The sequence below is a fragment of the Musa acuminata genome, chromosome BXJ2-11 (genome assembly GCF_036884655.1).
Source record: "Musa acuminata AAA Group cultivar baxijiao chromosome BXJ2-11, Cavendish_Baxijiao_AAA, whole genome shotgun sequence".
NCBI lineage: Eukaryota > Viridiplantae > Streptophyta > Magnoliopsida > Zingiberales > Musaceae > Musa > Musa acuminata.
Window position 1 is genome coordinate 20,136,985 of NC_088348.1, and position 72,089 is coordinate 20,209,073.

General features: G+C 40.1%; 2 protein-coding genes and 1 pseudogene across 2 annotated transcripts; 2 read left to right on the forward strand and 1 right to left on the reverse strand.

Moving 5' to 3' along the window:
* Positions 1–12,156: 12,156 nt before the first annotated feature.
* LOC135627536 (uncharacterized) lies at positions 12,157–39,556 on the reverse strand (annotated as a pseudogene).
* Positions 39,557–54,044: 14,488 nt separating this feature from the next.
* Positions 54,045–57,328, forward strand: LOC135627432 (probable F-actin-capping protein subunit beta). The gene is made up of 8 exons (XM_065133534.1): positions 54,045–54,323; positions 55,128–55,198; positions 55,354–55,467; positions 55,649–55,731; positions 55,838–55,911; positions 56,024–56,143; positions 56,825–56,920; positions 57,076–57,328. Exons 1-8 carry the CDS (start codon positions 54,195–54,197, stop codon positions 57,157–57,159), a joined length of 771 nt encoding a protein of 256 aa, XP_064989606.1. The 5' UTR covers positions 54,045–54,194; the 3' UTR covers positions 57,160–57,328.
* A 2,208-nt stretch (positions 57,329–59,536) lies between these two features.
* Positions 59,537–61,637, forward strand: LOC135627647 (cytochrome P450 78A11-like). The gene is made up of 2 exons (XM_065133780.1): positions 59,537–60,630; positions 60,761–61,637. Exons 1-2 carry the CDS (start codon positions 59,626–59,628, stop codon positions 61,394–61,396), a joined length of 1,641 nt encoding a protein of 546 aa, XP_064989852.1. The 5' UTR covers positions 59,537–59,625; the 3' UTR covers positions 61,397–61,637.
* Positions 61,638–72,089: the final 10,452 nt, after the last annotated feature.

The window sequence follows — 72,089 nt, forward strand, 5'->3', positions numbered from 1 at the left end:
AGGTCGATTACCAAAAGAGTGAATTAAATCGAAGGTGGAAGAGACCCTGTGATGTATTGGCAGAGGCCACACATGGAGGGATCACAATTCAAGTTCATCCCATAAGGATCAAAATGTAATAGAGATGTCACTAGGAGGCGGCATGGTGCAGCGGATCGTGGTGGAATAATTTGTGGCAATGTGATACATACGACATAGTCCCTTGAGGGACTAGATCATACAGAGGTATGATCGGGAGCTATTGGAAGCTTCACTTCGGTGAACAACATGACGGCAAGAAGGGCTATGGATTCAAGGAGTGAAGACCATGGTACCGCAGAGGTGGGTCTTCTGTGTGTGTATCGAATTTTGCATCGAATGAAAGCCTTGGTCATCAACATATGGGGGCTGTGTTCCACCAAGGAAAAAGTTTGAATGCATGTACCAGTAAGTCCCATGGGAGGGACTTGATCATGCAAAGGTATGATCGAAGCAACTGGAGAGTTGGACTACTCCATAGCTCATATTTGCTTAAGGGAGCTCGGCAAGTCAGAGGACAAGATTGAGTAAGCGAAGGTTGCTACCAAGGAAGCTAAGGAGAACAGAATCGGTGCAAATCCTACAACGTGATGGCAGAGGCCATGAATGGGAGTTGCAGTCTATCTTTCTATCGACCAAAGGGAGTTGCTTGGAGAATATAGAGGTGTTGAAGCAGGGGGTCGAAAGGGGCGAGGAAGCGACAACGAGTCCAGAGGGATTTAGCTACCCAAAATCAAGCATCAGTTAGAATGGAGGTGGACTCGAAGGAGTGCCATAGAGACATATCTACTGATCATGAAGAAAAGGGATGCAGATGCGAGGCGACGGATAGTAGGGCTATGGGCATGGCAGCGCCATAGACTTAGGTGCACCTTTAGCAATGGTCTTTAGGTTAGGCAACCTAGAAGGACTGATCCAGTTCCCCCACCAGTCGAATACCCCGAAACACTAATTTTTAGGGAAAATGAATCTCCTCCTCCTAGTCCCTTTGGTGCAACACCTTTAGAATCTACTCCTGCTTCATCCTCTGAAGATCTCATTATGACAGAATTGCATCAGATCAAATCACAACAAGAGCAAATTCAATCTCAGCAAGTTGAAATTTTGAGGGAACTACGACAAATGAATCAAAAGATAGATGTCATGTATAAGAACTATGGATTTCCTCCTAAGGATTAATCGATATGCCTTCTTATTCTGTTGCCTTGACATGCGATCCTTGTATACTTACTCTTAATGCCAAGTTAAAGCTTTGCCATCTTTGTTCTTTTTGTATGAAAGCCATATTGATTCTTTTTGAGATGAATTTTGGATGAATGCTGATTTTCTTTCGAATAATATGAATTTTGGATGAATGCTGAACTTGTTATTATAAGATGAATTTTGTATAATCTTATGAATGCTGAATGATCGATCTTTATGCTAAACTCCTTTTCTAATGATTTTATGATCATAAATTGTACGCTTAAAGTCTCATCTCCTTTTTGTTGATAACAAAGGGGGAGAAGAATGAGCAAAAGATTGATGACTTGTGCCAATGCGATAGCATGACTTATATGAATTGTAAAAGCTTGTGTAATGCAAATGTCTTATATGCATCGCAAATGTGATAGCATGACTTGTATGAATTGCAAAAGCTAATATATTGTGTAATGCAAATATCTTATATGCATCGCAAAAATATCTTATATGCATCGTAAAACTTTTTAAGAACATCGCAATATGAAAGTTTTTTAGATTAGCTGTCGTTTCATCTCATGATCATATGAAATCATGCCTTATATTTATATCATGAGATTTATATTGACAGTTCATATCTCTTGTCGAAATCATAATTGTCATTTATCATTCGACTTGAAAATAATTTTCATAGCTTGAAATTATGAGAAATACGAAGTTTCGTATTTGCTCATGCTTATTGAGAATAACAATAAGTTCAACGTGTTGAATCTCAGATTTTGATGATGAAACTAATTGATTGTGTTTAGATGTTTAACTGCATTTTGAGTGATGTAGGTCTACTCGATCAGGATTAGACAGTTGACGCAGGAGGAATTGACGTTGCGCCGGAGGAGATCACGTCAGGGTATTGACGACAGAAGGCTTCGGACGTCGGGCATCGGGCCAAAGAGAGCGGAATTGCGCCAAGGATATCGGGGTTGCAGAGGTAAACTGCCGATTGGGCAACAAGCCGCAAGAGAGGACAATGCGCTGAAGAATCGGACGAAGCGCCAACCAATGACGTGCCGGGCAACAGAATGTTAATTTGCGTTGTAATAATTGTCTAGATTGGAGTAGATTTTTTGCTTGTGTGTGCTGGATTAACTACGATAATGATGCATACATAAAGCAAACCAAAGTGTCGGAGTCAAGCACGAAGGATTCGTTGCGATTTCGAGAGTTTGACGGAAGTCCGAAGGTTCGTCGAGAATGCTGCCGGAACTAGCCAAGAATAAGTAGGGAGCTTGCCGAAGGGTTTTTCGGAAGCTCACCGGAAGGTTCGTTGGAAGTTCGCGGAGCTCGCTGAGAAAGATCGGAGCTGGCCGAAGAAGCTCGTTGGAACTCACCAAGATCAAATCGTGAAGTCTAGGAGCTTGCCGGGAGTCCGCAGAATGGTTTCCGAGAGTTTATCGGAAGACCATCGGAAGTTCGCCGGAAGCTCGCCGGAAGAAGTCTTGACTTACAGACTTTGTAATAGCTTAGAAAATGTCTTTAAATTCGTAGTTAGCATATTAATTAGGGTTAGGATTAAGTGTTAATCCTATAACCCAAGTATGGGCCAATTGGGCCCGAGTTCGGACTGGTTTGGGCCAAGTTTGGAGCCCAACCAGTGAGCTGATTTGGCCTAGGCGGTGGCACCGCCCAGCACCCGAGACCTGGGCGGTGGCACCGCTTGACTAGGCGGTGACACCGCAAGTCCACTGTCAGTGTCAGACACTGACAAGCGGTGGCACCGCCGGCCTCGGAAACCCAAGAGAATTCAAAATTTGGAGCCCAAATTTGAATTCTCTTGGGGCCTATAAATACCCCTCATTTTTCAGCAGAGAATACAACCTTTTGAGAAGATAGAAGTTGAGAAAAGCTTTAGGAAAAGTCTTGTTTTCAATAGCTTGAGTGTTCACCTCATTTCTTTTCATTGAAATCTTTGTAAAAGGGTGAACCACTTGTAAGAGGTTGTAAGAGGGGTGTAAGAAGGAGGTTGATCTTCGCCTAGTAAAGGAAGATCATTAGTGGATGCCGGTGGCCTCGACGGAAGAGGAATCGGAGGAGTGGATGTAGGTCACGATTGACCGAACCACTATAAACTACCGTCTTCTCTGGTTTGCATTTTATTCTTGCCATTTACATACTGCAAACTACTTTACTTAGTCACTACACTTCCATACGCTTCTAAGTTATTACGCTTCCAGAATCGGTTTTCATCGAAAGTGTTTAAATCATCGAAAGTTTATCATACTTTACCGTTGCACTAATTCACCCTCCCCTCTTAGTGCCACTCCAGTCCTAACAATTGGTATTAGAGCCCGATATTTCTCATTTCGGATTTACACCCGAGAGAAATGGCTCTTCATGGCTTTCAAGAGGGCTTTTCAGTTTTTCGTCCACCATTGTTTAACGGATTGGACTACACTTATTGGAAAACTCGAATGAGAGTTTTCTTGATTTCTATGAATTTGGATTTATGGAATATCGTTGAAAACGGTTTTCAACTTCCCTCTAAACCGATGAACGAATGGTCGGATTTGGAGAAGAAGTATTTTTCTTTAAACGCAAAGGCTATGAATGCCTTATTTTGCGCTTTGGACAAAAATGAGTTCAATCGGATTTCAACGTGCGAAACGGCTTGATATTTGGCGAACACTTGAAATCATGCACGAGGGAACTAGTAGAGTCAAAGACTCGAAAGTTAACATTTTATTGCATGATTTTGAGCTTTTTCAAATGCAACCAAGCGAGACTATAGGCGACATGTATACCCGTTTCACAGATGTCGTCAATAATCTAAGAGTTCTTGGTAAATCTTTTTCGAATTTTGATCTCATAAGCAAGATCTTAAGATCCCTTCCAAAAAGGTGGGATCCTAAAATAACCGCAATACAAGAAACAAAAGATTTAAATATTTTTTCACTTGAAGAACTAATTGGTTGGTTGATGACATATGAAATGGTGTACAAAACACATGATGAACATGATGAACAAAATCACCTTCCAAAAAATTGGAAGGATTTGGAACACTGGACAAATGAATACCACTTGAGCGATGACTCAAGTGATGAGGACAATGATGAACTTGAATTTCGAACACTAAATCTTAATAAGTTTATTAAACAAAAATCTAAAATAAACAATGAACTTGAACGGAGGAAGAGGCCAAAGAAGAGGAAGGCAACCAAGGATGAATCAAGAACTTCCAAAGGTGAAACGACGAATTGGGCTTTGATAGGCTTCGACTACAAGGTAAGTAACTCAACTCTCTTGAATTATTTTGAAATTACTTGAAGTTTTTCATGAAGTGCTTAATTTAGATAATAGGAATAGGAAATAAAAAATTATTTTTCAAAAATCATATTATGTTTTTCTTTGTAGCATCTTTGAAAAATTTAAAATTTGATCATAAAAAGTATATTGCAAAAGTTTCATGCATGTTATGTTTTGAAATGTTGAATGATACAATATAGGGATGATAATATGATAATGCTTAGGATTAATCCATACATATGTATGTTGATGATTTTATGTCATGCATGAGTTTTTGAAGTAAATGTTGATTTGAAACTCTCATTTTGGATTAACATGTTTTTGGTTGAATCATTTTTATGACGAATTAAGATGACATTCTTATGACATATTAAGATGACATAGTACATGTACATCTATGTATGAATTTCTTGATAGTCTTTTGATGATAGATGTGATATCATGATGTTTTATTTTTGATGTGTCTGGTCTTGACGGCTTTATGACGAAACTTATGTTTTGATTTTAAATGATGATACATGTTTTCACAAAAAAACTTGAACACCCTCACATGAAATCAATCGTATGAAATTGAAATAAATTTTATATCCTATTGAGATTAATGAATTTATTTTATCATTCTTGTGAATCTCATGAAAATAAACATGATGAATATTTTGAAAATAAATGAGTGTCATGCATATTGATCATGCTTAATAAATTTCGAAATTATGCATGATGAATCTTGTGATTTATGGATTATTGATTTTTACTATAATGAAAGTGCCTTATTAATCTTTGTTGTAATAAATCTTACACTTTCGGTTTTAAACATGATACATGTTTTTATTTGGTATAAGTGAAATAAAATCATATGAATTGAAACAACTAAAAAGAGGAAAATATTTTTTCCTTGAAAAATTATTTTTCTCTATCCTATTGATCTTGATGTTTATTATGATAAATCTATGTATACCATTTTGAATCTCTTGAAAGTAATGTTGAGATTTTGATGAATTTGATGATTTGAATTTAAATGAGATTGTATTCAAATTATGATCTTGATTTCTTGGATTTACTACTTGAGATTTTTTTAATCACAATCTCTTCTTTGTACACCTACAATTTTTGTTATTTATAAAAAGAAGTGATTTGATAAAATGAATCATGTCTTTTGTAATTCAAGAGGTCTTATCTTTCATGACACGATGCCATTGGATTTATGGCTTGTATGCCTTGAAATAATTGAAATATTATGCACTATTTTGTTCTTCCCTTATTCTTTCTTGTTTTCAATGATAAAATGGGAAAAAGTTATGATCATGCATGATAGGATGCAATTTGACAGATTAATACCATGATGATTTGAAATGTTTATGATTTGCAATGATGCATACAATACTTGTGCTTTCTAATTATGATGTGATGTATTACATATGATGTAAATCATGATTTAAAATACTATGAGTTATTGCTAAAATGATGTATTATAAATATTGATTTAATGTTTTATATCATGAATACTCTAAATGATGAATGTTTGGTATCATGATCAAAATGTTGATAAATAGTTAAAAATTTTAGTATCATGTATGATATCCTCATAATGTTGATCGATTTATTCAATATTGTGCATGATGAGTTATAGTGATGATTGAAACAATGATTGAAATGATATGAATGATGATTTGGAATCATGTATATAATGATGAGTTTATATGTTTTGAAAATATATATGATGATTTGGTATTATGCATGCAATAATGATGCACACAATGATGAAATATTCATGATAAAATTATTATTTTGATATTCATGACTTGAATCTTCCTTTCTTTTTGCCAATGACAAAGAGAGAGAAAGAGTTGCTAATGTGCTATCTTGAATTAATGTAAAGTGTAATCTCAAAGATAAATTAGCTACCTTGCACAAGTCAAGAAAATGCAAAAATTTATTTACTTTCTTGCACATCTAAAGAAAAGATACAAATGTAACACTTGCCAAATTGTTTGCTTGCCTCATGTAAAACATGGTCCCTTGCTAGTTTGGTATTTTGCTAAGGAAGCAAAAATGACACTTCTCAAAAAAGAAGAAAGAGCATACTTTCTTGAACATCTTTAATATGCTAGCTAGCATGATGTACAATTTGCTATCTTGAACATTACAAAGAAATACTATCATGCACATTGCAAAGAAAAGAAAATATGCCAACTTGCACATCTTTAAATTTGCTAGCTTGTATGTAGTAAAACTTGCATATCGTAAAAGTTGCTAGCTTATAGAGAAGCAAAGAATTGCTATCTCGAAAGAAGCAAAAAATGTAAAACTTAGAAAACTTGCAATATAATTGCTCTTGCCATGATTTGTATCAAAAATAGGTTGATATCCTTAAAAGCATTGCATTAAATTTTTTAGTATTGCAATGTATCACATGTATTCAAATTGAAAATTTTGAGACTATTATCATATCAAGTTTAACAATTGATGTCTTGCATGACATGATTTCTTTGCATTTTTGTCTTGTATGTATCATGTGATGACTGAAATATTGATTGATGCAAATTCATAATTTATGTAAAAGTCTAAATCATTGGTTCCTCTCCTTCTTTTCGGCAATGACATAGGGGGAGAAAGATTGCTAGCTCAAGGCAAATGTTGGCTAGCTTGTACTCTTCCCTTCTTTTCGACAAAAACAAAGGGGAGAAAGCTTTTGCTAGTGAGAACATGCAAAGAAAAGCAAAGTGCAATCTTGCACAAGAAGCAAGTGTTGAATTGCCATGATTGAACTTAAGAATCTTGCTATGCTTTTGTGCTTATATGTTGTGATGAAAATCTAGCTTTATGTTGCAAAAACTTGCATATCTTTTAAAATAGCTAGAGCTACTTCTCTTTGTTGTTGATGACATAGGGGGAGAAGTATATTGATGATTTCATGCATCGAATTGAATATTTTATATATTTGCATGATGGTTTAAATGTTTTTCATAACATGTGATGAATGTTACTTGGATTTGGGATAATCCAAGTATTCTATCAATGACATATTGATAGGGGGAGTTTGGTTAAACTCCGGGGAGTTAAGGTTAACTCCGTTAGTCATCAATTAGTTGTCATCATCAAAAAGGGGGAGATTGTTGAATCTCAGATTTTGATGATGAAACTAATTGATTGTGTTTAGATGTTTAACTGCATTTTGAGTGATGCAGGTCTACTCGATCAGGATTAGACAGTTGACGCAGGAGGAATTGACGTTGCGCCGGAGGAGATCATGTTAGGGTATTGGATGGCAGAAGGCTTCGGACGTCGGGCATCGGGTCAAAGAGAGCGGAATTGTGCCAAGGATATCGGGGTTGCGGAGGTCAACCGCCGATTGGGCAACAAGCTGCAAGAGAGGACAATGCGCTGAAGAATCAGACGAAGCGCCAACCAATGACGTGTCGGGCAACAGAATGTCAATTTGCGTTGTAATAATTGTCTAGATCGGAGTAGATTTTTTGCTTGTGTGTGTAGGATTAACTACGATAATGACGAAGACATAAAGCAAAACAAAGCGTCGGAGTCAAGCACAAAGGATTCGTTGTGAGTTTGAGAGTTCGACAGAAGTCCGAAGGTTCATCGGGAATGCTGCCGGAACAAGCCAAGAATAAGTAGGGAGCTTGCCGAAGGGTTTTTCGGAAGCTCACCGGAAGGTTCGTTGGAAGTTTGCGGAGCTCGTCGAGAAAGATCGGAGCTAGCCGAAGAAGCTCGTTGGAACTCGCTAAGATCAAATCGTGAAGTCTAGGAGCTTGCCGGGAGTCCGCAGAATGGTTTCCGAGAATTTATCGGAAGATCGTCGGAAGTTCACCGGAAGCTCGCCGGAAGAAGTCTTGACTTACGGACTTTGTAATAGCTTAGAAAATGTCTTTAAATCCGTAGTTAGCATATTAATTAGGGTTAGGATTAAGTGTTAATCCTATAACCCAAGTATGGGCCAATTGGGCCCGAGTTCGGACTGGTTTGGGCCAAGTTTGGAGCCCAACCAGTGAACTGATTTGGCCTAGGCGGTGGCACCGCCCAGCACCCGAGACCTGGGCGGTGGCACCGCTTGACTAGGCGGTGGCACCGCCAGTCCACTGTTAGTGTCAGACACTGACAGGCGGTGGCACCGCCAACCTCGGAAACCCAAGAGAATTCAAAATTTGGAGCCCAAATTTGAATCCTCTTGGGGCTTATAAATACCCCTAATTTCTCAGCAGAGAATACAACCTTTTAAGAAGCTAAAAGTTGAGAAAAGCTTTAGGAAAAGTCTTGTTTTCAATAGCTTGAGTGTTCACCTCCTTTCTTTTCATTGAAATATTGGTAAAAGGGTGAACCGCTTGTAAGAGGTTGTAAGAGGGGTGTAAGAAGGAGGTTGATCTTTGCCTAGTAAAGGAAGATCATTAGTGGATGCTGGTGGCCTCGACGGAAGAGGAATCGAAGGAGTGGATGTAGGTCACGATTGACCGAACCACTATAAACTACCGTCTTCTCTGGTTTGCATTTTATTCTTGCCATTTACATACTGCAAACTACTTTACTTAGTCACTACGCTTCCATATGCTTCTAAGTTATTAAGCTTCCAAAATCGGTTTTCATCGAAAGTGTTTAAATCGTCGAAAGTTTATCATACTTTACCATTGCACTAATTCACCCCCCCCTCTTAGTGCCGCTCCGGTCCTAACACAACGGATAGAACTTATCGATTTAGGCTTGAATTCAAAGAGATTGAATTCAAATATTTTTATATTCTCATTATATGGCATTTAGATAGGGGTAGTTATGTTTAACTTCATCATCAATTGATTGTCATCATCAAAAGGGGGAGATTGTTGAATCTCAGATTTTGATGATGAAATCAATTGATGGGTTAATTGATCTAATCCATATTATTGAGTTAAGTGTGCAGGATTAACTACGATAGCTTGAAGACATAAAGTAAGTCTACCGGAGTCAAGTTTGATGGGTGTTCAAGAGTCCGCCGAGAGTCCGAAGATTCGTCGGAAGTGCTGCCGGAACCAACAGAGAAGAAATCGGGGACTTGCCGAAGTTTTCAGAAGTCCACCAGAGAGATCGTCGGAGATTCGCAGAGATCACCGAGAAGGTTCAGCTATTTGCCAAAGACTTGCTAAACTCGCCACAAGACCGGGAGCCTGCTGGGAGTTTGTTGGAAGAAATCCGAGGGTGTATCGGAAATCCGTCGGAAATTCGTCGAAAAGCTCACCGGAAGGAAACTCGACGTTGCCGGTTAAAAACTTGCTTAGGACTATGTCTTAATTTTATAATTTTCATATACTTAGGGTTAGAATTAAGGGTTAATCCTATAACCCGGTTAGGGGCCAATTGGGCCCAAGTTCGGACTGGTTTGGGCCAAGTTTGGAGCCCAACCAGTGAGCTGAAATAGTTTAGGCGGTGGCACCGCCCAGAACCCGAGAGTTCCGACGATGGCACCGCCAGCAAACTGCTGGACTAGGCGGTGGCACCATCCAGAACCCGAGAGGTCTGGTGGTGGCACCGCTAGTATACTGTCAGTGTCAGACACTAACAGGCGATGTCACCACCAACACCGGGAAACCCAAAAGCAATTCAAATTTGGAGCCCAAATTTGAATCCTCTTGGGGTCTATAAATACCCCTCAATTCTCAGCAGAGAATACAACCTTTGAGAAGTTAGAGGTTGAGAAAAAGTTTTAGGAAAGTCTTTAGCAAGTCTTGTTTTTAATAGCTTAAGTGTTCACCTCCCTATTTCTCTTTGAAAAATTTGTAAGAGTGTGAACCACTTATAAAAGGTTGTAAGAGGGGTATTTGTCCTTCCCCTTCAAAGTGATTTGCTAGTGGAAGTTGGGAGCCTCATCAAAGAAGGCTTTGCAAGTGGATGTAGGTCATTTGACCGAACCGCTTTAAATTGGTGTGTTCCTTAAATGTGTGAGTGTTTACCTTTCTGAAACCTTTATTTACATAGCAGCAAGCTTTTGGTTTTCATCTCCTTACTTTACTCGAGCTACTTTTACCAAATCATTCTTTGTCGAATCGAAATCTCTACGTATTTACGAAATCGTTTTCAAACTTATGAGTTTTAATCCACTACACTAATTCACCCCCCCTCCCCCTCTTAGTGCCGCTCTGATCCTAACATTAATATGCCGGACGAGGTCCCTTTGGACGATAGCCTGGAGGGTTCCCCGAACTTAGGGATGTAACTTTTCTTTTTGTCTTGGTCGGGTCAAATTTTGGGTTTGTATTGGCCGGACCGCAACATGTACACTCCTTTCAATTAATGAAAATTGGTCTTTTGAAATCTTGACTTTTGTTATGGGTAGAATCTTCTCAAGTTTGATGCATTCCAAGTCCTCGGTAGGGGACTTCCCTCCATGGTTTCGAGGCGGTAAGTTCCTTCTCGGATCACGTTATAGACCCGATAGGGGCCTTCCCAGTTCGGCGCGAGCTTCCCTCTTGCTCGGGTTGGGTCGCTCACTTCAGTCTTTTGAAGGATGAGGTCTCTGACCTTGATTGGCCATGGGCGGACCCTACGATTGTAGAGCCGGGCTGTAGCTTTTTTGTATGCCAGGGTGCGTAAGTGTGCCTCGGCCCTTCTTTCTTTGAGGCGGTCCAGGTTAGCCCTGAGGCCCTCCTCAAAGTTGTCTTGCTCGAAGGTGGCGGTGCGCAAGGTCGGGAATACCATCTCGGGTGGAAGGACTGCTTCGGTTCCAAACGCCAGGCTGAATGGGGATTCCCCCGAGGTGGACTTGGGAGTCGTTCGTTTTGCCCACAGGATGCTAGGGAGTTCGTCCACCAAGGCCTCAAGTGCACCCGAGACCCTCTTCTTGAGGCCTTCCAGGATTGCTCGATTCATCACCTTGGCCTGGCCGTTAGTTTGGGGGTGTGTGACCAAGATGAATTTTAATTGTATCCCAAACGACTGGCAGTAGGCCTTGAACTTAGCATTGTTGAACTGAGTTCCATTGTCGGTGATGATGACCCTCGAGATCCCAAACCGGGTAATGATGTTCCTCCATGTGAAGCCCTGAACTTGTTTCTCCATAATGGATGCTAGGGGTTCAGCTTCGACCCACTTCATGAAATTGTCAACCCTGACTATGAGGAAGCGTTGCTGCCCTGAAGCTGGAGGAAAGGGCCCGAGGAGGTCAAGACCCCATTGGGCAAAGGGCTAGGGCACCTCCATTAGGGTGAGAGGGACCGCTGGCTGGTGATGGAACCGGGCATGCTTTTGGCACTACTGGCACTACTACACGTGTGATTGGGTGTCTTGGTGCATGGTCGGCCAATAGCATCCCTGTTTGAGGATCTTGAAGGCCAATGTCCGGCCGCCGATGTGCTCCACACAGATTCCCTCGTGGAGCTCAGCGAGAACCATCTCGGCCTCGGGCGACGTGAGGTAGCGTAGGAGGGGTTGAGAGAAAGCTCTTCGGTACAACTTTTCACCAATCTCACAGTACCAAGCCTGGGTTCGCCTCAATCGCCGCGCTGCCCTCGGGTCATCGGGTTGTGTCCCATCCCTTTTGAAGTGGAGGATTTCCTCCATCCAGCTCGGCGAGACCTCGGTCTTGACGAGGTCGTGGGTCGGCATTGTCGGGGCCATGAGGAATTTGATTGCCGGGGCTCCTTCTAGGTTGCGAGCAGAGGCCAGTCTGGCTAAGGCATCGGCTCACACATTTTGCGCATGAGGTATCCTTGCAACCAAGAGACGGTCAAAGTGACGAGCGAGTTGTCTTACCTTCGCCAGGTACATCGCCATGGTTGGGTCTCGGGCTTCGTAGCTTCTGTTGACATGTCTTGCCACTAGCTGAGAGTTGCTGAAAGCCTCGAAGTCATCCACATGCATTTCCAGGGCGAGGCGCAATCCGTGGAGTAACACCTCGTACTCGACTTCGTTGTTGGCAACCCTGAATCGTAGCTGAAGTGACCGTTCATAGGTTGTTGGCAACAAAAATAAAGATTTTTGGGTTTTGAACACCATATGCAGAAAAGCTTGATAAGTTCTAAAGTTCATGTAAGAACTTAAAAACAAAACACTTACTGGTGTTGAAGGTTGAATACACTTTTGAATTGTCTTCCTTACAAAGGGAGTCAGCTTTGTTTATATAGTATAAAGACCAAGTACAAAGGGAATGAATACCTTAAATACATTAAATAACATTTATATTTCTAATGCATGAATATAGATTATTATGAATCTGCCTTGAATTGATTTGAATGATTATTCATGAATAAGCCCATAATTGAATGACCTTTATTCTTCAAAATGGGCTAAAAAGTCATCCTTCTCTCAAGGCTGAACTTTCTCTTTATGATGTGGACTTATTTGAATCCATTGACCATTTTAGGCTTTTCTTGTATCCATAGAACCTTGACCAAGTTTTGACCAGCTTGCTCCTTCCAAATTGTTGAATCTCGGATTTTGATAATGAAGTCAATTGTCATTTGTTTATCTAATATATATATATATTGAGATAAGTGTGCAGGATTAACTACGATGGTAGTAAGACATGCAATAGGTGTTGAGCTGGAGTCAAGACCAAGATCACACTGGGGGTTCGAGAGTTCGTCGGAAGTCCGGACGTTTAATCGGAGGTTCTGTGGGAATAATCCAAGAAGTCCAGGAGCTTGCCAAAGAAGCTCGTCGGAACTTGCCAAGAAGATCATTGCAAAATTCAGGAATTTGCTGGGAGTCTGCCGGAGCATCACCGAGGGTTCGTCGGATGTTCGTCGGAAGTTCGCCGGAAGCTCACCAGAAGAAGCGATTGACGCACCAGAACACAATTTGCAGTATTGATGTCTTAATTATCATAGTTAGTATATAGATTTAGTTAGGATTGGGAGGTGATTCCATTAACTTAATCAGGGGCCAATTGGGCCCTTAACAGACCTAAATTGGGCCGAATGGAACAGCCCATTCAAACCCAGAATTCTTGACCGACGGTGGCACCGCCTAGGAGACTCGATCTCCTAGGAATTCTGGGTGGTAGTACCGCCCCTGTCAAGGGGTGGTACTACTGGTAGTTATTACTGCTAGCGGTGGTATCGCCCCTGTCAGGTGGTGGTACTACCTGAGCTCAGTCTTCGAGCGCTGTCAGGCGGTAGTACCGCCCAGACTGAGCGATAGTACCACTTAGTGACAGATGACAGGTGGTAGTACCGCCCATTTATGGCGGTGGTACCGCTAGGACCCCGAAATCCAAGAATGGACACTTTTGAGCTCCAATTTTAAACTAATTGGGGCCTATATAAACCCCACCCTTTCCTACATGAAAAGGCACCGAAAGCTTGCTTTAATTCTGAGTATTTGAGGGCTTAAAATTGTTGTAAAAGCTAGAGTTCTTCTTCCTCTTTCTTTCTAAGTGTTGATCATTCAAGAGAGGAGTGAAAACTTGTAAGGGTTGTCTCCTAAGCCCGTTAAAAGGAGAAAAGTTGTAAAAGGGTGGTTAGCCTTCGCCTATTGAAGGAAGGCCTCTAGTGAACGTCGGTGACCTCGTCGGAGGAGGAAGCCAAAAGTGAATGTAGGTCAAGATTGACCGAACCACTCTAAATCTCGGTTTGTATTTACTTTTTGCTATTTATCTTAACTGCAAACTGCCTCCATTGCTTTACATCAACTACACTTCAGTATGCTTTCAATTTAAAGATCTTTCCAAAACGGTTTTCGACGAAATCAGATTTTAACCGACGAAAGTTTTTTGTTGCACTAATTCACCCCCCCCCCCCCTCTTAGTGTGCTCTTGATCCTAACAATTGGTATCGGAGCGAGGTTCACTCTCAGTTGGATTAAAACCCAAGAGAGATGGCATTTGCCGGTAACCAAGAGGGTCACTCTATTACACGTCCGCCTATGTTCAATGGGACATATTACACCTATTGGAAGACTCAAATGAGGATCTTCCTTATTTCCAAGGATTTTATGCTTTGGAATATTATAGAAAATGAATTTCAAAAGTCTTCTCTTCCAATGATCGATTGGAATGAATTGGAGAAGAAGACTTTCGCTCTAAATGCAAAGGCTATGAATGCCTTATTTTGTGCACTAGATAAAAACAAGTTCAATCGTGTTTCGATTTGTGAAACTGTATTTGATATTTGGCATACACTCGAAGTGACTCACGAAGGCACGAGTCAAGTGAAAGAGTCAAAAATCAATCTTTTAGTACATTCTTATGAATTTTTTCGAATGAAACCGAGTGAGACCATAGGAGACATATACACCCATTTTACGAATGTCATCAATGGTCTAAAAGGTCTCGGTAAAAGTTTTTCGGATTTCGAGCTCATTAATATAAGATCCCTTCCAAAGAGTTGGGACCCTAAAGTCACGGCCATTCAAGAGGCTAAAGATTTAAACAACTTCCTTCTTGAAGAATTAATCGGGTCACTAATGACCTACGAAATGACTTGCAAAGCTCATGAAGAGCATGAGGACACTCTTCCAAAGAACAGGAAGGATATGACACTTAGAACTCAAGAAGACCACTTGAGAGAAAACTCAAGTGATGAGGACTTTGATGATGACTTGGCACTTTTAACAAGGAAATTCAAAAAATTCATTAAAAGAAATAAATTTAAAAATGACACTAAAAATAAATTTGAACCCAAAAAGGACCAAGTAATTTGCTACGAATGCAAGAAGTCGGGACACTATAAAAGTGAATGTCCCCAAGCCAAGAAAAGAACACCAAAGAATAAGGCACTCAAAGCAACATGGGATGACTCAAGCGCATCCGAAGAAGAGGAGTCCAACACCGACCAAGTTGCTCATTATACACTCATGGCCATTGGAGAGGAGGTAACAAATTTAATTGATGCAAATTTATCATTTGATGAATTATTAAATTCTTTCCATGATTTATTTGATGAATACAAAATAATTAGTAGAAAATATAAACTGTTAAAAAAGGAGCATGATATTCTTCTTAATAATTTTGATAAATTAAAAATTAAGCATAATGATAGTTTAGCTCCATGTATGAAATGTCATGACTTAGAAATACTCCAAAAGAAAAACTTGCTACTCAATGACACATTGAAGAAATTTGAGGTTGGCAGCAAGTCCTTGAACATAATCCTTACAAATAAGGGTCACGTTCATAAAAGAAGTGGAATTGGATTTGTGAGAAGCCCTCACCAAAATCCAACCACCTTCATTAAAGGGCTTATCTTGCATATTTCACATCAAAACAAATGCAACTTTTTTTGTAAACATGGACATAGAACTTATCATTGTCCATTCAAGAAAGTTAGTCCAAACAAATTGATTTGGGTTCCTAAAGGAACCATAAAAAATTTCATGCAACATGATAAGCAATTTAGATCAGTTTTTGAGGCACCAAAGATCAAGTAAGTACCTAAAAATCATCCTTCTTTTTAGAAATGTATATCATCACAAGCTAGGAGCAAAAAATGATATCTTGTTTTTCGGGTGCTCAAGGTTTTTTATCAGAGATCCAAAATGACTCATACCGCTCTCTAGCTAAAATGATAGAAAGAGGATCAATAGAATCAATTACAAAAAGATACTTATATTCCATACATTAATGATAAACACTTAAGTTTGATCCCTCAAATTTTAAAACTTGTAAACTCTTATGCATGAATTCCCCTTCACACATCCTTCGGATTTTCCGAATTCATCGGATACATTCCTTCCTCAATTTTTTTTGATTCAACTATATCTTACAAGATCATGAACTTACATCTTGCAAGCCAAGTTTGCATACGAATTCTGGTATGATATAAATCATGAACTAGCAAGGCTTACAAGCTTGCATGATGAGTCATGAATATATTGAATATGACATTTGAGTAGAGTATGCATTTCACAAGATCTATCATGAACGTACAAAATTTCTCATCTTGTGATGAAATTTTTTACATAATTATGTAATTAAGGTTGGTTGCTCCACAAATAAAAAACTTTCTTCAAACTGAAAACACCCACATCAGCCCACACAGCCCTGAAATCAGTGCTCACTGCCTGTAGGCGGTGGCACCGCCCAGCTGGCGGTAGCACCGCCAGCTGTCACGGGTGGCAGGCGGTTGCACCGCTCAACCAGCAGTGCCACCGCCCATAACTTGCCCCCTTTTTTAAAACTGAGCTAGGGTCGACGGTAGAACCGACCCCAACTCATTTTCCTCTCTTCCTTGCAGCTCTAAACTCTCCTCCAATTCCATTCTTCCCCTTTAGCTGCCCAAAACTTCCTATTTCCTGCAAGTTCAAGAATCAATCCTACATCCTCTTGAAGATCTCAACTAAGGTATTCTCTAAAAGGCTTTGATTTCTCTTTTGTATGATCTACTCTTGCTCATCATTTATCTTCATAATAGTAGTATTTATGGGTTCTAGAAGATCCTCTAGGGACAAAGGGAAGAGGAGATTAGAAAAAAAACTATGATTCCACACTTTTTGATTCAAATCTAAATGCCCAAAAATTTGCTTCCATAGAATTTAGAAATGTTCATAAGGGAAAGTATGTTGATTTAGATGAACTAAGTGATTTAGAACCAATTCAATGATTTGCAAATCTAGATCTTCTCCCAATCCTACAAATAAGTGAACCCATCTACCCTAGGCTTGTTAGGTTGTTTTATAATAATCTACATATAGATGAAGAAGAAAGGGTGTCTACCTATCTTTTAGGACATCATATATCCATTACGGATAGATCCCTTTGCGACATCATAGGCATCCCTGTAAAAGATAGAGGCTGTTATTTTAGAGGACAATAGGATGATGAAACAGTTGAGACCACGTATGTTGATGCCTTAGGAACAATTTTCGGCAATCCCGACTTAATGGTACTTCTAAAAAGCTGTGAACATCTATTACCATTAAGCACCAAAATACTTCATCACATCTTAATAAGTATCATTCTCCCTAAACAATACCATCATGATGAAGTCAAATGGAACTAGGAACCATGTATTGGATCATGAAGGGATACAATAATTGTTTTGGTTACCTTATCCAACAAAATATGATAGAGATATATAAAAAGGACATGATGCTTCCATATGGTGGCATAATCACTAGAATTCTCCATGCTTACGATATTGCAATACTACCCGACGAAGAGATTATAAAGCTAGATAGATTTAGCGTCATAAATAAAAATCTACTTCGACAGATAAGATGTATATTTAGAAATGATATGTGGGTTAGAATGCCTAGAAGAACCGATCACCCTCAACTTGAACCAAAACCAGAAACACCAATCTTTAGGGGTAATCAATCTCCTCCAACTGGTCCCTTTGAGGAATCACATTTATTTGAGCAAGCTCCTTCATCATCTATCGAAGACATAGGGATTCGGATGGATCCCTTTAAACAAAGACAAGATCAACTTGAACATCGCCAAGATCAAATCCTATCTGAGCTGCAGCAGATTCATCGATAGTTTGACACTTTATTTAGACATTTTAACTTTCCACCACATGAATGAGCATATGTATGTATTTAGAAAAGGTGGACACAATTCTTTCTTATAATGTTGTAAAACTATGTTGTTGTAAACCTTTTTATGCTACTCACTTTGATTGCAATGCCACTTAATTTGATGATCGCAAGTCCTTGATATGTTTAACTATTGGTATCTACGACTTGATGTATTATTTGGTGAGCATTTACAGAGTTAGGAATATTAATGTTGATTGAATTTTATTTTTGAATTTTCCTTATTCTTTGATCACTTAAATTCCGTGCTGAAAATTTTATACGAATTTAACATGATTGAATGCTTCAATAACATGTTTACTTTAAAGTTCAAAATTTTGTGCCTTGGTGCTATAAGTTTCCATGATGAGCATATTATATTCTCATTGTGATTTGAGAAGGTTCATTCATACATCGGATTCTTAATCTTTGAGTACTATAAAATACTAATAATTTTGCTTCATAATTATGATTGAAAAACTACGGCAAAACATTGTCCGAATGCATGAATTTATTAAATTTCATTTTCGGACTTTCTTGACTCTTTGATCAATCACTTAAAAACTCAATGCTGAAAATATTATGATACCAATTTTATATGATTGTATGATTCAAAAGTTTCCATGATAATGAGCATGTTTTACCTTTATAATTATGATTAAAGAACCATAACAAAACTTTATCCGAATACATGATTTTTGTATTTCTCTTCCGGACTTAATATATTTCTTGAATGGAGCTTTCATGAGCCTATGTCATATCAAGTTTGTTTCATATCAATGCTCCATGATTTTTGACATATGGAATTAATTAACAAATGCATCTCTTATGGATTTACCTTATGAAAAATAATTTTTAATCAAGAAATGGATTTGATGTAATGATTTTTTCACATGAATTCCTTCTTGATTAAGATTTCTTTTTTATGAACATTTGCAAGGATTTAATTTTACATATATATCTTGATCCTTGTGAAAATGAAACATGATTTAATATCTTATTGTTTTTAACTTCATTCCAAGTTAGTTCTCGATGGCTTTCCTCCTTCACGCAAAACATTAATAAAAAGGGAAGAAGTAATGAAAGCTATCTCCTTAATAAACTTTTCAATGATACCATGTCATGATTGCTTGAAAAATAATTTGTATGAATAGTATCTTACCACTTATTGTTGAAAAATGATATGAATTTTTACCATACTTATTACTATGCTTGAAATACGCTTGAATCGTTCTCCTTTTTGTTGATGACAAAGGGGGAGAAATATGTGGTAAATTGATGATAAAATGAATTGCTATACACTTAAAATATTTTCATTTATGTTAAGATATCTAGAGCTTGCATTGTAATTTTACAATGTTGATATCTTAAGATATGATGAATTGCTATGATTGCTATCCTTCATGTTTGAAATATAAGACTTGAAAATGGATGTCATGCATTGACATCATTTTCAGAAAGATACATCATGATAGGAATTATGATGGGGGTATTGATAAGTTTAAATGAACTTAACTTATCAATATGTCTCTTGAATTCAAAGGCTTTGAATTCAAGAATGACTTATCTCAAGGATGGCATATAGATAGGAGTTAAGGTTAACTCCGTCATCAATTGATTGTCATCATCAAAAAGGGGGAGATTGTTGAATCTCAAATTTTGATGATGAAGTCAATTGTCATTTGTTTATCTAATTTATATGTGGAGATTAGTGTGCAGGATTAACTATGATGACAATAAGACATGCAGCAGGTGTTGAGCTGGAGTCAAGACCAAGATCACATTGGGGGTTCGAGAGTTCGTTAGAAGTCCGAACGTTCGTCGGAGGTTCTGCGGGAACAATCCGAGAAGTCCAGGAGCTTGCCAAAGAAGCTCGTCGGAACTCGCCAAGAAGATCGTCGCAAAATCTAGGAGTTTGCCTGGAGTCCATCGGAGCATCACTAAGGGTTCGTCAGATGTTTGCCAGAAGTTCGCCAGAAGAAGCGATTGACGCACCATGATTTACAGTATTAATGTCCTAATTGTCATAGTTAGTATGTAGATTAAGTTACGATTGGGAGGTGATCCCATTAACTTAATCAGGGGCCAACTGGGCCCTTAACAAACCCAAATTGGACCGAATAGAACAGCCCATTCGGACCCAAAATTCCTAACCAGCGGTGGCACTGCCTAGGAGACTCGATCTCCTAGGAGTTCTAGGCGGTAGTACCGCCAGCAGTTATTACTGTTGAATCTCGTATTTTGATGATGAAACCACTTGATATATGTTTATGATTTAATCTGCGTTTTGAGTAACGCAGGATGCTTCGATCAGGATGAGACAATTAAAGCAGGAAAATCATGTTGTGCCGGAGGAACATGTCAGAAGATTGGACGTCGAGCCGGTGGATCGGTCGACGTATCGACAGAAGGCTTTGGGCCATGGACTCGGGCATCAAGCCAAGAAGAGCGGGTATTGTGCCAAGGATATCAGAGTTGCGGAGTCAACTGGCCGATTGGGCAATAGGCTGCAGGAGAGGACGATGCGCCGAAGAATCGGACGAAGCGTCGAGGGACCAATGACATGCCGGACAACTGGGTTAATTGCTTAGGATTAATTGTCTCGATCGAAGTTTTGTTTTAAGTGTGCAGGATTAACTACGATGGAAGAAAGACATGCAGCAGGAGTTGCGTCGGAGTCAAGACAATGATCACGTTGGGAGTTCGAGAGTTCGACGGAAGTTCGGACAGTCGTCGGAGGTTCTACGGGAACAAATCCGAGAAGTCCATGAGCTTGCCAAATAAGCTCATCGGAACTCGCCAAGTGGATCATCGCAAGTCCAGGAGTTTGCTGGAAGTCCGCAGTAGCATCACCGAGGGTTCATCGGATGATCGACGGAAGTTCGCCGGAAGCTCGCCGGAAGAAGCGATTGATGCACCGGAGCAAGTTACAGTAAATGTCTTAGGAAAAATCTTAGTTAGCACAATGATTAAGTTGGAAATGGGAGGTGATCCCATTAACTTAATCTTGGGGCAATTGGGCCCCTGAAAAACCCAAATTGGGCCGAATGGATCAACCCATTCGGACCCTGATTTCTGGCGGGAGGTGCAACCGCCCAAGCCAAGAGGTAGCACTGCCTGGGCTAAGTCTCCGAGCGAGACTGGGCGGTGCAACCACCCCAGCCAGGAGGTGGCACCGCCTGGGCTCAGTCTCCGAGCGAGACTGGGCAGTGCAACCTCCCCTGACAGGAGGTGGCACCGCCTGAGCTCAGTCTTCGAGCTCTGCCAGGCGGTGCAACCGCCTCAGTCAGGAGGTGCAACCGCCTTAGTCAGGAGGTGCAACCGCCTGAGCTCGGTCTTCGAGCTCTGGCAGGAGGTGCAACCGCCCATGATAGGAGGTAGCACCGCCCAGAGGCTCAGTCTTCAAGCTCTGCCAGGCGGTGCAACCGCTCCAGTCAGGAGGTGCAACCGCCTGATCCCGGAATTCCGGGAATTGACAGTTTTTAGCTCCAAATTTGAACTGGGTTGGGGCCTATAAATACCCCACCCATTCAGCACTGAAAGGCAACAGACATACACCGAAATCTTGATCCTTTTCTGTGATTCTTAGAGCTCAAAATTGTTGTAAAGGCCAAAAGTTCTTCTCCCTCTGTTCTTCCAAGTTCTGAGTTGTAAAGAGAGGAGAGAAAATTCTGTAAGGGTTGTCTCCTAAGCCCGTCAAAAGGAGTGAAACTGTAAAAGGGTGGTTGGCCTTCGCCTATTGAAGGAAGGCCTCTAATTGACGTCGGTGACCTCGTCGGTTGAGGAAGCCAAAAGTGGAGTAGGTCAAGATTGACCGAACCACTCTAAATCTCAGTTTGCATTTACTTTGAGCATATTATCTTTACTGCAAACCTCCTCTGAAGCTTGCTGCTTTCTACGCATATACGATCGGGTTTCAAGCTTTGCACTTTTCGAATCAGCGTTTAGACGTAAATCAGTTTCTTCGTATGAACGTCGTATTTCAGTTTGCGCTTATATTCTGGTTTTCATCATACTGCAAACTGCCTTCATAGATTGACTTTAACATCATCTTGCTTGATCTTAAGTTAACATAATCTTAGAATCGGCTTTCACACAGAAATCGTTTTTATCATTCGAACGTAGTTTCGTTTTAATCGCAGAAAGATTTCCGCTGCGCTAATTCACCCCCCCCCCCCCTCTTAGTGCTCTTGATCCTAACAATTGGTATCAGAGCCCGGTATTTCTCATTTCGGATTTACACCCGAGAGAAATGGCTCTTCATGGCCTTCAAGAGGGCTTATCAGTCTTTCGTCCACCGTTGTTTAACGGATTGGACTACACTTATTGGAAAACTCGAATGAGAGTTTTCTTGATTTCTACGAATTTGGATTTATGGAATATTGTTGAAAACGGTTTTCAACTTCCCTCTAAACCGATGAACGAATGGTCAGATTTGGAGAAGAAGTATTTTTCTTTAAACGCAAAGGCTATGAATGCCTTATTTTGCGCTTTGGACAAAAATGAGTTCAATCGGATTTCTACGTGCGAAACGACTTTTGACATTTGGCGAACACTTGAAATCACGCATGTGGGAACTAGTAGAGTCAAAGACTCGAAAGTTAACATTTTATTGCATAATTTTGAGCTTTTTCGAATGCAACCAAGTGAGACTATAGGCGACATGTACACCCGTTTCACGGATGTCGTCAATAGTTTAAGAGCTCTTGGAAAATATTTTTCGGATTTTGAACTCGTAAACAAGATTTTGCGTTCTCTTTCTAAGAAGTGGGATTCAAAAGTAACTGCAATACAAGAAGCTAAAAACCTAAACAACTTACCACTTGAAGAACTAATTGGTTCGTTGATAACATATGAAATGGTGCACAATGCACATGATGAACGTGATGGACAAAATCACCTTCCAAAGAATAGGAAGGATTTGGAACTCCGGACAAATGAATACCACTTGAGCGATAACTCAAGTGATGAGGACAATGATGAACTTGAACTTCGAATACTAAATCTTAATAAGTTTATTAAACAAAAATCTAAAATAGACAATGAACTTGAAAGAAGGAAGAGCCAAAGAAGAAGAAAGGCAAGATGGCAAACTACGCCTTAATCGCTTTCAATGATAAGGTAATCGAAATCCCCCTAATTTATTTTGAAATTACTTGATGCTTTCATGATGTATTTTCTCTTTTAGTTTAGAATTAATTTTATTAAAAATTACATGTTAAAAAAAAATTATGATCATGCTAAGAAATTTTGAAAATGATAATATTACATATTTTATGATAAACAAATAAAATGATCTTATGAAATCATGGTTAAAAAGTAATAATGTGTATTACATTGATTTCCATTGTTATTTCTCGATTCCGATTAAAAATCATGTTTGATTTGAAGAAATGCATAATGATGAAATTAAATATTTTGATTAACAATTTTATGCATGAGATTTTAAGCTGATGATAAGCATGTGTTATTTTCATGAGTGTATTTGAAAACTATGGCAAAAATGTGCTCGAATGCATGAACTTGTTAAGATTATTTTTCGGACTTTCTTGATTCAATGTTCAAATCACTTAATTGCCATGATGATTTTACACTATTACATGCCTTAATAATATGTTGGAAATTATATGTTTTGGATACATAAATTTTTATCATCATGAGCATGTTTTATCTTCATGATTGAACTTGAAAATCTATAGCAAAATCTTGTCCGAATGCATGAAAGTGTTAATTTCGGATTCGCTTAACAATTGGTATCCTAACAATCGGATTTTCTCATACACTTATTATATGAAAAATATTTTTCTGAAATGGATTTGATGAAATGATTCCTACTTATAAATTCCATCTTGAAATATGAATGATAGTGTTTTTGCTTGCAAAGATTTGTTTCACATACATATCTCCTATGATTCATGTGCAGAAAAAGAATTTATAAATCATAATACAATGAGATTTCTTATGCAAAAATAAAGTAATTTTGTGATTCTTTGCTAAAGAAAATAATTATTAAAATCATGATCTTGATAATTATAACATGAAGCTCTTTATAAATCAAGATCGTTCATTATGCTCCCTACATTTATCAAAAAGGAGTTCTTTAACTGAAATGTAACTTGTCTTTTGATTTCTCAGAATTCAATGAAGTGTCATATTGATATCTTGATACTTGGAATATTTTAAAATGTGATCTTGATAAGAATGTTTCAAGTTGCTCTTTGTACTATATCTTTTCAAATGAATCATGAGCCTTGATATCAAATATTTCATAATATAGAAATAACAAGACTTCTTTGCCTTGTATGTCTTGTGTGATGATTGTACATCAATTTGCTTTATTAAGAATTATATGAATCTTGATCATGAACTTGTTAAGAAGAATTTTAATGAACCATGAATCATATCTTTGGTATTCACGAATTGATCCTCATTGATATCTTTCATTGATATGATAAATTATCATCTCATGATATATCACATAATTATATCATGCTTTGCGATTGTGTCATGTGATCTTTGCTGAATTTTCACATTGATATTCTTCATGACATGATTTCTTTGCATTGTTGTCTTGTATGCTTCATGTGATAATATGAATACATAAAACACTTATGATATGATTTTTATGCAATTCCTTGTATTCATGAAATGTTTATCTCATCACCTAATAATTCTTCTTGATATTCCTTATGTGATGAGAAGAATACATGAAATATTCATTAATTTGTTTTGATGTATACAAATAAGAAGTTTCGATCATGTATGGTAGGATGTAATTTGACAAATTTGGTACCATCATGTTGCAAAATAAATGATGATTAGGAATCATGCATTAATGATGATTGTATATTTTATGATTTGGCAAGATGCATGCAATGATGAAATATTCATGAATTTGAAATGATGCATGCAATACTTATGACAATGATGTACATGATGTATTGCATATGATATGTATCATGAATGCTTTAAATAATGAATGTTTGGTATCATGATCAACATGTTGATAAATGCTTAAAAATTTTAATGTTTGAGTATCATGTATGATATACCCGTTAATGATGATTGATTTATTTTTCGGTATTGTGCATGAAAAATAAGGCTTTTAAAATTATGTATGTTTTAATTTGAATATATAATGATGCACAAATAAAATTGATACTTACCTTTGTCATAATCTGAAAATTGAAAAAAGGGTCTCCCCTTCTTTTTGACAATGATAAAGGGAGAGCAAGAATTTCTAGTGTGGACATCATGAAAAGAGGCAAACTAGCTAGCTTACACAATTCAAGAAGAAAGCAAAAATGACACTTCTCAAAAGAGAAGAAAGAGCTTGTTATCTTGAACATCACAAGCTTGCCAAACAAAAATTGCAAAAGTGCTATCTTGCCTATCTCAAGAAGCAAATCTTGCATATCGTAAAAATTTCTAGCTTGCAACTTGCATATTTCAAGAAGCAAGAGTTGCCTTCTTGAACATCTCTAAATTGCTAGCTTGCAAGTTTTAAAATGTTGTAACATTGCTAGCTTGCATGTTCTAAAAGTGCTATCTTGTATGCTGTAAAACTTGCATATCTAAAACTTGATAGCTTAAATGTTCTAAGCATGATGTAACATTTGCTAAATTTTCTGGCTTCAAAACTACATGATGATAAAACTTGATATTATGTTTTTCATGCAATGAGTTGAACCAATATCACAAACACTTGATTGTGGTACTTCTCCTTTTTGTTGATGACAAAGGGGGAGAAGTATGTTGATGACAATGTTGAATCTCGTATTTTGATGATGAAACTACTTGATATATGTTTATGACTTGATCTGCTTTTTGAGTGACGCAGGATGCTTCGACCAGGTTGAGACAATTAAAGCAGGAAAATCATGTTGTGCCGGAGGAACATGTCAGAAGATTGGACGTCGGGCCGGTGGATCGGTCGACGTATCGACAGAAGGCTTCGGGCCGTGGACTTGGGCATCGGGCCAAGAAGAGCGGGTATTGTGCCAAGGATATCGGAGTTGCGGAGTCAACTGGCCGATTGGGCAATAGGCTGCAGGAGAGGACGATGCGCCGAAGAATCGGACGAATCGTCGAGGGACCAATGACATGTCGGACAACTTGGTTAATTGCTTAGGATTAATTGTCTCGATCAAAGTTTTGTTTTACATGTGCAGGATTAACTACGATCGAAGTAAGACATGCAGCAGGAGTTGCGCCGGAATCAAGATAACGATCACGTTGGGAGTTCGAGAGTTCGACGAAAGTTCCGACGGTCGTCGGAGGTTCTGTGGGAACAAATCCGAGAAGTCCATTAGCTTGCCAAAGAAGCTCGTCGAAACTCGCCAAGTGGATCGTCGCAAGTCCAGGAGTTTGCCGGAAGTCCGTAGGAGCATTACCGAGGGTTCATCGGATGATCGACGGAAGTTCGCCGGAAACTCGCCGGAAGAAGCGATTGACGCACCGGAGCAAGCTGCAGAAATTGTCTTAGGATTTATCGTAGTTAGCACAATGATTAAGTTGGAAATGGGAGGTGATCCAATTAGCTTAATCTTGGGGCAATTGGGCCCCTGAAAAATCCAAATTGGGCCGAATGGATCTACCCATTCGGACCCTGATTGTTGTGGGAGGTGCAACCGCCCAAGCCAGGAGGTAGCACCGCCTGGGCTAAGTCTCCTAGGGAGACTGGGCGGTGCAACCACCCCAGCCAGGAGGTGGCACCGCTTGGGCTCAGTCTCCAAGCGAGACTAGGCGGTGCAACCTCTCCTGACAAGAGGTTGCACCGCCCAGTCTTAGTTTTCGAGCTCTGCCAGGCGGTGCAACCGCCCCAGTCAGGAGGTGCAACCGCCTGAGCTCGGTCTTTGAGCTCTGGTAGAGAGGTGCAACCGCCCCTGACAAAGGTGGCACCGCCTAGAGGCTCAGTCTTCGAGCTCTGCCAGGCGGTGCAACCGCCCCAATCAGGAGGTGCAACCGCCTGATCCCGGAATTCCGGGAATTGACAATTTTAAGCTCCAAATTTGAACTGGGTTGGGGCCTATAAATACCCCACCCATTCAGCACTGAAAGGGCACAGACATGCACCAAAATCTTGATCCTTTTCTGTGATTCTTAGAGCTCAAAATTGTTGTAAAGGCCAAAAGTTCTCCTCCCTCCGTTCTTCAAAGTTTTGAGTTGTAAAGAGAGGAGAGAAAATTTCTGTAAGGGTTGTCTCCTAAGCCCGTCAAAAGGAGTGAAACTGTAAAAGGGTGGTTGGCCTTCGCCTATTGAAGGAAGGCCTCTAGTTGACGTCGGTGACCTCGTCGGTGGAGGAAGCCAAAAGTGGAGTAGGTCAAGATTGACCGAACCACTCTAAATCTCGGTTTACATTTACTTTGAGCATTTTATCTTTACTGCAAACCTCCTAAATAGCTACTGCCTTCTGCGCTTTTACGAACGAGTTTCTAAGTTCAGAGCCTTCCGAATCTTCGTTTAGACGTAAATCGGCTTTTTCGTACGATCATTACATTTCAGTTTACGTTTACGTTTTGATTTCAATCATAACTGCAAACTGCCTTCTGCACATTTATAAAACATATCTCAAAGTTCAGTATCTTTAAAATTGGCATTTAGACATAAACCGGTTTTATCGTACGAACATCGCATTTCAGTTTGCGCTTGCATTCTGATTTTCATCATAAACTGCAAACTGCCTTCGTTGATTTACTTTAACGTCATCTCGCTTAATCTTAAGTTAAAGTAATCTTAGAATCGGCTTTTACATCGAAATCGTTTTTATCAAACGAACGCAGCTTTCAATTTTAATAGTGAAAGATTTCCGCTGCACTAATTCACCCCCCCCCCCCCCCCCCTCTTAGTGCTCTTGATCCTAACAATTGGTATCAGAGCGGGGTATTTCTCATTTCGGATTTACACCCGAGAGAAATGGCTCTTCATGGCTTTCAAGAGGGCTTATCGGTTTTTCGTCCACCGTTGTTTAACGGATTGGACTACACTTATTGGAAAACTCGAATGAGAGTTTTCTTGACTTCTATGAATTTGGATTTATGGAATATCGTTGAAAACAATTTTCAACTTCCCTCTAAACCGATGAACGAATGGTCGGATTTGGAGAAGAAGTATTTTTCTTTAAATGCAAAGGCTATGAATGCCTTATTTTGCGCTTTGGACAAAAATGAGTCCAATCGGATTTCTACGTGCGAAACGACTTTTGACATTTGGCGAACACTTGAAATCACACACGAGGGAACTAGTAGAGTCAAAGACTCAAAAGTTAACATTTTATTGCATGATTTTGAGCTTTTTCGAATGCAATCAAGCGAGACTATAGGCGACATGTACACCCGTTTCACGGATGTCGTCAATAGTTTAAGAGCTCTTGGAAAATGTTTTTCGGATTTTGAACTCGTAAACAAGATTTTGCGTTCTCTTTCTAAGAAGTGGGATCCAAAAGTAACTGCAATACAAGAAGCTAAAAACCTAAACAACTTACCACTTGAAGAACTAATTGGTTCGTTGATGACATATGAAATGGTGCACAATGCACAAGATGAACAAAATCACCTTCCAAAGAATAAGAAGGATTTGGAACTCCGGACAAATGAATACCACTTGAGCGATGACTCAAGTGATGAGGATAATGATGAACTTGAACTTCGAACACTAAATCTTAATAAGTTTATTAAATAAAAATCTAAAATAAACAATAAACTTGAACGAAGGAAGAGGCCAAAGAAGAAGAACACAAAGTGGGATGAATCGAGCTCCTCCGAAGACGAGAAGAAAATCAACAAAGGCGACGTAGCAAACAACGCCTTAACCACTTTCAATGATGAGGTAATCGAAATCCCCCTAATTTATTTTGAAATTACTTGATGCTTTCATGATGTATTTTCTTTTTTAGTTTAAAATTAATATTTAAATATATATATATATATATATATATATATATATTATGATCATGCTAGTAATTTCGAAAATGATAATATTGCATATTTTATGATAAACAAACAAAATGATTTTGATTGAAGATATGAAATCATGGTTAAGAAGTAATAATGTGTGTCATGTTGATGTCCATTATTATTTCTCGATTTTAAGTATATTAAATCATGTTTAATTTGAAGTTATGAGGATATATTTTTGAAATTATGTATGATGATTCTTGATGGATTATCGATTTTCATGATAATAACAGTGGCTTTAAAAATTGATGCATGTTTTTATTTGACATAAATGAAAAGGCATGCTAACATGAAATCGATCACTTAAGATGAAACACTTAAAAAAGGGGAGAAATATATGAATTGATGCTATAAACAATATGCTTCATGTGATAATATGAATACATGAAACACTTATGATATGATTTTTATACAATTCCGTGTATTCATAAAATATTTATCTCATCATCCAATAACTCTTCTTGATATTCCTTATGAGATGAAATGAAATAATGCATGAAATACAAATGAGGAGTTAATGATCATGCATAATAGGATGTAATGAATTCTGACATTTAGATACCATCGTTTGAATATCTATAATCATGTTGTCAAAATGATATATCATGAATGCTTGAATATCATGTTTGATATGCTCATGATGATGATTGATTTTTCGGTATCGTGCATAAAAAAAAAATGAAATGTAATGTTAATGAATTTGTGCATTGAAACTATAATGATGCACAAATAAGAATGATTACTTACCTTTGTCATGATTTAGAAATTGATGTAAAAGGTTTTTCCCTTCTTTTTGACAATGACAAAGGGGGAGATAGATTGCTAGCACAATTTAAGAAAAAGGTAAAAAAATTACACTTCTCAAAAGAGAAGAAATTGCTATCTTGAACATCACCGATAATTGCTAGCTTGAAATGTCAAGAAAATGTAAAAACTTGTTTACCTTCTTGCACATCTAAAGAGAAGATGCAAATGTAACACTTGCCAAATTATTGGCTTGCTTCATGTAAAACATTATCTCTTGCTAGTTTGGCATTTTGCTAGCTTGCACTTTGCAAAGAAAGCAAAAATGACACTTCTCAAAAGAGAAGAAAGAGCTTGTTATCTTGAACATCACACGCTTGCCAAACAAAAATTGCAAAAGTGCTATCTTGCCTATCTCAAGAAGCAAAACTTGCAACTTGCACATTGCAATAGGAAGCAAGAATCATAAGCTTACACAAGAAAGCTATCTTGCATTTGCTTTCGAAATTTTTGCTAGCTTGTATGTAGTAAAATTTGCATATCTTAAAATTTGCTAGCTTTTAGTATAAAGAGAAGCAAATAGTTGCTATCTCAAGAAAATTAAACATGCTAAACTTACACCTTGCAATGGAAGCAAAATTGCAAGCTCAAACATTGCAAAGGAAGCAAAAATTTGCTAGCTTGCAACTTGCATATTTCAAGAAGCGAGAGTTACCTTCTTGAACATCTCTAAATTGCTAGCCTGCAAGTTCTAAAATGTTGTAACATTGCTTGCTTGCATGTTCTAAAAGTGCAATCTTGTATGTTGTAAAACTTGCATATCTAAAACTTGATAGCTTGAATGTTCTAAGCATGATGTAACACATTGCTAAATTTTCTGGCTTCAAAACTGCATGATGATAAAACTTGATATTATGTTTTTCATGCAATGAGTTGAACCAAAATCACAAACACTTGATTGTGGTACTTCTCCTTTTTGTTGATGACAAAGGGGGAGAAGTATGTTGATGACATGTTATGCATAAGTTTATGCATAAGTTCATGATGACGTGTTGCAAGTATTCATGATGAATATTGCAATGACTTAAATTCAGTTTGAATTCAAGATTCTATCAATATGGCATATTGATAGGGGGAGTTTATTTAAACTCCGGGAGTTAAGGTTAACTCCGTCATCAAGTAGTTGTCATCATCAAAAAGGGGGAGATTGTTGAATCTCGTATTTTGATGATGAAACTACTTGATATATGTTTATGACTTGATCTGCGTTTTGAGTGACGTAGGATGCTTCGATTAGGTTGAGACAATTAAAGTAGGAAAATCATGTTGTGCCGGAGGAACATGTCAGAAGATTGGACGTCGGGCCGGTGGATCGGTCGACATATCGACAGAAGGCTTTGGGCCGTGGACTCGGGCATCGGGCCAAGAAGAGCGGGTATTGTGCCAAGGATATCGGAGTTGCGGAGTCAACTGGCCGATTGGGCAATAGGCTGCAGGAGAGGACGATGCGCCGAAAAATCGGACGAAGCATCGAGGGACCAATGACATGTCAGACAACTTGGTTAATTGCTTAGGATTAATTGTCTCGATCGAAGTTTTGTTTTACATGTGCAGGATTAACAACGATGGAAGTAAGACATGCAGCAGGAGTTGCGCCGGAATCAAGATAACGATCACGTTGGGAGTTCGAGAGTTCGACGGAAGTTCAGACGGTCGTCGGAGGTTCTGCGGGAACAAATCCGAGAAGTCCATTAGCTTGCCAAAGAAGCTCGTCGGAACTCGCCAAGTGGATCGTCGCAAGTCCAGGAGTTTGCCGGAAGTCCGTAGGAGAATCACCGAGGGTTAATCGGATGATCAACGGAAGTTCGCCGGAAACTCGCCGGAAGAAGCGATTGACGCACCAGAGCAAGCTGCAGAAATTGTCTTAGGATTTATCATAGTTAGCACAATGATTAAGTTGGAAATGGGAAGTGATCCCATTAGCTTAATCTTGGGGCAATTGGGCCCCTAAAAAACCCAAATTGGGTCGAATGGATCTACCCATTCGGACCCTGATTGCTGTGGGAGGTGCAACCGCCCAAGCCAGGAGGTAGCACCGCCTGGGCTAAGTCTCCCAGGGAGACTGGGCGGTGCAACCGCCCCAGCCAGGAGGTGGCACCGCCTAGGCTCAGTCTCCAAGCGAGACTGGGCGGTGCAACCTCTCCTAACAGGAGGTGGCACCGCGTGAGCTCAGTTTTTGAGCTCTGCCAGGCGGTGCAACCGCCCTAGTCAGGAGGTGCAACCGCCTGAGCTCGGTCTTCGAGCTCTGGCAGAGAGGTGCAACCGCCCCTGACAGAGGTGGCACCGCCCAGAGGCTCAGTCTTCGAGCTCTGCTAGGCGGTGCAACCGCCCCAGTCAGGAGGTGCAACCGCTTGATCCCGGAATTCCGGGAATTGACAGTTTTGAGCTCCAAATTTGAACTCGGTTGGGGCTTATAAATACCCCACCCATTCAGCACTGAAAGGGCACAGACATACACCGAAATCTTGATCCTTTTCTGTGATTCTTAGAGCTCAAAATTGTTGTAAAGGCCAAAAGTTCTCCTCCCTCTGTTCTTCAAAGTTTTGAGTTGTAAAGAGAGGAGAGAAAATTTCTGTAAGGGTTGTCTCCTAAGCCCATCAAAAGGAGTGAAACTATAAAAGGGTGGTTGGCCTTCGCCTATTGAAGGAAGGCCTCTAGTTGACGTCGGTGACCTCGTCGGTGGAGGAAGCCAAAAGTGGAGTAGGTCAAGATTGATCGAACCACTCTAAATCTCGGTTTGTATTTACTTTGAGCATTTTATCTTTACTGCAAACCTCCTAAATAGCTACTGCCTTCTGCGCTTTTACGAACGAGTTTCTAAGTTCAGAGCCTTCCGAATCTACGTTTAGACGTAAATCGGCTTTTTCGTACGATCATTACATTTCAGTTTACGTTTACGTTTTGATTTCAATCATAACTGCAAACTGCCTTCTGCGCATTTATAAAACATATCTCAAAGTTCAGTATCTTCAAAATTGGCATTTAGACGTAAACCGGTTTTATCGTACGAACGTCGCATTTAAGTTTGCGCTTGCATTCTGATTTTCATCATAAACTGCAAACTACCTTCGTAGATTTACTTTAATGTCATCTCGCTTAATCTTAAGTTAAAGTAATCTTAGAATCAGCTTTTACATCGAAATCGTTTTTATCAAACGAACGCAGCTTTCGATTTTAATAGTGAAAGATTTCCGCTGCACTAATTCACCCCCCCCCTCTTAGTGATCTTGATCCTAACAGACATGACATGTTATGCATAAGTTTATGCATAAGTTCATGATGACGTGTTGCAAGTATTCATGATGAATATTGCAATGACTTGAATTCAGTTTGAATTCAAGATTCTATCAATATGGCATATTGAAAGGGGGAGTTTGTTTAAACTCCGTCATCAAGTAGTTGTCATCATCAAAAAGGGGGAGATTGTTGAATCTCGTTTTTTGATAATGAAACCACTTGATATATGTTTATGATTTAATCTGCGTTTTGAGTGACGCAGGATCCTTCGATCAGGATGAGACAATTAAAGCAGGAAAATCATGTTGTGCCAGAGGAACATGTCAGAAGATTGGACGTCGGGCCGGTGGATCGGTCGACGTATCGACAGAAGGCTTCGGGCCATGGACTCGGGCATCGAGCCAAGAAGAGCGGGTATTGTGCCAAGGATATCGGAGTTGCGGAGTCAACTGGCCGATTGGGCAATAGGCTGCAGGAGAGGACGATGCGCCGAAGAATCGGACGAAGCGTCGAGGGACCAATGACATGCCGGACAACTTGGTTAATTGCTTAGGATTAATTGTCTCGATCGAAGTTTTGTTTTAAGTGTGCAGGATTAACTACGATGGAAGAAAGACATGCAGCAGGAGTTGCACCGGAGTCAAGACAATGATCACGTTGGGAGTTCGAGAGTTCGACGGAAGTTCGGACAGTCGTCGGAGGTTCTACGGGAACAAATCCGAGAAGTCCATGAGCTTGCCAAAGAAGCTCGTCAGAACTCGCCAAGTGGATCGTCGCAAGTCCAGGAGTTTGCCGGAAGTCCGCAGTAGCATCACCGAGGGTTCATCGGATGATCGACGGAAGTTCGCCGGAAGCTCGCCGGAAGAAGTGATTGACGCACCGGAGCAAGTTGCAGTAAATGTCTTAGGAAAAATCGTAGTTAGCACAATGATTAAGTTGGAAATGGCAGGTGATCCCATTAACTTAATCTTGGGGTAATTGGGCCCCTGAAAAACCCAAATTGGGCCGAATGGATCAACCCATTCGGACCCTGATTTCTGGCGGGAGGTGCAACCGCCCAAGCCAGGAGGTAGCACCGCCTAGGCTAAGTCTCCAAGCGAGACTAGGCGGTGCAACCGCTCCAGTCAGGAGGTGCAACCGCCTGATCCCGGAATTCCGGGAATTGACAGTTTTTAGCTCCAAATTTGAACTGGATTGGGGCCTATAAATACCCCACCCATTCAGCACTGAAAGGCAACAGACATACACCGAAATCTTGATCCTTTTCTGTGATTCTTAGAGCTCAAAATTGTTGTAAAGGCCAAAAGTTCTTCTCCCTCTGTTCTTCCAAGTTCTGAGTTGTAAAGAGAGGAGAGAAAATTCTGTAAGGGTTGTCTCCTAAGCCCGTCAAAAGGAGTGAAACTGTAAATGGGTGGTTGGCCTTTGCCTATTGAAGGAAGGCCTCTAGTTGACGTCTCGGTGGAGGAAGCCAAAAGTGGAGTAGGTCAAGATTGACCGAACCACTCTAAATCTCGGTTTGCTTTTACTTTGAGCATATTATCTTTACTGCAAACCTCCTCTGAAGCTTACTGCTTTCTGCGCATATACGATCGGGTTTCAAGCTTTGCACTTTCCGAATCAGCGTTTAGACGTAAATCAGTTTCTTCGTACGAACGCCATATTTCAGTTTGCGCTTATATTCTGGTTTCATCATAACTGCAAACTGCCTTCATAGATTGACTTTAACATCATCTTGCTTGATCTTAAGTTAAAGTAATCTTAGAATCGGCTTTCACACAGAAATCGTTTTTATCGTTCGAACGTAATTTCGTTTTAATCGCAGAAAGATTTCCGCTGCACTAATTCACCCCCCCCCCCCCTCTTAGTGCTCTTGATCCTAACAATTACTACCGGCGGTGGTACCGCTTGAGCTCAGTCTTCGAGCGCTGTCAGGCGATAGTACCGCTCAGACTGAGCGGTAATACTGCTCAGTGACAAATGATAGGCGGTAGTACTGCTCATTTATGGCGGTAGTACCGTTAGGACCCCGAAAATCCGGGAATGAACACATTTGAGCTCTAATTTCAAACTGATTTGGGCCTATATAGACCCCACCCTTTCCTACATGAAAGGGCACCAAAAGCTTACTTTAATTCTGAGTATTTGAGAGCTTAAAATTGTTGTAAATGCTAGAGTCCTTCTCCCTCTTTCTTTCTAAGTGTTGATCATTCAAGAGAGGAATAAAAACTTGTAAGGGTTGTCTCCTAAGCCCGTCAAAAGGAGAAAAGTTGTAAAAGGGTAGTTGGCCTTCTCCTATTAAAGGAAGGCCTCTAGTGGACATCGGTGATCTCATAGGAGGAGGAAGCCAAAAGTGGATGTAGGTCAAGATTGACCAAACCACTCTAAATCTTGGTTTGTATTTACTTTATGCTATTTATCTTAACTGCAAACTGCCTCCATTGCTTTACATCAACTACACTTCCGTATGATTACAATTTAAAGATCTTTCTAAAATGATTTTCGACGAAATCATATTTTAATTGACGAAAGTTTTTCGCTGCACTAATTCAAACCATCCCCCCCCCCCCCTTAGTGTGCTCTTGATCCTAACACAAATGCCTTCCAATAAACAAGTTAAGGCTTCTTTCATCCTTTTAACTTTAGCTCTTGTCATTGGTCCTCCATGAATAGTTAAAGGGTCTTTGGTAGAATTATAATCAACTTGCTCATTCATATCATTCCCTCTTTCCTCAAAAGGATTCGTCCTCGAATCAACACCTTCATCACCTCCGTTTGTTCATCTGTTTGTGGATGACAAGTAGTTGAATATAACAGCCTTGTACCCAACTTGCTCTAAAGTGTTTTCTAAAATTCGCTAAGGAACTTCACATTTCTATCACTCACAATTGTCTTTGGAATGCCATGTAGTCTTACAATTTCTTTGAAGAATAGCTCTGCAACATGTGTTGCATCATCTGTTTTGTGGCAAGGAATGAAATGTGCCATCTTGCTAAACCTATCAACAACAACAAAAATAGAATCTCTCCCTCCTTTTGACCTAGGTAAACCCAAGACAAAGTCCATGGATATATCGACCCAAGGTTCACTAGTTATAGGAAGAGGAGTATATAATCCATGAGACATTACTTTAGATTTAGCTTGTTTGCAAGTAAAGCATTTCTCACTCAATCTCTCAACATCTCTTTTCATGTGCGGCCAAAAGAAATGATCACTTAACACATCTAAAGTTTTTCTAACCCCAAAATACACCATTAAACCTCCACTATGTGCCTCTCTGACAAGTAATTCTCTCATTGAACATTGAGAAACACAACTTATTTTCTTTGAAAAGAAAGCCATAATGCCTGAAGAATTTGTCAAAATCCCCTTTCTCACATGGCCCATAAACATTAGCAAAATCATAATCAGAATTGTATAAATTTTTAATGTACTCAAAACCTAATAATTTTGTATCAAGTTGAGAAATTAGAGCATACATTCTAGAAAGAGTATCGGCAACCACATTTTCCTTACCTTGTTTATTCTTGATGATGTATGGAAAGGATTCAATAAACTCCACCCATTTTGCATGCCTACGGTTTAGTTTTCCTTGTCCTTTGAGATATTTCAAGGACTCATGATCGGTGTGTATAATGAATTCCTTGTACCAAAGATAGTGCTGCCATGTCTCTAACACTCTTACCAAAGAGTAAAACTCCTTGTCATATGTTGGGTAGTTAAGACTTGCTCCACTTAGCTTCTCACTAAAGAATATAATGGGTCTACCTTCTTGCATTAAGACTCCTCCAATTCCTATTCCACTCGCATCACACTCAATCTCAAAAGTTTTAGCAAAGTTTAGTAAAGCAAGCAAAGGTGCTGAACTGAGTTTGTCTTTAAGCAAGTTAAAAGCATCATCTTGTTTTTCACCCCATCTAAATCTCATATTCTTTTTTATGCATTCAGTTAATGGTGCAGCAATTATAAAAAAATCCTTAATGAATCTTCTACAAAAGTTAGCAAGACCATAAAAACTTCTAACATCACTAACACTAGTAGGTTTTGGCCACTCCCTAATTACTTTCGCTTTTTCTTGATCAACATGTATTCCTTTATCATTAACAACATATCCAAGAAAAGTAATTTCATTAGTACAAAAAGTGTATTTTTTTATATTAGCATATAACTTTTCTTTTCTAAGCACGTCAAAAATAGCTTTTAAATGTGTTACATGCTCATCTAAACTTTTGCTATACATAAGTGTATCATCAAAATAAACTACTACAAACTTTCCAATGTAAGTACGTAAAATATGATTCATCAATCTCATGAAAGTACTAGGTGCGTTAGTTAGGCCAAAAGGCATAACTAACCATTAATATAAACCATGTTTAGTTTTGAAAATGGTTTTTCATTCATCACCCTCATGCATTCTTATTTGATGATATTCAGATTTTAATTCATTTTTTGAAAGCACACAAGAACCATGCAATTCATCCAACATATCATCTAGCCTAGGAATAGGATGTCTATATTTTACCATGATTTTGTTGATGGCTCGGCAATCAACACATATTCTCCAAGATCCATCATTTTTAGGCACCAACAGAACAGGAACTGCACATGGACTCATGCTTTCTCGCACATACCCCTTTTTCATAAGCTCACTTACTTGCTTTTGGATTTCCTTGGTCTCTTTGGGGTTGCGTCTATATGCTGCCTTATTTGGTATGTTTGCACCTAGAATGAAATCAATTTGATGCTCAATTCCTCGAATTGGTGGCAAACCATTAGGAACTTCTTTGGGAAAGAGATCCTCATTTTCTTGCAAAAGATCAATAATAACACTAGGCAAACTCTTGTCAATTTTGTTAGAAGCAATCAAAACATCCTTGTACATAAGTACAAGTAAGGGCTATCTCATGGTTAAAGCTTTCTTCACATCACTCATTTTGGCATAAACACTCATTTTTCTTTTACTCAAGCTTTCCTTATTTTCTCTCCCCTTGTGTTTCCCAATACTCTTATTTTTACTACTCAACTCACCATTTTTTTTTCTCTCTTTCTTGTTTCCTCCCCAAACTTCTAGTTAATGAAGACTCAATCTCCTCATATTGTTGTTTTATGCACATTTGGTCTTTAAAAATTATCTTTGGAGGTAAAGATCCAAGCTGATATTTCTGTCCATCCATGGTCAAAGAATAATGATTCTTGAACCCATCATGTATTACCCTTCGATCATATTGCTAAGGTCTCCCCAACAACATATGACTAGCATACATAGGTACCACATCACACCAAACTTCATCCTTATATCTACCAATTAAAAAAGAAACTAACACTTGCTGATTTACCTTTACTACACCACTATCATTCAACCATTGTAACTTGTAAAGTTTTGGATGCTTGATAGTAGGTAATTTCAGTTTCTCCATGAGCAAGGTGCTTGCCACATTTGTACAACTTCCACTATCAATAATCACATTACACAACTTGTTAGCAATCAAACAATGAGTATGAAATAGATTTTCACGTTGTTCACCATGTTCAGCATTTTTATTTTGCAAATTAAGTGTGAGTTGAACAACTAAATTTTCACCTTTAGCATACTCTACGTCACTAGCATCCTCTAGAATGTCATCATCATCCTTTCTCTCATTTTCAGATTCCACAATTCCATCCCTCATGATCATAACTCTCTTATTAGGACATTCACGTGCCACATGTCCATGCCCAAGGCACTTAAAACACTTAATACCTCTAGTTTGATTAGGTAGATTCTCACCTTTACCCTTGCTGCCTGATTCATTTCTGCCTTTAGTTTCATCAATTTTAGGCCTAATAATGGGTTTATCATCCTTTTTACTCCAATTCGGTTTCCAAGAAGAAGAAGAACTCAAATAAGGTTTTGAATCATATCTTGTGCCTTTTCTTTTGAGTTGCCTCTCAATCTTCATGGCCACATTCACCATGTCCTCAATCTCCACATAATGTTGCAACTCTACAAGATTAGCAATGTTCATATTTAATCCACTCAGGAATCGAGCCATGGTGGCCTTATAGTCTTTCTCCGCATTAGCCCTTATCATAATTATCTCTATCTCCTTGTGATACTCATCAACACTCATGGAACCTTATGTCAAGGTTTGCAACCGTTAATGCAAATCCCTATAGTAATAGCTAGGGACAAATCTCCTCATGATTTTTTCATCTCCAACCAAGTCTCCATGGGCCTTTCACTATTTCTATGTCCGTCTTTACATAATTGATCCCACCAAATAATAGCATAATCAAAAAAATTAAACAGCGACTAATTTTACCTTTTTCTCTTCGGAGTAGTTTTGATATTCAAATATCATCTCCACTTTTCGTTCCCACTCCAAATAAGCATATGGATTATTCTTCCCTTGAAAAGAAGAAATTTTCATTTTGATGCTGCCTATGTTTCTATCCACACCATCAAAATGTCCTCTCCTAGTTTGTCTCTTAGGATTAACATCTTGACCAATTAGAGTAACTTGGTCATCATCCACGTCATCGCCACCATCATATTCATCATTGATAAAGGTTGGTTGTCTCTCACGCCGTGGTTCACCTTGTAATCTATTAATTGCATCATCATGCCTTTCTAGATGATCTCTTACATCTCCCATCACTTTGAACACACGTTCAAATTGTTACTGCATTGCTTGAATTAAAAAATCATTTGATGAAGAACTCGCTTCTTTATCTTTAGACATGTATACAAGTTAGAACAACCTCATCAACACTCCCTCACGTGTTTCACTCTAGATTTGATTCACTCCACTCGTGTTTCACATAATTTTTGGCTTTTCTCGATACTAATCTCACCACTCTTGCCTTTTACCTCTCTTGTTTTGTTATTTGAGTTCTTAGATCAACTAAGGTACCTAAAAAAGTAATTCAGATTATGACAATTCAAAACTAGTGAAATTGGACAGGTTTAAAAGTAAACAAAAGATAGGCCAATTTAAAGGTGTATGTAATACACTTTAATCATAAGCAAAGACTAGAATTCAAATATCAATTGAACAAAGATTTTTTTTTTTGTTTTTTAGAATGAAGAAAGATTTCCAAACCGAAACAGGACTTCAAATGAACAAAGATAGAATTATGTAATTTGCAAGAAATCCTTGAATCCGCAAAAAAAAATTAATTTAATTCTGATCTCTTTTTTTTTTACCTTTGATTTTTCCTCTTTTTTTTACCTTTGATTTTCACTCTTTTTTTTTTTACTTCTTGATCTTTATTTTTTATACTATAAAGTATGAAATTATAAAGAAGAATAGTAATAACACAAGAAGCACAACAATGAAGATGAAGGAAGAACAATGATTATAGATATTGTGCAAAAAGAAGAAGAAGAGAAAAGAAAAATCTAAAAGATAGCAAATAAATGGATATGCAAACATCAAACTTAAACCGAGCTCTGATACCAAATGATGGAAATCATCAACTTAGCAACCATACATCCCGATAGCTAAAGAGCTATGATATATATGGAATGCAAATTGATCCCCTCCAATGAATTGAAATAAGATGGATCGTTCAAGATTAAAGTTAGGGAAACTATTTTAATCACTTTATCAATGAAAATAAGATTCCCTTAAAATGCCACAAACTAATAAGCTTGATAAGTTGAAAGGAAAAACAAGGATTTTTAGGTTTTGAACGCCATAAGCAGAAAAGCTTGATAAGTTCCAAAGTTCATGCAAAAACTTAAAAACAAAACACTCACCGGTGTTGAAGTTTGAATACACTTCTGAATTGTCTTCCTTTCAAAGGGAGTCAGCCTTGTTTATATAGTATAAAGGCCAAGTACAAAAGGAATGAATCCCTTAAATACATTAAATGACATTCTTATTCCTAATGCATGAATATAGATTATTATGAATATGTCTTGAATTAATTTGAATGATTATTCATGAATAAACTCACAATTCCTAATATGATCTAATATAGCTGAATGACTTTTATTCTTCAAAATGGGCTAAAAATTCATCATTCTTAGGCTGGACTTTCTCTTCATGATGTGGACTTATTTGAATCCGGTTGGCCATTTTAGGCTTTTCTTGTATCCATAGAACCTTGACCAAGTTTTGACCAGCTTGCTCCTTCCAAATGCCTTCCAATAAACAAGTTAAGGCTTCTTTCATCCTTTTAGCTTTAGCTCTTGTCATTGGTCCTCCATAAATAGTTAAAGGGTCTTTGGTATAATTATAATCAACTTGCTCATTCATATCACCGGCCCCTACTCCCTCGGCGGTTGCTAATCCATCCACATGCAAGGCCCACGTATGGTCGCCGGGTCCCTGCCCAACGACATGATACTCGGGGGTTAGTTCGGAGATGAAGTCGGCCAATACCTGGGCTTTTATGGCCGTCCTGGGGTGTATTGGATGTCGAACTCGCTTAGCTCGACTGACCATCATAGCATCCGACTTGATGCATCAAACTTCGAGAGGATTTGCCGCAGGGGTTGGTCGGTTATCACCTTGATTGTGTGGTCTTGGAAGTATGGTCACAGCATTCAGGGCGTCTTTATTAGTGCGAGGATCAACCTCTCGATCGGGGGGTAACGTACCTCAGGTCTGACGAGAACGTGGCTAACATAATGGATAGGTTGTGCCAATGACGCCTCTCAGGTTAACACCGAGCTAACCGCCCATTCCGAGGTCGCCAGGTAGAGATCGAGGACTTCGCCCGATTCGGGTGATGCAAGTCGGGGGAGTTGAATGAGATGCACCTTGAGTTTTTGGAAGGCCTCCTCGCATTCCTAGTTCCATGTGAAGGTATCGGTTTGTCGGAGCACTCGAAAGAAGGGGAGGTACTTGTCTCCTGATCATGATACGAATCTACTAAGTGCTATCAGCCTCTCGGTGAGGTGTTGTACTTCCTTGATAGAGCGTGGAGGCTGCATCTCAATTATGGCCTGAACCTTTTCTGGATTTGCGTCTATTCCTCTCTGGTGGCTGACGAATCTGAAGAATTTTCCCGAACGGACCCTGAAGACACACTTCGATGGGTTTAGGCGCATGTCGAACTGCTTGAGGGTCCGAAAGGTCTCTACTAGATCAGCCATGTGTGTGCTTGCTGACTTGCTTTTTACGATCATGTCGTCGACGTACACCTCCATGTTTCTCCTGAGTTGTTGTTTGAACAACTCATTGACCATTCTTTGATATGTTCCCCCGACGTTCTTCAGACTGAAGGGCATTACTTTGTAGCAATATACTCCCATGTCGGTAATAAAGGCGGTGTGCTCCTGGTCTTGCAGTGCCATTCGGATCTGGTTATATCCCGAGAACGAGTCCATGAATGTTAGAAGTTCGTACCCTGCTGTGGCATCCACCAGCTGATTTACTCCCGGGAGTGGATAGCAATCTTTGGGGCATGCTCGGTTGAGATCGGTGTAGTCAACACACATCCTCCAGCTCTCATTGTGTTTCTTAACAAGGACTATATTTGACAACCACCGAGGGTATTTCACCTCGGTTATGATTTCAGCCTCTCTAAGGCAATCTACCTCATTGCTGATTACCTTCTATCAGTCAGGGGCAAACTTCCTCGGCTTTTGCTTCACCGATCGAGCCTCAGGGTGGATGTTGAGGTGGTGCTTAGTTACTCCCGGGTCGATCCTTGGCATGTCTTTTGAGGACCATGCGAACACATCAGCATTCCTCCTCAAGAAGTCGATGAGCTGGAGCTGGTTTGCTTCGGGGATTGTCATCCTGATGTTAGGACTCTAGCTTGGAGAGTCCTAATTGAGAGGGACATTCATGTAAAACTGTTAGGACTCTAGCTAGGAGAGTCCTAATTGAGAGGGACATTATGTTAGGACTCTAGCTAGGAGAGTCCTAATTGAGAGGGGCATTCATGTAGGAGGTTTTTTCTTAGAGAAGAATTAGGAGTTGTAAGGGAATAGGAGTCTTGAGTAGGAGTCCTATTAGGAGTTGGTTAGAAGTAAGAGTCTTAAGTAGGAGTCCTATTAGGAGTTAGGGTTTAGAAGCCCTATAAATAGCCATGTATTCCTTCTCTTTTCTTAAGTAATAGATGAATCTTTTCTGCAGCCTTTGAGCAGCAACTTGAAGGGAGGAACCCCTAAAGAGTTCCAAGGAGGCCGATCCCCTAAAGAGATCAACCCCAAGTTTAGAATCTACAAGGGTTCTAACACCTGGTATCAGAGCAGCATTTTTGGCATCTCGCTGCCCTTCCACAGCCATCCATCAACCCTCCACAACCGCCCAAAGCAATTCCCACAATTGCTTAAAAGATCGTCGCCAAATTCCATCGTCATCTCCACCACCGCGGATCATTCTTTGATCTCTCCGTGAATTGCAACAGGTTCTGGTTTTCTACCTTACTGCTGCTGCAATTTAGTTATCCTTATTCAAAAATCCTAAAAAAATTATTCCTATATTGCTGCATAAACTTTTCGTCACAAATTTTTCATCTCTACGACGAAAGATACATTGCAGAATTCTAACCGCATAGCACTATCTATTTGATCTTGCTACTGTGTTTTTTTTATCCAAATTTCTACGAAATTTTTATGACATCTTTGACACTTCCTAACAGCAGATTTCCCTTTAGTTTTGTCAAAAAATTCTCAATATAAATCATTGATCTTTTACGTCTAATCTGCTACACTTAAAAATCTGCATTGTAAAATTTCAGCCACATAGCACTATCTATTTGATCTTGATACTATGTTGTTTCTATCCAAATCTCTACGAAATTTTTATGATAGCTTTGACACTTCATAACAGTGGAATTCCCTTTAATTTCATCAAAAAATTCTTAATATAAACCACTGATCTTTTACGTCCAATCTGTTATACTTAAAATTCTGTGCTGCAGAAAATTTCAGCCACATATTGTTGTCTTAACCCATCTATTTGTAATCTTTTTTTAATGAAATTTCTTATACACTTCATAGATCATCTTGGCTTCCATCTAAGATTGATATATAAAGAAATTCATCTAAAAAAAATGATTTTGTGTTGCTGCAAATTTTCGTCGTAACCCGCTGAAATTTCTCGACGAGAATTCTGCAATCGCAACTTGCACCAATTTCCTTACTGTTATTCTGCCAAAATTTTCTTAATTAAATTAGACATCCTTGCTGTCATATAAACTGTGATTTTGCTATCAATTCCCTCCTCAATTCTCTCAAGTTTTTGATGAAAATTACATCGAGAAATCGTTGTTTCTTTGACGATAATTCTACTCTTACAAGACAGCACATACTTGCTGCAACTTTCACGGATTTCTGTCAAACCTTTGCTACCATCTACCACAGATCCAAAACATTCATCCACAGCCCTAAAACTACACCAAACCACACCCTCAAACTGCACCCAAAATAGCCACAAAACAATCCTAAACCGTAGCCTACATCCACCAATCCACCAACCCTTTTGACCATCACCTCTCTCAACCAATATATGCCTTTAACCCGATAACAAAAGAGAGATCTTAACATTACAAATTTGGTGGCATATACTATGACATCTGAGGAAGTAATCAATGCTAAATTTGAAGCCTTCGAGGTGCGAATGAAGGATAAGATTCGGATGCTCTTTACCGAACTTAGATTGGGCCGACCACTAAGCCCGAAGAAATCACATCAAGAAGAGAGCTTTGCCCAATCACACCAAGCCCGAAGATATGACTTCCAAGAGAGGGGAAGCTCTATGACCAACCCCAACTATCCATGCATGAGAGTGGACTTCCCTAGATGGAAAGAAGGAGACCCAATTGGTTGGATCTCGTGCGCGGAGCGATATTTTCGATACCATAAAACCGCGGATGCATCTATGGTGGAAAATTACAGTTATACATCTTGAAGGGGATGTTATACAGTGGTTTGACTGGTTTGAACATACTTATGGAGTCCTTTTATGGCGACAATTCAAAGAAGGACTGCTGATCCGCTTCAGACCAACCGATTACGAGAATATTGACGGACAACTAGCAAAGATCCAACAAACCTCTACCATTCAAGAGTACCAAACCAGGTTTGAAAGGTTATCTAATCAAACTCATGATTGGTCTCAAAAACAGCTATTGAGGACCTTCATTGAGGGCTTGAAGCCGGAGATCCGAGGAGAAGTTAAAGCGCGACAACCGTATACGCTTATGGCAGCCATCTCTTTCGCACGACATCAAGAGGAGCAATTGAACCATGAAGCTCGGAGGACTAGGGTCACTCCCCAACCAGTAATATTGAAGCCCTTAGCCCCCCCTACTGTCGACCAAGTCCCTACACCAAAGAGGTTAATAAGAGAAGAGCTTCGGGAGCGATATGCGAAGGGGTTATGTTGGCATTGTGACGAGCCGTGGAGCCGTGAGCATTGCTGTAGTAAAGGGGGACTTCTTATGATTGAACCGATAGAAGAAGAGGTCATTGAACATCCAAAAGAGAGCTTTGAACATAAAGAAGAAGATGCAGAAGAAGAGCCACAACCGACCGAAGTTATGGTACATACACTAGCTGGCTACTCAAACCCGCAAACGATGAAAGTTGGAGGCCTTCTCAAACAACAACCGATCACTGTTCTCATCGACACGAGCAGCACTAATAACTTCCTAAACAGTAAGGTTGCTGTCCATATGAACTTACCTATTGAGAATTACAGCAGGTTTGTCATTAAGGTCGCCAACGGACGGATTTTGAAGTGTGATCATAGGTGCCCGCAGGTGAAACTGTTGTTGCAGGACCAAGAGATAATTGCAGATTTCTTCCTCCTCCCTCTTGATGATCATGAGGCCATGATCAGAATTAAATGGTTGATGACATTAGGTGATATTTCCTGAAATTTTATGAAACTAATGATGAAATTTTACAGTAAGGAGAAACAGGTGACATTGCACGAGAAACGTGGGGGCGACATAACAATGATTTGCACACAACAAATAGAGAAGGTTTTGCATAAAGCATGCAATGGCTTTTTGGTACAACTTGAGCAGCAAACTAAGGGAGAGCCAACAAAATTTGAAGATCCAAATCTGCTTCCTTTGCTTGCTGAATTTTTAGATATATTTGACGAACCGCATAACCTACCTCTTACCCATCGGCGTGATCATTGTATAACGATTCTTCCAAGCAAATCTCCAGCAAATGCTCAGCCATATCAGTATCCACATCTCCAGAAGGATGAAATAGAAGGGATTATAAAAGAGATGCTCAAAACAGTAGTTATTCGGCCATGTTGCAGCCCCTACTCTTCACCGGTGCTCCTCATACGAAAGAAGGATGGAATATGGCGATTATGTGTTGATTACCGAGCTCTCAATGGCATAACTATCAAGGATAAATACCCTATTCCAGTAGTAGATGAGTTGTTAGATGAAAGGGAGCACAAATCTTCACAAAGCTAGACCTTCGATCCGGGTATCATCAAATACGAGTATGCGAAGAAGACATACCGAAAACCACCTTTTGAACACACAACAACCACTATGAATTTTTGCTTTCTTCAAAAGAAGGTGGAATATCTTGGGCATATCATATCAGAGGAAGGTGTGACAGTAGACCCCTTCAAAATTGGAGCAATGCAAAATTGGCTGACCCCGAAGAACATAAAATTGCTACATGGCTTTCTGGGTTTAACAGGCTTCTACTGCAAGTTCGTGAAAAACTATGGAGAGATCAGTGCACCACTTACTTCCTTACTGAAAAAAGATGTCTTCCAATGGTTGGATAGAGCCTCCACTGCCTTTGACAAACTTAAAGCAGCCATGACGACGACGCCGGTGCTAACACTATCAGATTTCAACCGACCCTTCATTATTGAGGCCGACGCACCTGGAGTCGGAATTGGAGCCATTCTCATGCAAGATGGTCGACCACTCACATACACTAGCAAGGCATTATCTCCCTTCCATCAAAATAAGTCAACATATGATAAGGAGATGCTCACCATTGTGCGCGCGGCAACGAGGTGGAGACCCTACTTGATTGGTCGACGATTTCAAATTAAAACCGACCATAAAAGCCTCAAGTACTTTTTGGGGCGAAAGATATCTTCCCCCGAGCAGCAAAAATGGGTAACAAAACTTCTTGGATTTGATTATGAAATAACTTACAAAAAGGGGAAAGAGAATGTTCTTGCAGATGCGCTTTTGCAACTACCCGAGCAAGCTGAAGTTTCGATCGTTTCACTTCCGACCAGCAACTTCCTTGAGGATATTAAGATGGAATGGCAGGAAGATTCAGAGACTAGTAAGATTATAAAAAAATTGGAGGAAGCACCAAGCTCCGTGGCTCATTACAATTGGGACTCAAAAGAATTACACTATAAGGGACGCATTGTGCTTATGATAAATTCTACTTGCATCTTCATGAGTAGATTTTGGACCAAGTTATTCTATATGCAGGGTACTAAATTGAAAAGGAGTATGGCATATCACCCACAAATCGACGGTGAGACAGTTGTAAATAGGTGCTTGGAGACAACCGAAAGCCACCCGCCAAATATGACTATCCAAGGAGAACTCCAGACCTAGCCAAGTACCTTTATTGATCGACGGATGACTCGATGACGACGACCCACTAATGAAGTGCTAATACAATGAGCGAACCTACCAATAGAAGATGCCACTTGGGAGAACTACGATGACTTGAAGATCAAATTCCCAAAATTCATGAATCATCAGCCTCGAGGACAAGGCTGATTTGAAGAGGGCGGGTCTATTAGGACTCTAGCTTGGACAGTCCTAATTGAGAGGGACATTCATGTAAAACTGTTAGGACTCTAGCTAGGAGAGTCCTAATTAAGAGGGACATTCTGTTAGGACTCTAGCTAGGAGAGTCCTAATTGAGAGGGGCATTCATGTTGGAGGTTTTTTCTTAGAGAAGAATTAGGAGTTGTAAGGGAATAGGAGTCTTGAGTAGGAGTCCTATTTGGAGTTGGTTAGAAGTAAGAGTCTTAAGTAGGAGTCCTATTAGGAGTTAGGGTTTAGAAGCCCTATAAATAGCCATGTATTCCTTCTCTTTTCTTAAGCAATAGATGAATTTTTTCTGCAGCCTTTGAGCTGCAACTTGGAGGGAGGAACCCCTATAGAGTTCCAAGGAGGCCGATCTCCTAAAGAGATCAACCCCAAGTTTAGAATCTGCAAGGGTTCTAACACCTGACCTTTACAGTCATGTCGTGTCGATCCCTCTTCAAGGGTACCTCGACGAGTTGTTTAGGGGGCTCCAGATGCGTCGGTGTCCTGGCTTCCTCACGGGGATCAAGGGCTTGACGGGGCCATGACTTCTCCGGAAGAGTGACCGCTATAAGGTAGCACCGCCTTGATTCTCCCGGATCACTTCGGGATTCCTCGACCCCTGCCGAAGTCAAAAAATTTATGGCCTGGTAGTAAGTGGAAACCACCGCTTTCAATTTGTTAAGTGTCGGGCGGTTGATAATGACATTGTAGGCCAAGGGCAGGTTGACTACCATGAAGGTAGTCATCGTCGTCTTGGCTCTTGGTTCTTCCCCAATGGTAACGGGCAGGATGGTAGTCCCGAGTGGGGAGATGGAATCCTCGGTGAATTTGGTGAGCCCCGACACCATGGGAATGAGATCCTCATTAGTTAGGTTGAGCTTCTTGAAGGCATCGTGGTATAGCACGTCGGTAGAGCTCCCGGTGTCGACCAGCACTCTCTTGACCCAAGTGTTGGCGATCCGGATGGAGATTACCAAAGTGTCGTCATGGTGGGAGCGTTCGACCTCCTCGGTTCTGAAAGTGATTTCGGGCTTGGACTCGGGTCTGGGGTGTTTTTCCACCATACCACGGACGTAGGCCTTCCTTGTCGTTGAGCTACTACTACCAGCCACCGGTCCACCGGTAATGACATCCATTTGTTTCTCGACTAGGCCCCTGGGGTGCGGAGATGCTTCTCTTGGTTCCTTGAGGTAGTGCCCGAGGTGACCTCTCTGGATCAATTCTTCAATCTGATTTCGGAGGTAGTGGCAGTCTTCCGTATCATGGTCGTAATCTCGATGGAACCTATAATATTTAGATCAGTCTTTGTGAGTATCATTCAAGGGGTTGGGTTATCGCAAGAGGCCCTTCTCCTTGATCTAGAGGAAGATCTCGGTACGAGATGTGTTCAGGGGGAGAGGCGGGGGCCTCGGGAGTAGCTGCTCGGGTCAGTCGGGCCTTCTGTGAGGTTCCACTGGTGCTGCCGAAGTTGTTCCTCGAGCCTGCTCCATCCTTGGCCTCTTGTTATCCTTGCGCCTCCCGCCATTAGGGCTTCAGCGACGATGTACTGGTTGGCGTGTTGGAACATCTCAGGGATGGTCACGGGCGGCTTCTCAATCATCAACTAGAAGAACCTCGAGGGTCTCAAGCCCATCAGAAATGCCTGCATGATCACAAAAGGATGAGCGTCCGGGAATCCTCAGATTTCAACAACAAAGTGTGCCACAAATTGGGAGAGCGGTTCGTCTTTGCGTTGGGATAACGCGAGCAAGGTGGACATGGAAGGCCTGGGTCACACGCTGGCCAGGAAGTTTTGCTCAAACTCCCTCGCGAGCTGGTCAAAGGATGAGATCGAGGATGGGCGCAATCGGCTGAACCATGCTCATGCCGGTCCTCTAAAGGTAGTCAGGAATGCTCGACACATCAAGGTGTCGGAGGTGCTGTAAAGGGCCATCTGTGCCCGAAATACGGCGACATGTTCCGTGGGGTCGGAACCGTCGTCGTACGTTTCTAATCTCGATAGCTTGAAGTTGAGCAGCACAGGCTTGTCCTGTATTTCCTGAGTGAATGGGAATCCACTCGAGCTACCTTCGCTTGTCTCACCGTGCGACTTTTGGAATTCACGTTGGAACTCGTCTAGGCGTCGGTTGACTACGAATAGTTGGACCCTGAATGAGTCATCTGCCTAGTCCGATGATAAGGTGTCGGGCTCGAGGTGGGGTGGAGCGACTCGGTAAGGTGCGGGCACGCTCTGCTTGGGGAGGCTTCTCGGGTTTGCTGTATGCTCTCAAGCTTCTCTCATCCCGACTAGTTCCCTGCCTAGCCTTTGCTATGTTGGGCCGGTTGGGGGAGTTGCTAGTTGCACGATCGACGGAATGACCAGGACGATCGTCTGCATCATTCCTGCCAAGGTTTGTACTTGCTTAGCCAGGCCGAGGAACGCCTCAGGCGAAACCGCCGAGTGTCCTGTAGTATATTCGGGGCGAGAGAGCCCTGGATCATTGAACAGACGCTAGTAACAATCCGACATCGGGGTCGGGATGGCCCCATCCTTGAGGACGGGGAGGGGTTGATCACCGAGTCCGAGAGGGGGGTGATCACCTGGTAGTTCTCCCTCGGGTGAGCTCCTACGACATCGGCCCTCCTTCTAGTGCCAAAAATATTAGTGAACTGATGCATCGTGGCCGATGAGTCAGCACAACTTGGTTCACGGGTCAATGTCGGGAGTTCGCGATCGATTGGCAGAAGTGCCAAAGTTGACTATGTTAGGAAGTCGGGATGCGGTGGTGTCGTCTGAGGGATGGCGTCTCTCGGTCGAGGCACCGACTCCATCTTCCGGGAAGGCGTCTCTCGATTGGGATGCTGGCTCCATCTTCCGAAAGGGCATCTCTCGGTCGGAGCGACCACGCTTCTCGGCGTGGTTGAGCTCCTGCACAGAAGGCCCTTGTCGAATAAGTTAGTGGTTGATTCTTCTTTTTTTTTCTCTCCTCTAGCCAGATGCCGGCCAGGAACTTTTATACTATTATGTGAGGACCGGCTATATGCGGGTTTGGCGCGATGATCGATTTCCGAGGGACGAGATGATACCTTTATGTGACCGTCGTTCCGAAATACGTAAAACAACGCTAGGCGATCGTCTCGAGCATTCCGAGACAGGACGTACCAAGGGGTGCCTCGGCCGGTGTCGTAACTGCCTCGTCTGAAGAAGGGAGACATGACGTTGGCACTTAATTGCAACAGGGAGAGAGAGAGAGAGAGAGAGATGCATCGGGTCTCCTTCAGACGTGATGACTTGTGGTTGCATGAGGTAGACAAGCGTGCATGGGATGCCTCCAGCTCGTGGCATGTTCCGGATTTCCCATGGCCCCTCTCTCTCTCTCTCTCTCTCTCTCTCTCTCTCTCAACCCTTCTTTACCTCATTTGACAGACCGAAGAAGACGATCCCAATCGCACCTTAATTAAGGTGACCTTCTCGATCAATAGTCTGCACGATCAATAGCCTGTACCTTAACCGGAAAATAGATAAATTGATTTTTCTATAATAATTTTGACAATAATGTTAGGGTTAATTTTAAAGAAAATTATTAAAAATAATTTTTAATGGTTGGTATGAAAAAATATGTCCCTTTGACAATAAATACTGTAATTTTTAAGCTCTATAAATATATTCCTAACATCTCTTTTTTTTATTGTTATTCATTTAGAAGTAACTAAACAATTCCTCCTCCTCTATCTTGTTCTAGATAATACCAATTGATTCCTAAGATGGAAGTCTTGATTAATCTATTATATTTCTCTTTAAGATAACATCATGCTTTTTTATTATAGATTTTCTATTATATTCATCTTTTATTATTATTATATGAATGTCATCTCTATCGGCACCAAAGGGATAAGAAAATTCATTCTATCGGGATATAGATGGAATATAATGACTTGAAATTCGTCTGTCGATACCGTCAATTTGGTGCCCGAACTCCATGTTTTGATTTTGATAGTAACTCCTCCGTCAACTCAAAGATTTATTTGGTTTCTAAGTTCATAACTTTAAATGACTTAGGCTTTTCTCCGTATTCAATTTTAGTCATCTTACTTTGTTATCAACGATGAAATTATGGGTAGTTCTCTATGGCATGGATTGTTCAATCATTGAACTTAATATTCATGTACATAAGCTCGTTAGTCCTTGTGTTAAGTTATTTTATTTTTGTTTGCTTTCCCATTTGATCTTACAGTACATTTAATAATTGTATTGTTTCCATCCAAAGGTCTTTGAGACTTTTTAATTTTGTTTTTGTTTGATTTTGATAATTAAATTAAATTTGTTAGAGCATTGAGTATTTGCCTTTAGACATTCTCTTACCATATGCAACCCTCGTTAAATAATAGAGTTTTGCCTTTCAAACTTATCCCCTGAGACAAACTCTTCCTCTTATATTCAACAGTAGTCTTTTTTTTTTTTCCTCTTATATTCAGTTTCCCAAATATTATTTCTTCTTCCTCAGATAATTGGAAGAAATAAAGTCGATAAACCTTTCTATTAAAAATTTAAAATAGTAAACAAATATAAAGAATCTTGTAGTCTATTCCAAATATGAATTTAACAAAAATATCGTCGTCTAATATGAAGAGAAATTTTGAATAAAGTTATTTAAATTTATGGTGATTTTAGGAGTTAGTTATTTTTAGAAATTATTAGGCTTCAAGTGTCTTTGAAGCATTTGTCGAACAAGTGGAGGGAGACCGAACTTAGTGTCCCAACGGAGGAGGAGATGGATGGAAACTGAGAGAGAAAAAGGATTAAGAAAGAAGGGGAAAACAAAAAAGAAAAAAAGAAATGGGAGAAGATAGAGATGGGACCCAACAGTTATGATCTAATTTGATTTGGCTTTCTTTCTCCTTCGGTTTGGGCAGATTTCCGCTTGAATATCACTAAATAGATAATAATAAATCCAAAAGATAAAATGATATATCTTTCCATTTATGAAAAAAAAATCCCTAATAATTTTTTGAATAGAAGACATTATTCAATAAAAAAAATTAGTAACGAAGTTTTAACCAAACAAAAAAAGGAGAAAGAAACTCCAACAACAATAACAACATTATAGAACTTTAAAAAAAAGCCCTATACCATTTCTCAAATACTAATTCATACATTATTTAAGCATTGATATAAGAGAATATAAAAATACATAATAATTATAATCATATATAATTCGATATTTAAATTTTATAATAATCAAAATTAACTCCTACTAAGATTAAAAAATATTTTAGTAAGAAAAAGAATCTCGGTGATATTTTTAGTATATATATATATATATATATATATATATATATATATATTTATTTATAATTATCATTTCTACCAATTTATTTTTTATTTTTCTAAATTTTTCCTCTCCCTTTGCACAATCAATTCAAAGGGAAAGGACGACATACTTTTCTAGTGCATTCAGGGTTTCTCCAACATGTATATCTCACAACATGCACTTTGGTTCACTTGTAAATGTTGTCCTAAAGAACTTAAGCACCTCCAAACCGCACTACTCGCCATATCTTCCAGTAATCAAACAAAAGAACGACTAATATGAATCTTACTAACTTCATCTGCCAGATTTTATTTTAGATATTCATATAGAATTTAGCATTAGATGTCAATAATAATATTATTATTATTAATCTCATGTCTTTTAAATGAATTATTAATTATTAACGTTAGTGGTAGATCGAGGAGGATGGTTGTCTGGCTCGATTTGGTTCAAACTCCCATCCTCCATGTCGGTAACTTTAATCTCACCTAAGAAGTCCTGAGGTCGTTCGAAATAATTAATGCCAGCCTACATAAAAAGACAAGGATGTTGCGATGCAAATGCAGTCCCTCCAACACTCACTCCAATTAGACTCTATCTAAATATGAGTTAGATGATTGAGAGAACCTATTGCTTCATGATGGTCACCTTAGATAGTAGTAGTAGCTGGTCGTCCTTAAGGTTTACTGTGAGAGAAAATACTTTGTATAGTAACTAACATAATAAGGATAATGGATTAAGACTTTTGATGGTAATTGATATATCGTGTCGAACTCTAGATAGAGATGAATATTTCCTAGTATCACGAATATTATGACACTCTAACTCGATCCTAATTCATGAAATCTTTTTTTTTTTTTATGATGGATCGATGTGGTCGAAACAATCAGTGAGCCTTAATCGGCCTGGCCCGGCCCGGCCCGGCCCAATTAAGGGATTATAGTTGTTATTTCTTGTAATATTCCAATATATTTCCAGCCCAATAAATTAGTGATCTTCTTTTTTTTATTTTTTGTTTTTTTATTGATGAAAAAATAAATAAATAAATAATATACAGCTTTTTAGTGACCCTATAAAATTAAAGAGTATATATAAAAAAAAAAAAAAAAAAGTCTCGGGAGGGAAACTCGGATCGCTCAAACGGCCTCTTCCTTCGCTTCTCGACGAACCAAAAAACATAAACAACGAGTCCCCCCTTTTTTGGCCTCCTCCACCGGCGATTCCACACGGAGACGAAGGAAGAAGATAGGGTAATCGTCTGAAGATGGAGGCAGCAATGGATCTGATGCGCAGGATCTCCCCCAAGGAGAGCGAGACGGCGCTGTCCGCCCTGCTCTCCCTCCTTCCCCACCACTCCGCCGATCTCCTCTCCCAAGTCGACCTCCCCCTCCAGGTCCTTCCTTCTCACCTCTCATCCATCTCTGACTCCCGCTGCCGGGTTCCAAGTTGGTATCTTTGCACGTCTCCGTCGCATTTCGCGGTCCGTTTTCTTTCGTATTTGTCGATCTGATCGCTTGTTCTTCTCGTCGATCCGTGCGCCTATCGGTGGGATTTGTTCAAATGCCTCCTTCCTTTGCCTTTCGGTTTCTTCTCCTCGTGAGGTTCTTTCTTTCCTTTCTTCTCGTGCTTAGATTTATCTCTTTGCCGCCTAGGGTTCCATTTGGAGAGCCATATCCATCGGATGTTGCGTCAAAATATGATTTTTTTTTTTGGGAAATCGACCACCAATACCTGATTGTCCGATTATTTTTCGAGGATTTTCCTCCTCCGTTTCGTGATATCTTAACGTTTCTTTTATTATTCTTTCGATTAATCGGCCTCTCTTTTCCTTTCTGTTTTCACGATGTCCTATCCGGTAGCTTTCGAGTTACAAAATCGAGACTTGTTGTATGCCATGTTTGCTAGTCATCATCAATCATGGCAATCATAATGCATGAAGAAAAGACAGGTTGAACTTAACCTTTTTTTTTTAGATGAGAAAGCAACGATTTGACCTTATTTTAGATAATTTGTTTTCCTATGTTTCGGTTTGTTAGGAAGTCAATTTTATGTTCTTACTGAATTATGCAAAATTTAGCTTTTTTGATAGATGTCCCAGTTGAGTATAGGACAGACATCATCGAGGTTAATTTCACATGACGCCAACGTGCTTTTGCTTGCCTCCAAAAATAACCCTTTCTTTTAATCAAGAGAGCAGGTTTGTATGGATCAGCAGCTGATGAAGGAGTTCATATTGTGCGAGTACAACAGGGATGCGGATTCATATAGGTAACCCTTTCTTCATTTGAACTATTCTTAGTGCTCTGGCCTCAATACATTTCAGGATAATGGTGAATTATATCTTGTGTTTGTTTTCTGGCTGGTTCGCTTCGCCTTCTGAAAGTCTCAAGTATTGATTTCCATTGTTTGACATTAATATGCAGATCGCCATGGTCTAACAAGTATTTCCCTCCTCTGGAAGATGGACCTCTTCCCTCGCCGCAACTGAGGAAATTGGAAATTGAAGCAAACGAAGTTTTTACTGTTTATCGTGACCAGTGAGGTCCTTTACTTTCTTGGGTTTAGACGTTTGTCATGATATAATTTGAATGACCATGAATTATGTTCTGTGTGTTTATCTTTCTTTCTTCCCTCTCTATCCAGAAACAAACGTTCTTCTTTAGCTTTTCTAGTCCGGTAGATATAGTAACCACTTTTCTCTACACTCTTGACTCATAGGTATTATGAAGGGGGTGTTTCATCTGTTTACATATGGGAGGATCACAATGAAAGTTTCATTGCATGCTTCTTGATTAAGAAAGGTACTTTCTTTACTTTATTTTTTTTAGGGGGGGAAGGGGGAGGGAAATATCCCTTGAAGAAATGGTACCCTTTTTTAGTGACATGTCAATGTAATTTCAAATGAAGATGGATCAAGAACTGGCCATGGTAGAAGAGGATATTTGCAAGAAGGGTCCTGGGATGCTGTTCATGTTATAGAGGTTTTCTCAAGATGGACCCTCGATTATTAAAGTTGTTTGAGTGCTTTCATACTTTCTGCCTGGCTAAAAGTGCTTTTAGTGGTAATTATTAGACCTTTACCTCTACTAATAGGTTGGACCAGAGGAAGAGGGAACAGCTCATTATCGCTTAACCAGCACCGTCATGCTGTCTTTGACCACAGAAGACAAATCATCGGGAACTTTTAATCTGTCAGGTTCAATCAGAAGACAGGTACCTTATCGGGAAAGAATTTTATTCGCTGGTGGTTATTAGATTTACTTAATGATCTCAGTTTTAAACTTTTGCTGACATTACCTCAGATGATAGGCTTGGGTATATTGCAAGCCAAGTAGAACTGTACAGAAATGGGCTTTTAGAGTGCATGTGGAATCAAATGAAACATCTATTTTGCTAGCATATCCATCATTACCATGCTTTTTATTCCCACCAATTTACTGAAAGGAAACATTATATCTGAAGTTAAGATGTAATGTCTGGCAACACAATTTAATTAGTTATTGGGTGTAAACTTAGGTTGTTCCACGACCCAAGCTGTTTACCTCTTGGCCCGCTTGGATGGATTGCTTGTTTATGTCGTGCCTTATTGAATGTTTGAAATTTGTCAGTTTCATTAAAGCTGAAGCTAGCTAGTCAACAATGTCTAGACATCCTAGTGTTCTTTAGATGGGTTCATTGTCAGGTTTTGGGTCCTTTGGATCTGCTTCCATCTTAAGTAGGTACAAGGCAGTTAGATGTCATTGGTAAGATCATATCCATGTTATTGTAGCAATCTTTTTTCAATGTGCCGTGTTACAATCAGCTAAGCTTGTGCAAAAGAATAAAATAAAAAGTTTAAATAATTGAGGGAAGATAACCAAATAGTCTCACCTGACAATTTCATATACAATGCAGATGAGTCATGACCTTTCGGTGGCAGAGGGTCACTTGTGTAACATGGGAAAGATGATTGAGGAGATGGAAGGAAAACTCAGAAACTCGCTGGATCAGGTATTCTCTCTTATCCTTTGGTGATGCTAGATTTCTTTTGAAGTTTGAAGTCACTTTCGCCACGTAGTGGTCAATTGCCTAAACAAGGATCACATAGTGGCAAGAATTTTGACAGAATCCGATGAGTTCTGAATTGCCATAGTGTGCTTTGACAGGTTTACTTCGGGAAGACAAGAGAGATGGTCTGCACCTTAAGGCCGCCACCTGATGGGATTCAACTTAGGCTGCCCGAAAACTGAATCAATCTTGTGCATAGATGTTCTGAAATACTAACATGTTCCGCTGTCAAATTTTGTCACTTTTTAATGTTTGGCCTTGTGAAGACTAAATTGTACTTGAACTCCGTGCACGATGCAACATAGCTATTCCTGATAATGACAATAAAAAACTTGAAAGGATTGCAGATCTTGTATCTGAAGTTTATTTTAACAGCCATTCTCATTAAGGACCAAAAATGCCTTAGTGAGAATGTCCAGTTCTGTTCTACAACATCAAACATGAGCCCACCGTGTGTGATTAGGATCATAATTGCAAAAATCCTTATGTTTTCTTTTTGAATGTCTTTCAGGGAGGAGATTATAGATGGGGGTTCCAGTCTTTCTATGAAACCACTGGTCAAGGATGACTTGAACAAACACCAGACAGTGCAAGAAGGTAAATGCTAAGCAAAGGACAAAGTGTTACTTCATATCTTGTGTGATTTTCTGCTTTCTTGGAAGGTTTTATGAATCTGTCATCATGCTCTGACAATGGATGGTTTTCTAGTCTCATTCCACCTTCCCAGGATTTTCGTAAGGGTACCTCTTAAGACAGAAAACCAAGACATTGGTCATAGTGTGGATTAGATAACTAGGAAATGATGGTTAAGTTAATTTAAAGTGTGGCTTTGAACCCTTGATTTGTAGCTTCCAGCCATTACCTTCATGCCTTGTACTTTCTCAAGTGAACCTAGTACTTGAAATTTGGAACTATTTTGCTGTAGGTTCTTCTACTATTAGTACTTTCTCAAGCCAGGCCTTTTGTTGACCTTATATATATATATATATATATATATATATATATATATATATATTTTTTTTTTTTTTTTTTTTTTTTTTTTTTTTTGTGTTGTTACTCCATGGAAATTAGCATGCAAGTAAGTACATGAAAATATTTGAATTTGTATATGGCTTGTGACAAAATGTGAACAAGCACATAAATAAATGTGGCACAGATTTGAGGGTTTACGCATCATCTAAAGTTTTCATGTTGGCTGGTGATTCATCATCAACGACCAGTGCATGTATAAGCTGGTGTTCCAGATGACTTCTTGAAACCAAAACACACACACACACAAATTGTTGTTCTACTTTATAAAATAGTTCGAATTATAGAACCTTTCTTTCTTTTTGGCAGAGGGTTTCTATAAAACAAAATAATGAAAACATAAGATGAACATTTTTGTTTCCAAAAAGTCTCTTAAGGTGATATGATGACAGTGATTTGTTTAATTACTTGACAAGAAGTCAAATACTACTACACTAGCTGGTCTTTATGAGCAACTTTTCTACTCCGTGACCACCCTTCTCACACCTCACAACACACGGGCCAATGCCCTAAGCCACTCCTGTGGCTCTAAATCACATCATTTTAGCCAACAAACACCGCCCCCCCCTCCCCCCCCCCCCCCCCCCCCCCCCACTTCTACAAGTAGGCCTTGTGGAAGGTTCTAAACCAGTGGTATTTTGTTAAACATCGTCAACGCCATCCTCCCTGCTCTTCACCCACAGCATCATTCTTCTTCATGTATGGAGGTCGGAATCACTGACCACGGCGTTCCAAGACGATATTAAATGCACAGCTCTCTCTCTCTCTCTCTCTCTCTCATAACCATGTTGGGAGGCCATGGAAGTTACAGAGCTCACACTTCGAAGCGTTACTTTACCCCCTCCACTCTTGTCTTCTTGCCTTCGAGCTCGCAGTTTCCTTGAGAGAAACCATGGGACGCCGCTCGCAGGCCACCAATCACTCTCAGCAGCCAAATACTCTATTTGACTTCACTTCGAGCTTCATCATTTCATCGAACAGATCACATACACGCACAAATGATTAGTGAACATCTAATATATTTGGTGAAATGCCGCGTTGTTTTCTCTTCAGCTTTGTTATGTTGATTGCAGTGATTAAAGAATATATACATACATTTATGTGAAACATTAACTGTATTCCTTCTTACAAGAAGGATGTAAGAATAGCGTACCAAGATTTCACCCCCCTCCGTTGGCCGAAGAAATTTAAAGTCGATCATCATTAGACTCTTATTGCATACATTTAAGCCTAACGATAATGCCACGCCTATTAAACGCTAAACGCTCCTCCTTTTAGCTACCACTACTTCAATGAGCATCCTCCTTTGCCCCTCGTGATCTCTGATCACGACCATCCAATCCAACGAAACCTCCGAGACATACAAAATTACGGGTACGTCGAACATTTCGCTAGAAGCAACCACCAACACTCGACGTTTACAATCACGTGATCTTTCCCTCTCGAGATTCGTGCCTGCACCTGATGAGTGGTGCGGATGTTTGAGGCAGCTGAGAAGTCCCCCTTCCTCCCCCTTTAAATGATGCGCCTCTCGCCCTTCCTCTCTCCTCCCCACATTGCGCCTGTACTCTTCCCTTCTCCTGCACCTCTCTTGCTTGTTGCTGCTTCTGAGGAAGAAAATGGCGCTGAGTACATACGCTGCGACTGACTCGAACTGGTGGGTGTTCGCCCTCCCTGCCTTTCTCGGCGCCGACACCCTCCGCTGTGACACGCCCATGCTCCTCCTGTCGCTTTCCATTGCCTTCGTTTCCCTGGGGCTCCTGTCGTGGGCGCTGTCCCCCGGCGGCCCCGCTTGGTCTCATGGCCGGGCTCGCCGTGGGATCGTCACCATCCCCGGCCCCCGCGGCCTCCCCGTCTTCGGCTCTCTCTTCGCCTTGAGTAGCAACCTCCCCCACCGCGCCCTCGCCGCCCTGTCCGCCGCCGCACACGCCAAGCCCCTCATGGCCTTTTCCATTGGTTCCACCCCTGCCGTCGTCTCATCCGACCCCGCCGTCGCCCGCGAGATCCTCTCCCACCCGGCCTTCGCCGACCGCCCTCTCAAGCGCTCCGCCCGCGAGCTCATGTTCTCCCGCGCCATCGGTTTCGCACCCAGCGGCTCGTACTGGCGACTTCTCCGCCGCATCGCCTCCACCCACCTCTTCTCCCCCCGTCGCATCGCTGCTCATGAGCCCGGCCGCCATGCCGACTGCTTCGCCATGCTAGCTGCTGTCGCCGTCGAGCAGCGCCGGGCGGGCGCCGTCCGCCTCCGCCCGCACCTACAAAACGCCGCCCTCAATAACATCATGGGCAGCGTCTTCGGGCGGCGCTACGACGTTTCGTGCCCCAGCGGCATCCCGGAGGTGGAGGAGCTCAAGGCGATGGTGCGGGAAGGGTTCGATCTCCTAGGCGCCTTCAACTGGTCCGACCATCTCCCGTGGCTTGCGCGGCTCTACGACCGTGGCAACGTTGAGGCCCGGTGCGCGGCTCTTGTGCCGCGCGTTAGCAGGTTTGTGAGTGGGATCATAGCCGAGCACCGCCTTCGGAATCCGAGCCAAAAGCATGCCAACGACGACTTTGTGGACGTGCTTCTCTCGCTGGATGGCCACGAGAAGCTCGAAGAAGACGACATGATCGCCGTCCTTTGGGTAACGTCTGTGCTTTTACGCACTATTCTTTGTTGCACTGAAATGTGTAATTTGTTAAAACATTATTATGGAGGGCGCAAATGTAAAAAGTACTTGTACAATTAGCCGTCTGATGTGGTTTCCATGGCAGGAGATGATCTTTCGGGGCACGGACACGACGGCGTTGCTGACTGAGTGGGCAATGGCGGAGTTGGTGCTCCACCCAGGGGTGCAAGTCAAGCTCCGCCACGAGATCGACACCGTCGTTGGACCCCGGTGCACGCCCACCGATGCCAACGTCGCGAGGATGCCGTATCTTCAGGCCGTGGTCAAGGAGACCCTCCGCGCGCACCCGCCGGGCCCGCTGCTCTCCTGGGCCCGGCTCTCCACTGCCGACGTCCACCTCAGCAACGGGATGCTGGTCCCCGCCGGAACCACCGCCATGGTCAACATGTGGTCCATCGCCTATGACGCCGCGGTGTGGGCCAGCCCGGAGGTCTTTTGTCCGGAGCCGTTCGTTGAAGCGGAGGGCGGCGCCAACGTGGACGTCCGTGGGGGGGACCTACGGCTCGCGCCCTTTGGCGCAGGGCGCCGCGTGTGTCCCGGCAAGAACCTGGGCCTCGCCACCGTGGGGCTGTGGGTGGCGCGATTGGTCCACGCGTTCGAGTGGGGGCCAGCAGCCGGGGCCCCAGTCGACCTCGGCGAGGTGCTGAAACTGTCGCTGGAGATGGAGACTCCCCTCACGGCCACCGCCACGCCCAGGGCGAACGTCGTCGGTGTCTTTTAGATTCACTCACATCAAACAAGTAGTAGACAAAATAGGTCGATCAGATATCTAGTGATGTCGTCAGGGGCTGCTCCGGTTTTGGCTATATGAACAAGTCTCGGGGGCCTCTCTATGGTTCTGTTGTAGATCTATATGTTTCGTCATTTGGGTTCGCAGTGTATTCGAAACCCCTAATGGAGAGTAATGGGTGGTCGTATGTTTCTAATGTTATAATTAATGAAGTGTTGACATGTTGTGGTTACGTTTTGTCTTCCTGAGAATTGCTTCTCTACAACATGGAATGCAGTGAGAGTAATCTGCAGTATCGTGATGAGTGGGCATTATTGAAACGAACGTTATCTGAATCCAGAGGCGATGTAGCTAACAGCAGCCATTGATAAGCATGCCATTTAGCTTCTCCAGAATGCGTTGGAAGATGGAACTCTGAACTCACAGGACAAGGAGAGAGATAGAGAGACCCATGGAAGTGATACAAGTGTTTCTATAGCTACAACCAAGGAAGTAGTGTTGAAACGTTATGGTTATGTTTTGTCTTCCTGAGAAATGCTTTACTACAACATGGAATGCGGTGGGAGCAATCTGCAGATATGTGATGGGCGGAAAGGCCATTGTAAACACAAGTTTATCTGAATCCACAGGCGATGCAGCTAGCAGCAGCCATTGCCATGCCAATTAGCGTGTCCGTGAGACGTTGGAAGACGGAATGCGATCGAGAGAAGAGAGAGAGAGAGAGACAGAGGGCGGCGAAGGAATAGGGCAACGCAAAAGTTGATAAGGAACGGCTGCCTTCCGGTGGACGCATTAACTGTGTCGTACACTGGTGGTATCGCCTCAGTTCGACGCCCGAGGCGAGCGCATCCATTAAGACCGAAAAGCAGAGCAAAGTGGCGCGTGGGCGGAGGCCATTCGTCAGTACCGCGCCGTACCTGGCGACATGGCAACTCAAAACAGAAGAGAGAGAGAGAGAGAGAGAGAGAGAGAGAGATGATGAGGAGGAGATCCTTTGCAATCCTTGGCCCGAGAGGTCACGCAAAGGGTTCGGTAAGGGGTTGGATGGATGCCATGCACGCTGCGTATCTACGACATACCCTAGCCTAGAAATAGCAGAGCTTAGGACAGGAAGAGAGGAGAGGAGGTCGGTCGTCTCTTGGAGGTAGCTGCAGCCATCGCGGTTCTGCGGCCTCCTTTAACCACGTGATTTGGTCAATGATGTTGCTGCGGCGCTTCAGTCAAAGTCACGTCAACAGCTTCGCCGTCTCAGTGCCTTAAATACATACATGAACTAAAACGTTCCCGTGTGCAGAAAACAGTGATCACACAAGCAGTCATTCTTTTTCCTCTATGATATGTATACTATATTAAAAAAGTATGCGTGAAATGAAGTTTAGGAGAGACGCTATTCTGTCGTGAAATTGGTTGATTTATCTCCTTATTTTACCTACTCCTAAAATGATCAGTCTTCTGGTAATCTCTCGCAAGAAGATGACACATCAATGATCAATTAAATGGATGGGTAAACTATTATTGTTGATCCACCGAAACATAATTTGGAATGGCGCAAATATAACTTAGTAAAGGCAACTTACGAGGACACGCTTTAATTGTTTTGAATAATCATATGATAAATAATTTAATAATATATGATCGTTTGGTGCGATGATTGATATTATATGGACACTTGAATGTATATATTAAGAGACATATTATTATTATTATTATTATTATTATTATTATTATTATTATTATTATTATTATTATTACTACTACAATGAACTACTAAAGCAAGGTTTGCGTGAATTGCTTTTCTTGAAGTAATTAGAATCTTTGTGGTCGATAAATGTCCAAATAACCATAGAGTTAATAGAAAGCCCTGCATTATGATCGCTGACATAACATTATGGAACTGTAAGCTAATCTTAATCCAATTGTAAATAAACATGATTGAAAATGAAGTTGTGTTATATATCATACGTAAAAGAAAATTCTCGCATTTTTTTATGTTATATTAGGATATACGTTTTCAGATGCAAAACATGGTATAAATTTTTTATTCATGTTTTGTGAGTATGAAAGCATATTTGAACTTACGTGAGAGAACTTTGATTTAGGGTGCGTTTGTGTGTGTGAAAAATACGAATTCTATGAAACCAAACATATATGATCTTCCCTGTGCAGTGGGTCTACGTGGAGGCACTGCGAGCCGCCGTCACCCATGCATGCAGATGATGCAACGTCGTAAAAGCTACACCCATGCAGCGGCAAACTGCCGACCAATTGAGTCGGTGAAGATTGACCGAACTCATCGAAATGGCAGGGAAAGAGTCACTCTCGGACCTGCACGCAGCATTAATCCATACGTGTTCCTCCTTTCTATCTTCCCATCTTCTTTATTTCTTTGCTTCCATGATGGGATGAGACTGCAGGACATGGATGAGACCACCTCTGTCTCTCATTGGTCTTTCTCAAATTTAATGAGTCCGAGTGAAATTAATCGGGCTTAATATAGATTTGGTTGGAAAATAATATAATTCAGAGGCTTAAGTTGTTGGATAAGTTAAATCGTATTTATGTGGCTCGCTTGATTGTGGTTAATTTGAGTCAAAGACTTTAACATGCCTTTCATGGCACAATAATGTTGTTGGTTAGGGTGGCACATCAAACACTCCTGAGGTCCTCCTCTTGTTCCTTCTCCAGTTAACACGTTAATGAGAGCAATGAAACATGCTATATGTTGACCATCATACCAAGTCCAAAAAGGTCCTTTTCGCGGACAGTAGTAGCCAAAACCTAACAAACAAATAATATAGAGAGAGGATAGAGAGATCAATATAATATAATGAAGGTTTGATATGGACTGCCATGCGGCAACTCCTGTGTCGGCCTAGTCAAACGGACGACGACCGCTGACCGCTGACCGCTGACCGCTGACCGACAACGCTAACAGAGTGGCACGGGAGAAGTGGGTCCGAAGCGGGCCCCACTCGTCGGCTCTTGTGGGACCCGGATGCATCGGGAAGCGCTAACAGTGGTCGTTCCCACCTTCCGCCTTCGGTTCCCATGGCGGTGGGTCATCCCTCCTCCTCCTCCTCCTCCTCCTCCTGCCACCGACACCCTGTTCTCGAGGCTGGGGGCCTGCAGCCGAAGGAGGGAGAGGAGGGCGGTGGAGGCCGCGAGCAATCACCGACGTGGTTCACGTGGGATCACATGCGCCACACCCACCGATCCCCATCGCCGTCTCTGAAGCACGCATTAAAGCATGCGCACCACCTTGTCTTCCCCCTATATACGTAGCCACTGCACAAGGCATGCTACGTCCCACGACACGTTCATGCTCCGTGCATGAAGCCCGCGGACTGCACAAGCATTCGAATGGTGTGGGAAGTCCGCAAAGCTTGCGCACAGTGACAAGAAAACTCGTTAATCTCTTCCCTCATGCAACACAACACTCTGATGGTATTCACAGGATAAGTAGAACAACCAAGCAAATCTTCTTCTTTATTAGGATATGGAAGAGATCTAAAGAGTAATTTGGCAGCCTTGTTTCTTATTGATGCTGCCATGTGCTAGTAAATCTTTGACCATTTCTTCAGTATGATCCTCCAGAAAAAGAATTATCTTGTGATCATTAAGAAGGTACCCAACAAATCACTGATTGATGAATGGTTGTTCTGGTGGCATGTGCTACTGAGTCCCTCCCACACTTGTATGATTATATATATATATATATAATCATACCTCATGAGTCTCTCCATTGCCTCATGGTAGACAATAGAGAGCTTCCCCACACTAAACACAAGCCTTTGTGCTAATACCTCATGAGCCACTCAGCATTTTCCTTGTACATTGTTGCGCACATATTTCCTTCTTTTTCCCTAATAAACTGATGGGTTAATCATCCCTTCCTTTTCTGAAAAATGACATTAAATTTAGCTAGCACATATCGAAATATAATGAATCCAAGATTATAAGTTTCTTGGTTTAGTAGATCAGGTGTAAAAGAGCACATTCAGAACAAGCACATATATAGCTTAAGCAATTTAGTAGGAGTTAAACCAATGTATGGCATGACAGCTAATCTGCATTCAAACCTTTCTCTATACCACCCTTAGAATCGATTGATTATGCAAAAAGGGATCAAAGAATTTACATGTATATATATCCTCATCAGCCATGGATTGCTGATCTAAATCTGCCAATCTGTCAGTCAACTTAATCTTCATCACTCCATTGAATGGAAGCCATGTGGGATAAGGATATAGAAAATATCATCCCTTTCATTCCTAGCATAGATCAAGCTGTTCAACTTTATGTCTTCCTCTTTGGGGTTTTCTATATAGCTTTCGAGATGCATTTGTTATTGAGTGATAACCACTGATGCTTGCTTGTGCCTCCAACATAATTATCACTTCAAAGAATCTCCTCAAGAACTGGGAAGATGTTTGAACATGTACAAAGCTTTCACACATGAACAAAGGCATAGAATAGTCAATAGAGAACAATAAGCAACTACATGCAGGAAAAAAAATTGTGTTGGATTCTGGTCATTACATGGTGAAATCATTGAGGACTCTTGGTCTAAAGATTTCTTTGTCAAGATCTCTAGAGAAACAAAATACTTTTATGTTCCTGGGATCTCTTGTAGGATATGATTCATCAGCAGATCTCTCTGGTACTCCTCATGCAATTATCAGTGGAGAGCAATGTGTTCTAGGTTCATCTGTATCAAAAGAATAGTATCTCATATAGGAGGGTCAACAGCTCACTATAATGATGCATATGCTTTGGTTGGTTGGTAAGACCTGCATTGAGCCTGAAGGATGAATTAAGATATCCTCTGCTGATGTGCTGCAATCTTTTTAGACTAGGTTTGATGCAGACTTAAACAAAGGTAGATCACAAGAGCACATTCATCGAACAGAATCCATACCTCAAATTCCTAAGATTTCATCCGAAGATAATTAATTCTGATTAAGGTAAGGAAAATGGTGCTCTAATAAAGCATCCTGATACCAAGCAGAAATTAATATATATATTTTTGCAATGGTCTCCGAGAAACGACACGTAGAAGAAATCACATTTAGTTTAGCAGTTCACACGTAAAAGCAACGCCATGCAGAAGAAATCACGTGCATTGCGTTCGACTGACGTAAAGACGTAGTAAGCAGTTCACTGTTTACCTACGATGCCATTTAACTGAGATAAACATGAGTTTCTCAATTCATAAACCATTCGTTGGATCGGACCAATCATCATATTTCATACTTTAGGAATATTACAGTCCTAAAGAGTTACACTGTTTTTTCTTTAAATCTTATTAAAAAAAATAATGTAATAATGAATTCATACACTCATTGATTGTCGGGCTTTTTAGTGACCTATTATTGCAGTGAAGTTTGTGCCATGAACAAGTGGCTCTTCGTGTGGCTACAAATATGTTATTATACAGCAATTTCCGATAGATGTCGATCAATATATTAGTCGCCGGTGTTGCTTAGCCCAATACATCAAAACTAAAATTGGATGTAGTTGACTCTATAACATGTAACACTTACATCCTGTTTTTGCAATTACTATTACGTTCGTCCGAGACTGAGTATATATGATTTTGTTTTGACCTATGAGTATGTTTGGACTTGTCATAGTTGATCACATCTCCTTACCTGGTCTATGAAATGAAACCCTTGGTGGCATAACTTTGTTGCTTGTATCTCGTATATCATTTTCTCATTCATCTATCAATATAGTTTATATGCATATGCAGTTGGTCATTTGATTGAACCAATAAAAAAAATCAATATATATATATATATATATATATATATATATATATATATATATTAAATGTTGGCATAAATGCAAAAGTTCTTTTCTATGTTATTCTTTTGTAAGACTAATTCATGCTATTTCTTGAATGTCATACTGAAATGTGGGTGCAATGGTACATGTGAAATTATATATATATATATATATATATATATATATATATATATATATATATATATATATATATATATATATATATATATATATATATATATCATAAAAATGTTATGACACTTGAAATTGGTAGTGAAACCACTATATGCAATATTATGCGTCTCGTGTTAATCTCCATATTAATTTTCTAGAATTATGGAGGCTTCAATTCATGTTATTGATAATTTTTATGTTATTTAATATCTTCTATAATCTTTATAAGAAAATGCTAATGATTAAATTGTATATGCAACATCATGAGCAAGTTATTAATTCCTTCATATTAAATGTGGTTTGTGTGTTGGTTATTTAATACATCAAATACGGATCCAACATCTTTTATAGAAGTAAAACTGAATTTTAGAATGTTTTCATTAAAAACTTATTAGATCCTCACATTATTAAATCAGGAATATGACTGATGGTATTTACACAATTAATTTTCATAATAATTATATCTCTTAACTAAATAACTTTATTTTAATTAGATCATTTAAATTTTGACTAATCAAAATAATGGCTTAACACATTTAATTATACTCGTATTTAAAATTCTAATAATCTCTCACGTATGTATCCTTATAAATGTGTTATACTTTATAAGCTCAAAACTATTGTCATTATTAAATATGATATATAAGATAATCTTATCCATTAGTCATATTAGTATATGACCAAAGCGATCTTTGCTATATCAATCATAGCTAAATCTATTAATGATCACTAATATTAACATAACCAAATGACATAGATCAATTATGAAATGTGTAGCATGAAAATTATATGAATGTGAACGATAATTTTCAACTGGTCTAAGTTTATCTTTATGAGATCATTAATAACTTCAATAACCATAATATATAAAGTATAATAAACTGAAGCTTTATTTCTGATCAGAAAATATCTATACAAATATAGAATCTGGGGCATATAACATACAACAAACATATAACAAACTCTCACTAAACTAAAGTTTCTTCAAATTCTGATATACCCAAGAAAGACCTTGGGTAGTACACCTTTTGTAAGATGATCTACCAATATAAAATTTGTTCCTAAGTGTACCATTTCTTTCACAACTAGAAACTTGATGTCAATATGCTTTGACTTAGCCGAGCTCCTATTGTTGTTGGAGTATAAAATAGTTGATTTATTATCACAATATATCTTTAGTAGTCTTTTAATCCCTTGTACTATTTGCAGTCTTCTAACAAAATTTCTCAACCAAATTCCATGATTGGATGCCTCAAAACATGCTATAAATTTCGCTACTATAGTGGAAAAATGTTGGGAAGAAACCTGTTAAAGCAGAATAATTCTTTCCCTCTTTGTGTATTAAAATAGGTTCCTCATCAAAATACCAACTTGATATCCAAATAAAAATATCAACCAGCACAGCATAAGCAATAGAGCAAAAATCAATCACACAGTGAGACCAAATCTTTTTAACGTGGAAAACCCAATGTGGGAAAAACCATGAGACCGTAGTCCACCTCAAACTTCCACTATCAATAATAATAATAACATGTTTACAGTAGGTCTTCTCTAGAATAACTATAGGATCAGAATAACATCAAGATCATAGATCTTGGCTAAAGAATAGCATATCTTCATCATATAGGATGGATCTCCTCAGAAGAGAATTCTAGGTCTCACAAAGTGGATATCACAGGAAAGTACCTTAGAGAGGGTAAACTGTAGATCAACACCGTTAGGATTGTAGAGTTTGCTGCAAGGATTCTCCACATAAAATTTGGGCCGAAACTGACAACGTTTGGCCACCGACCGTCAAATAGAAAACTCAGAAACCTTACTTTCTCTCTTTATTTCTCTCTCCTCTTTTCTCTGTACGCCGCACGTTGCACACTGCAATCTGATCTATTTTCCTCACCTTCTCTCTCCTCTTTTTAATTTCTTTCATTTGCTGATTTGGGCTCAATGAGCCCAATTGTCCAAGCCCACATATGGGCTGAACCCAACAATTCTCCCCCTCCAACTCATATGGTGGGCTGTACTAAGCCCGCTCTTCGCCTATATGCTTCAAGTTTCTCCTTAGGCAAAGACTTTGTCAACATATCTGAACCATTCTCATTGGTATGCACCTTTTCCAATTGTAATTCTTTCATCTCAAGCACATCACGAATCTAGTGATATCTCACATCAATATGCTTGGATCTAGAATGGTATGTTGAATTCTTGGAGAGGTGAATGACGCTCTGACTATCACAATAAACAGTATATACTTCCTGTTTCAAGCCCAATTCCTGTAAAAACTTTTTCATTCATAAAGCTTCATTGCAGGCTTCAGTAATTGCTATATATTATGCTTCTGTAGTTGATAGAGCAATACACTTCTGTAACTTAGACTGCCAAGAGACTGCTCCTCCTGCAAATGACATCAAGAATCCCGAAGTGGACTTCCTGGAATCAGTATCACCTGCCATGTCTGCATCTGTGTAGCCTTCTAACACAGGTTCATCACTGCCAAAACATAAACACAACCTGGAAGTACCGAATGTTCCTTTCTAGGATTAGAGAGAAATCGGTTGACAACTCCAACTGCATGAGCTATATCTGACCTAGTACAAACCATAGCATACATCAAACTACCTACTGTAGATAAGTAAGGCACTCTGGACATTTCTTCTTTTTCTTTCTCACTTGTAGGACATTGTTTCGAACTCAGCTTGAAATGACTTACAAGTGGAGAACAAACTGCTTTGGCTTTACTCATATTGAATCTTTCAAGAACCTTTTCAATGTAAGTCTCCTGAGATAGCCAAATCTTTATTTTCTTCCTATCACGAAGAATCTTCGTGCCAAGTATTTGTTTCACAGATCCCAAGTCTTTCATGGCAAAAGACTTACTTAGCTCTCTTTTAAGCTTTCCAATTTTTCCAATATCATGACCAACAATCAGCATATCATCAACATATAGCAGTAAAATAATAAAATCATCATCTAAAAATTTCTTCATAAACACACAATGATCAGATGTGGTTCTATCATACCCTTGGCTCATCATAAAGGAATCAAACTTCTTATACCATTGTCTAGGTGCCTATTTGAGTCCATATAAGCTTTTCTTAAGCTTACATATCATATTTTCTTTTCCCTTGACTTTGAAACCTTCTGGTTGCTCCATGTAAATTTCTTCTTCTAAGTCACCATGAAGAAATGCTGTTTTTACATCAAGTTGCTCAACTTCTAAATTCAAGCGGGTAGCCAAACCAAGAACAACTCGGATAGAGGACATTTTTACAACCGGAGAAAATATTTCTTCAAAGTTAATACCTTTCTTCTGACTGAACCCTTTCACAACTAGTCGTGCCTTGTATCTCTATCGTGAGCTATTATTTTCAGTCTTCAATTTATAAACCCACTTATTCTTGAGAGCTTTCTTCTCTTTAGGCAACTTTACTAAGTCATAGGTGTGGTTCTCAAGCAGGAATCTCATCTCTTCTTGCATGGCTTTAACCCACTCATTCTTATTCTCATGTAGAATAGCTTCTTAGTAAGTTTCTAGCTCTCCCCCATCAGTAAGCATAACATACTCATGTGGAGGATATCTGGTAGAGGGTTGTCGCTCTCTAGTGGATCTTCTCAATGGAATCTCAACTGATGGTGGAGGTAGCTGTTCAGTTGGTTCAGCATCATCAACTGTAGGTGTATCATCACTGGTATTCTCATCACAATCTTCTTCTTCATCTCCCCCATGATCATCATGAACTACAGATGAAGGAACTGGACCCAAACTCCAAGGAATATAAATAGAGGTTTCTGGCTTCTCAATATTATCACCATCATCAAACAATTGGTCTTCAAGAAACACAACATCTCTACTTCTAATAATCTTCTTGTTCACTGGATCCCATAATCTGTACCCAAACTCTTCATGACCATATCCCAAGAAGATACATGCTTTTGCCTTATTATCAAGCTTGGACCTCTCATCTTTGAGAATATGAACAAATGCTTTACACCCAAAGACTCTCAAATGATTATAAGATATATTTTTTCCTCTCTATACTCTCTCTGGAACATTACCTTGCAGAGGAACTGATGGAGAAAGATTTATGAGGTCAACTGTAGTTCTCATAGCCTCCTCCCAAAATGACTTTGGTAACTTAGCGTGAGAAAGCATACACCTAATCCTTTCTTCAACGGTTCTGTTCAGCCTTTTTGCCACACCGTTCTGTTGAGGAGTTTTAGGAACTGTTTTCTCAAGCCTGATACCATGAAACCTGCAATAATTCTCAAAAGGACCCCTGTACTCGCCACCATTATCTGATCGAATATACTTTAGTTTTCTGCCAGTTTCTCTTTCAACACTGACATGAAACTCCTTGAAAGCATCGAGTACCTGGTCTTTAGATTTCAAAGCAAAAGCCCACACTTTTCTAGAATGGTCATCAATAAAAGTAACAAAATAAAGAGCACCTCCAAGAGTTCTAGTTTGCATAGTACAAACATCAGTATGAACTAAATCAATAATATCTGATCTTCTAGATGATGGATATGTCTGAAATGCAACTCTATGTGTTTTTCCAGCTAAGCAATGATCACAAGATTTAAGAGATGTACCTTGCAACTCTGGTAAGAACTGCTTTCTAGCAAGAGTTTGAAGTCCTTTCTCGCTGATATGTCCAAGCCTCTTATGCCAAAGATCTATACTTTCACCTTTTTGAATTGCATTAATCTCTCCTTTGTGTAGCTT

Coding starts and splice junctions, on each gene's coding strand:
- LOC135627647 (XM_065133780.1), top strand. CDS start 59,626: ATGGCGCTGAGTACATACGCTGCGACTGACTCGAACTGGTGGGTGTTC. Junction 60,631..60,760: donor ACATGATCGCCGTCCTTTGG/GTAACGTCTGTG, acceptor TTTCCATGGCAG/GAGATGATCTTTCGGGGCAC.
- LOC135627432 (XM_065133534.1), top strand. CDS start 54,195: ATGGAGGCAGCAATGGATCTGATGCGCAGGATCTCCCCCAAGGAGAGC. Junction 55,199..55,353: donor AGGGATGCGGATTCATATAG/GTAACCCTTTCT, acceptor ATTAATATGCAG/ATCGCCATGGTCTAACAAGT. Junction 56,144..56,824: donor CAGGTTCAATCAGAAGACAG/GTACCTTATCGG, acceptor TATACAATGCAG/ATGAGTCATGACCTTTCGGT.